Here is a 69,200-nt window from a genome sequence, read left to right on the forward strand (position 1 = left end):
GCCTGTGTTTACAAGAAAGTGAGTGGGAGCTCTGTAGCATTTCTAATATTATATGCGGATGACATATTGTTGATTGGAAATGATATAGAATTTCTGGATAGCATAAAAGGATACTTCAATAAGAGTTTTTTCAATGAAAGACCTCGGTGAAGCTGCTTATATATTGGGCATCAAGATCTATAGAGATAGATCAAGACGCTTAATTGGACTTTCACAAAGCACATACCTTGATAAATTTTTGAAGAAGTTCAAAATGGATCAAGCAAAGAAAGGGTTCTTGCCTGTGTTACAAGGTGTGAAGTTGAGTCAGACTCAATGCGTGACCACTGCAGAAGATAGAGAGAAAATGAAAGATGTTCCCTATGCTTTAGCCATAGGCTCTATCATGTATGCAATGCTGTGTACCAGACCTGATGTGTGCCTTGCTATTAGCTTAGCAGGGAGGTACCAAAGTAATCCAGGAGTGGATCACTGGACAGCGGTCAAGAACATCCTGAAATACCTGAAAAGGACTAAGGATATGTTTCTCGTTTATGGAGGTGACAAAGAGCTAGTCGTAAATGGTTACGTCGATGCAAGCTTTGACACTGATCCGGACGATTCTAAATCACAAACCGGATACGTATTTACATTGAACGGTGGAGCTGTCAGTTGGTGCAGTTCTAAACAAAGCATTGTGGCGGGATCTACATGTGAAGCAGAGTACATAGCTGCTTCGGAAGCAGCAAATGAAGGAGTCTGGATGAAGGAGTTCATATCCGATCTAGGTGCCATACCTAGTGCATCGGGTCCAATGAAAATCTTCTGTGATAATACTGGTGCAATTGCCTTGGCAAAGGAATCCAGATTTCACAAGAGAACCAAGCACATCAAGAGACGCTTCAACTCCATCCGGGATCTAGTCCAGGTGGGACACATAGAGATTTGCAAGATACATACGGATCTGAATGTTGCAGACCCGTTGACTAAGCCTCTTCCGCGAGCAAAACATGATCAGCACCAAGGCTCCATGGGTGTTAGAATCATTACTGTGTAATCTAGATTATTGACTCTAGTGCAAGTGGGAGACTGAAGGAAATATGCCCTAGAGGCAATAATAAAGTTATTATTTATTTCCTTATATCATGATAAATGTTTATTATTCATGCTAGAATTGTATTAACCGGAAACATAATACTTGTGTGAATACATAGACAAACAGAGTGTCACTAGTATGCCTCTACTTGACTATCTCGTTAATCAAAGATGGTTATGTTTCCTAACCATTGACATGAGTTGTCATTTGATTAACGGGATCACATCATTAGTAGAATGATGTGATTGACTTGACCCATTCCGTTAGCTTACCACTCGATCATTTTGTATTCTGCTATTGCTTTCTTCATGACTTATACATGTTCCAATGACTATGAGATTATGCAACTCCCGTTTACCGGAGGAACACTTTGTGTGCTACCAAATGTCACAACATAACTGGGTGATTATAAAGGTGCTCTACAGGTGTCTCCGAAGGTACTTGTTGGGTTGGCGTATTTCGAGATTAGGATTTGTCACTCCGATTGTCGGAGAGGTATCTCTGGGCCCACTCAGTAATGCACATCACTATAAGCCTTGCAAGCATTGCAACTAATAAGTTAGTTGCGGGATGACGTATTACGGAACGAGTAAATAGACTTGCCGGTAACGAGATTGAACTAGGTATTGAGATACCGACGATCGAATCTCGGGCAAGTAACATACCGATGACAAAGGCAACAACGTATGTTGTTATGTGGTTTGACCGATAAAGATCTTCGTAGAATATGTGGGAGCCAATATGAGCATCCAGGTTCCGCTATTGGTTATTGACCGGAGACGTGTCTCGGTCATGTCTACATAGTTCTTGAACCCGTAGGGTCCGCACGCTTAAAGTTAGATGACGGTTATATTATGAGTTTATGTATTTTGATGTACCGAAGATAGTTCGGAGTCCCGGATGTGATCACGGACATGACGAGGAGTCTTGAAATGGTCAAGACATAAAGATCGATATATTGGAAGCCTATATTTGGATATCGGAAGTGTTCCAGGTGAAATCGGGATTTTACCGGAGTACTGGGGGTTACCGGAACCCCCCCCCCCCGGGGGGGGGGGTTAATGGGCCTACATGGGCCTTAGTGGAGAAGAGGAGGGGCGGCCAGGGCAGGCCGCGCCCCCCCTCCCCCACTAGTCCGAATTGGACAAGGGGGGGGCGCCCCCCTTTCCTTCCTCTCTCCCTCCTCCTTCCCCCCTTCTCCTACTCCAACTAGGAAGGGAGGGAGTCCTACTCCCGGTGGGAGTAGGACTACTCCTGGCGCGCCTCCTCCTAGTCGGCCGCCTCTCCCCCCCTTGCTCCTTTATATACGGGGGCAGGGGGCACCCCATAGACACAACAATTGATCATTGATCTTTTAGCCTTGTGCGGTGCCCCCCTCCACCACAGTCCACCTTGATAATATCGTAGCGGTGTTTAGGCGAAGCCCTACGTCGGTAGAACATCATCATCGTCACCACGCTGTCGTGCTGACGGAACTCTCCCTCAAAGCTCGACTGGATTGGAGTTCGAGGGACGTCATCGAGCTGAACGTGTGCTGAACTCGGAGGTGTCGTACGTTCGGTACTTGGATCGGTCGGATCATGAAGACATACGACTACATCAACCGCGTTGTGCTAACGCTTCCGCTTTCGGTCTATGAGGGTACGTGAACACACTCTCCCCTCTTGTTGCTATGCATCACCATGATCCAGTGTGTGCGTAGGAATTTTTTTGAAATTACTACGTTCCCCAACACGACCTACTTCGTCCTCCTATATATACCTACGTACCCCCAAACCATCGAGGAGCACCACGAAAACCTAATTCCACCACCGCAACCTTCTGTACCCGTGAGATCCCATCTTGGGGCCTTTTTCGGCATCCTGCCGGAGGGGGCATTGATCACGGAGGGCTTCGACATCAACACCATAGCCTCTCCGATGTTGTGTGAGTAGTTTACCTCAGACCTTCGGGTCCATAGTTATTAGCTAGATGGCTTCTTCTCTCCCTTTGGATCTCAATACAAACTTCTCCTCGATTCTCTTGGAGATCTATTCGATGTAATCTTATTTTGCGGTGTGTTTGTCGAGATCCGATGAATTGTGGGTTTATGATCAAGATTATCTATGAACAATATTTGAATCTTCTCTGAATTCTTTTATGTATGATTGGTTATCTTTGCAAGTCTCTTCGAATTATCAGTTTGGTTTGGCCTACTAGATTGATCTTTCTTGCAATGGGAGAAGTGCTTAGCTTTAGGTGCAATCTTGCTGTGCTCGATCCCAGTGACAGTAGATGAAACAACACGTATTGTATTGTTGCCATCGAGGATAAAAAGATGGGGTTTATATCATATTGCATGAGTTTACCCCTCTACATCATGTCATCTTGCTTAAAGCGTTACTCCGTTCTTATGAACTTAATACTCTAGATGCATGCTGGATAGCGGTCGATGTGTGGAGTAATAGTAGTAGATGCAGGCAGGAGTCGGTCTACTTGTCACAGACGTGATGCCTATATACATGATCATACCTAGATATTCTCATAACTATGCTCAATTCTATCAATTGCTCGGCAGTAATTTGTTCACCCACCGTAATACTTATGCTCTTGAGAGAAGCCACTAGTGAAACCTATGGCCCCCGGGTCTATTTTCCATCCTATAAGTTTCCAATCTATTTTTATTTTGCAATCTTTACTTTTAATCTTTATCATAAAAATACCAAAAATATTATCTTATCATCTCTATCAGATCTCACTTTTGAAAGTGGCCGTGAAGGGATTGACAACCCCTTTATCGCGTTGGTTGCAAGGTTCTTATTTGTTTGTGTAGGTACGAGGGACTTGAGCGTGGTCTCCTACTGGATTGATACCTTGGTTCTCAAAAACTGAGGGAAATACTTATGCTACTTTGCTGCATCACCCTTTCCTCTTCAAGGGAAAACCAACGCAGTGCTCAAGAGGTAGCAAGAAGGATTTCTGGCGCCGTTGCCGGGGAGGCTTACGCCAAGTCAAGTCAAGATTTGCTCTCCCAACAACGAGCCATTTCTGGCGCCGTTGCTGGGGAGTCTACGCACAAGTCAAGACATACCAAGTACCCATCACAAACTCTTATCCCTCGCATTACATTATTTGCCATTTGCCTCTCGTTTTCCTCTCCCCCACTTCACCTTTGCCGTTTTATTCGCCTTCTTTTTCGTTTGCATTGTTTGCTTGTGTTACCAAGTGCCTTTTATATGCTTGCATCTTCTCTTGCTAAAAATCTATTGATATGGATCCACTTAAAGTGTTCTACTTGGATCATCTTCGATCCTTATGCGCTCGTGCTGAAACCCCAACTAGCCTAGTTAATGGGAAATTTTAGATGAGCATGCTCATTTTGTGCGTCACCGTTTGTCTGAAAAAGGGAGACTCTTATGGGATCAAATAAACAGATTGTTGTGTTATGCTTGGAATCGTTGTGAAATTTCTGATATTACTTGTTGCTCTAAGAACCCTAAAAAACACCTCCCCTACCTATGTGAGTTTAATGAAAATGAAATCTTATCTTCTTATGCAAAGGGTGTTTATAGTTACTACATATCGAACAAATTGAAGAATTTGTTGCTTTTAAGGGTGCTTATGATGTTGCTTCTCTGATTGAAAAGTATGATATTACTCTTTACGAATTTGAAATTTTTTACGTACTTGAATATTGCTATGAAAACTATGCTCATAATGTCTATGTCAAAGAATTTATTGAAAGAATGACTGTTGCTTCTAAAGAAAATAATGATATGCATGAATCTATAGATAATGATGATTCCGATGATTTGATTGAAATACCCCTTGATGAACATGATGCTTGCTATTCTTGTGGCCAGGATGCCGATATTTCTAAAGATGAATTTGCTATAGTTCCTTATGTTAAACATGAGATCGTTGCTATTGCACCCATACTTGATAATTCCTTCGATAAAAAGCATGATTGCAATGATTTTACTATAAATTCTCTTGTTGTCAATTGTGCTAATAATATGCAAAACCCTAAGCTTGGGGATGCTAGTTTTGCTATGTCTACTACTTGTTGCAATGATCATGATTGGGGTGATTCTTCTTATGATCTTGAAAATTTATTTAAGCCTCATGATGAATATGAGATTGATAATAATGTTTGCAATAATATTGAAAGTGGGTTTGGAAGAGTGTCAACTTTAGATCCCACATATTTGTAGAATGTTCAATCTTACGAAGTTTTTGATAAAAGTGGGTTTGGAGATGTCATGACTTTAGTTAATATTAATCCCACTATTTTGGAAGAGTGTCAACTTTGCATACATGTGGATCGTGTTAAGAATATGTTTTGTAATAGCTATATTGTTGAATTTGCTTATGATCCTACATGTAACTATTATGAGAGAGGAAAATATGGTTGTAGAAATTTTCATGTTATTAAATTACCTCTCATTATGTTGAGATTGCTATTGTTTGTTTCCGCTTCCTTGCATATGCTAGTTTTTGCTTGCCTTGATAATTTGTTTGCCTATAAGATGACTATGCATAGGAAGTATGTTAGGCTTAGATGTTTTTGTTACATGTTTTATGATGCTCTCATTGTGCTTCAATTCTTGTCTTTCAAGTGAGCATCATCGAAATTATCAATGCCTAGCTAGGGGCGTTAAACGATAGCGCTTGTTGGGAGGCAACCCAATTTTATTTTATTTTATTGCTTTTTATTTCTGTTTAGTAACAAATATTTGATCTATCCTCTGGTTAGATGTGTTTTTACGTTTTAATTAGTGTTTGTGCCAAGTTAAACCTATAGGATCTTCTTGGATGATAGTTATTTGATCTATCTTGCTGAAAATTCCAGAAACTTTCTGTTCACGAAAACAATTGTTAAAAATCACCAGAACGTGATAAAATACTGATTCCAATTGAAGTAGATCAATAAAAAAACTATCTTGGTCGTCCTATTTTGGTAGAGTTTTTGGAGTTCCAGAAGTTTGCGTTAGTTATAGATTACCACAGATTGTTCTGTTTTTCACAGATTCTATTTTTCGCGTGTTGTTTGCTTATTTTAATGAATCTATGGCTACTAAAAGAGTTTATAAACCACAGAGAAGTTGGAATACAGTAGGTTTAACACCAATATAAATAAAGAATGAGTTCATTACAGTACCTTGAAGTGGTGTTTTGTTTTCTTTCGCTAACCGAGCTCACGAGATTTTCTGTTAAGTTTTGTGTTGTGAAGTTTTCAAGTTTTGAGTAAAGATTTGATGGATTATGGAACAAGGATTGGCAAGAGCCTAAGCTTGGGGATGACCATGGCACCCCAAGGTAAAATTCAAGGACAACCAAAAGCCTAAGCTTGGGGATGCCCCGGAAGGCATCCCCTCTTTCGTCTTCGTCTATCGGTAACTTTACTTGGAGCTATATTTTTATTCACCACATGATATGTGTTTTGCTTGGAGCGTCTTGTATGATTTGAGTCTTTGCTTTTTACTTTGTCACAATAATCCTCGCTGTACACACCTTTGAGAGAGACACACATGATTCGGAATTTGTTAGAATACTCTATGTGCTTCGCTTATATCTTTTGAGCTATATAGTTTTTTCTCTAGTGCTTCACTTATATATTTTAGAGCACGGTGGTGGTTGTATTTTATAGAAATTATTGATATCTCATGCTTCACTTATATTATTTTGAGAGTCTTAAACAGCATGGTAATTTGATTTAATTGTGAAATTAATCTCCCATATTGAGTTCATTGAATATCATGAGAAGTTTGATACTTGATAAGTGTTTTGAGATATAAAGGTGGTAATATTAGAGTGTGCTAGTTGAGTAATTGTGAAATTCAGAAATACTTGTGTTAAGGTTGGCAAGTCCCGTAGCATGCACGTATGGTAAAAGTTGCGTGACAATTTTGACACATAAGGTGTTCTTTTATTGCTTTCCTTATGAGTGGCGGTCGGGGACGAGCGATGGTCTTTTCCTACCAATCTATCCCTCTAGGGGCATGCGTAGTAGTACTTTGCTTCGAGGGCTAATAAACTTTTGCAATAAGTATATGAGTTCTTTATGACTAATGTGAGTCCATGGATTATACGCACTCTCAATCTTCCACAATTTTCTAGCCTCTATGGTACCGCGCATTGCCTTTTCTCACCTTGAGAGTTGGTGCAAACTTCGCCGGTGCATCCAAACCCCGTGATATGATACACTCTATCACACATAAACGTCCTTATATCTTCCTCAAAACAGCCACCATACGTACCTATCATGGCATTTCCATAGCCATTCCGAGATATATTGCCATGCAACTTTCCACCGTTCTGTTTATTATGACACACTTCATCATTGTCATATTGCTTTGCATGATCATGTAGTTGACATCGTATTTGTGGCAAAGCCACCATTCATAATCTTTCATACATGTCACTCTTGATTCATTGCATATCCCGGTACACCGCCGGAGGCATTCACATAGAGTCATATTTTGTTCTAAGTATTGAGTTTTAATTCTTGAGTTGTAAGTAATAAAAGTGTGATGATCATCATTATTAGAGCATTGTCCCATGTGAGGAAAGGATGATGGAGACTATGATTCTCCCACAAGTCGGGATGAGATTCCGGACTAAAAAAAGAGGCCAAAGAAAAAAAAGGGGCCCAAAAACAATTAGAGAAAAAGAGAGAAGGGACAATGTTACTATCCTTTTTCCACACTTGTGCTTCAAAGTAGCACCATGATCTTCATGATAGAGAGTCTCCTATGTTGTCACTTTCATACACTAGTGGGAATTTTTCATTATAGAACTTGGCTTGTATATTCCAATGATGGACTTCCTCAAAATGCCCTAGGTCTTCGTGAGCAAGCAAGTTGGATGCACACCCACTTAATTTTTTTTGTTGAGCTTTCATATATTAATAGCTCTAGTGCATCCGTTGCATGGAAATCCCTACTCCTCTCATTGACATCAATTGATGGGCATCTCCATAGCATATTGATTAGCCGCGTCGATGTGAGACTTTCTACCTTTTTGTCTTCTCTCGTAACCCCCATCATTATACTTTACTCCACCCATAGTGCTATATCCACGGCTTGCGCTCATGTATTGCGTAGAGGGTTGAAAAGGCTGAAGCGCGTTAAAAAGTATGAACCAATTGCTCGGCTTGTCATCGGGGTTATGCATGATGAGACGTTTGTGTGACGATATTGAAACATGGCCTAACTATATGATTTTGTAGGGATAAGCTTTTCTTGGCTATGTTATTTTGATAAGACATAATTGCGTGGTTAGCATGCTTGAAGTATTATTGTTTTTATGTCAACATTAAACTTTTATCTTGAATCTTTGGGACCTAAATATTCATTCCACAATAAAAAGAATTACATTGAAAATTATGCTAAGAAGCATTCCACATCAAAAATTCTGTTTTTATCATTTACCTACTCGAGGACGAGCAGGAATTAAGCTTGGGGATGCTTGATACGTCTCAGCCCCAAACTTTAAGAAACGACAACTTTGGTTTCTTGCCAAACCACAGTTCATAAGGCGTCGTCTCAACAGATTTAGATGGTGTCCTATTTAACGTGAATGCAGCCGTCTCTAAAGCATAACCCCAAAACGATAGCGGTAAATCAGTAAGAGACATCATAGATCGCACCATATCTAATAAAGTATGATTACGATGTTCGGACACGCCATTACGCTGTGGTGTTCCGGGTGGCGTGAGTTGCTAAACTATTCCGCATTATCTCAAATGAAGACCAAACTCGTAACTCAATATTCTCCTCCCCGATCAGATCTTAGAAACTTTATTTTCTTGTTACGATGATTTTCGACTTCACTCTGAAATTCTTTGAACTTTTCAAATGTTTCAGACTTATGTTTCATCAAGTAGATATACCCATATCTGCTCAAATCATCTGTGAAGGTGAGAAAATAATGATACCCGCCGCGAGCCTCAACGTTCATCGGACCACATACATCAGTATGTATGATTTCCAACAAATCTGTTGCTCGCTCCATAGTTCCAGAGAACGGCGTTTTAGTCATCTTGCCCATGAGGCATCGTTCGCAAGTACCAAGTGATTCATAATCAAGTGATTCCAAAAGTCCATCAGAATGGAGTTTCTTCATGCGCTTTACACCAATATGACCTAAACGGCAGTGCCACAAATAAGCTGCACTATCATTATCAACTCTGCATCTTTTAGTTTCAATATTATGAATATGTGTATCACTACTATCGAGATTCATCAAAATAGACCACTCTTCAAGGGTGCATGACCATAAAAGATATTACTCATATAAATAGAACAACCATTATTCTCATATTTAAATGAATAACCGTCTCGCATCAAACAAGATCCAGATATAATGTTCATGCTCAACGCTGGCACCAAATAACAATTATTCAGGTCTAAAACTAATCCCGAAGGTAGATGTAGAGGTAGCGTGCCGACCGCGATCACATCGACTTTGGAACCATTTCCCACGCGCATCGTCACCTCGTCCTTAGGCAATCTTCGCATAATCCGTAGTCCCTGTTTCGAGTTGCAAATATTAGCAACAGAACCAGTATCAAATACCCAGGTGCTACTGCGAGAATTAGTAAGGTACACATCAATAACATGTATATCACATATACCTTTGTTCACCTTGCCATCCTTCTTATCCGCCAAATACTTGGGGCAGTTCCGCTTCCAGTGACCAGTCCCTTTGCAGTAGAGGCACTCAGTCTCAGGCTTAGGTCCAGACTTGGGTTTCTTCACTTGAGCAGCAACTTGCTTGCCGTTCTTCTTGAAGTTCCCCTTCTTCCCTTTTACCCTTTTTCTTGAAACTGGTGGTCTTGTTGACCATCAACACTTGATGCTCCTTCTTAATTTCTACCTCCGCAACCTTTAGCATTGCGAAGAGCTCGGGAATTGTCTTATCCATCCCTTGCATATTATAGTTCATCACGAAGCTCTTGTAGCTTGGTGGCAGTGATTGAAGAATTCTGTCAATGACACTATCATCTGGAAGATTAACTCCCAGTTGAATAAAGTGATTGTTATACCCAGACATTTTGAGTATATGCTCACTGACAGAACTATTCTCCTCCATCTTGCAGCTATAGAACTTATTCGAGACTTCATATCTCTCAAACCGGGCATTTGCTTGAAATATTAACTTCAACTCCTGGAACATCTCATATGCTCCATGACGTTCAAAACGTCGTTGAAGTCCGGTTCTAAGCCGTAAAGCATGGCACACTGAACTATCGAGTAGTCATCAGCTTTGCTCTGCCAGACGTTCATAACATCTGGCGTTGCTCCTGTAGCGGGTTTGGCACCTAGCGGTGCTTCCAGGACGTAATTCTTCTGTGCAGCAATGAGGATAATCCTCAAGTTACGGACCCAGTCCGTGTAATTGCTACCATCATCTTTCAACTTTGCTTTCTCAAGAACGCATTAAAATTCAACGGAACAACAGCACGGGCCATCCATCTAAAAACAACATAGACATGCAAAATACTATCAGGTACTAAGTTCATGATAAATTAAAGTTCAATTAATCATATTACTTAAGAATTCCCACTTAGATAGACATTACTCTAATCATCTAAGTGATCACGTGATCCAAATCAACTAAACCATGTCCGATCATCACGTGAGACGGAGTAGTTTTCAATGGTGAACATCACTATGTTGATCATATCTACTATATGATTCACGCTCGACCTATCGGTCTCAGTGTTCCGAGGCCATATCTGCATATGCTAGGCTCGTCAAGTTTAACCCGAGTATTCTGCGTGTGCAAAACTGGCTTGCACCCGTTGTATGTGAACGTAGAGCTTATCACACCCGATCATCACGTGGTGTCTCGACACGACGAACTTTCGCAACGGTGCATACTTAGGGAGAACACTTATACCTTGAAATTTAGTAAGAGATCATCTTATAATGCTACCATCGATCTAAGCAAAATAAGATGCATAAAAGATAAACATCACATGCAATCAATATAAGTGATATGATATGGCCATCATCATCTTGTGCCTTTGATCTCCATCTCCAAAGCACCATCATGATCACCATCGTCACCGGCGCGACACCTTGATCTCCATCGTAGCATCGTTGTCGTCTTGCCAACTATTGCTTCTACGACTATCGCTATCGCTTAGTGATAAAGTAAAGCAATTACATGGCGATTGCATTTCATACAATAAAGCGACAACCATATGGTTCCTGCTAGTTGCCGATAACTCGGTTACAAAACATGATCATCTCATACAATAAAATTTAGCATCATGTCTTGACCATATCACATCACAGCATGCCCTGCAAAAACGAGTTAGACGTCCTCTACTTTGTTGTTGCAATTTTTATGTGGCTGCTACGGGCTGAGCAACCTTCACAAGGATATTTCGTCAAGTATGTGATGTTTTAACCTTCACAAGGACCGGGCATAGTCACACTCGATTCAACTAAAGTTGGAGAAACTGACACCCGCCAGCCACCTGTGTGCGAAGCACGTCTGTAGAACCAGTCTCGCGTAAGCGTACGCGTAATGTCGGTATGGGCCGCTTCATCAAACAATACCGCCGAATCAAAGTATGACATGCTGGTAAGCAGTATGACTTGTATCGCCCACAACTCACTTGTGTTCTACTCGTGCATATAAAATCTACGCATAAACCTGGCTCGGATGCCACTGTTGGGGAACGTAGTAATTTCAAAAAAAATTCCTACGCACACGCAAGATCATGGTGATGCATAGCAACGAGAGGGGAGAGTGTCGTCCACGTACCGTTGTAGACCGTAAGCGGAAGCGTTATGAGAACGCGGTTGATGTAATCGTACGTCTTCACGATCCGACCGATCCAAGTACCGAATGCACGGCCCCTCCGAGTTCAGCACACGTTCAGCTCAGTGACGTCCCACGAACTCCGATCCAGCAGAGCTTCGAGGGAGAGTTCCGTCAGCACGACGGCGTGATGACGGTCATGATGATGCTACCGACGCAGGGCTTCGCCTAGGCACCGCTACGATATGACCGAGGTGGATTATGGTGGAGGGGGCACCGCACATGGCTAAAAGATCAACTGATCAACTTGTGTGTCTATGGGGTGCCCCCCTCCCCCGTATATAAAGGAGTGGAGGGGGGAGGGCCAACCCTCCTATGGCGCGCCCTGGAGGAGTCCTACTACCATCGGGAGTAGGATTCCCCCCTTCCAATAGTAGGAGTAGGAGGGAAGGAAGGAGAGAGAGAGGGGGAAGGAAAAAGGGGGGCGCCGCCCCCCCCCCCCCTTCCTTGTCCAATTCGGACTAGAGGGGGAGGGGCGCGCGACCTGCCCTGGCCGCCCCTCCTTCTCCACTAAGGCCCAATAGGCCCATTACACTCCCCGGGGGGTTTCGGTAACCCCCCAGTACTCCGGTATTTGTCCGAACTTGCCCGGAACCCTTCCAAAGTCCAAACAAAGTCATCCAATATATCGATCTTTATGTCTCGACCATTTCGAGACTCCTTGTCATGTCCGTGGTCATATCCGGGACTCCGAACTACCTTCGGTTCATCAAAACACATAAACTCATATTACCGATCGTCATCGAACGTTAAGCGTGCAGACCCTACGGGTTCGAGAACTATGTAGACATGACCGAGACTCGTTTCCGGTCAATAACCAATAGCGGAACCTGGATGCTCATATTGGCTCCTACATATTCTACGAAGATCTTTATCGGTCAAACCGCATAACAACATACGTTGTTCCCTTTGTCATCGGTATGTTACTTGCCCGAGATTTGATCGTCGGTATCCCAATACCTAGTTCAATCTCGTTACCGGCAAGTCTCTTTACTCGTTCCGTAATACATCATCCCGCAACTAACTCATTAGTTGCATTGCTTGCAAGGCTTATAGTGATGTGCATTACCGAGAGGGCCCAGAGATACCTCTCCGACAATCGGAGTGACAAATCCTAATCTCGATCTATGCCAACCCAACAAGTACCTTCGGAGACACCTATAGAGCACCTTTATAATCACCCAGTTACGTTGTGACGTTTGGTAGCACACAAAGTGTTCCTCCGGTATTCGGGAGTTGCATAATCTCATAGTCATAGGAACATGTATAAGTCATGAAGAAAGCAATAGCTATATACTAAACGATCAAATGCTAAGCCAACGGAATGGGTCAAGTCAATCACATCATTCTCTAATGATGTGATCCCGTTAATCAAATGACAACTCATGTCTATGGCTAGGAAACTTAACCATCTTTGATTCAACGAGCTAGTCAAGTAGAGGCATACTAGTGACACTTAGTTTGTCTATATATTCACACATGTACTAAGTTTCCGGTTAATACAATTCTAGCATGAATAATAAACATTTATCATGATATAAGGAAATATAAATAACAACTTTATTATTGCCTCTAGGGCATATTTCCTTCAAATTTATCCAAAAGTGAGCAGATGTGCTAAGTCAAAGAAGAAGAACAGTACAAAGGATGAACATGGTTCCACACACACCCATGTGAATAGTAAATATAAGAAAAATACTATAAAAATATAAATTTCAGGGTATGATACTTAGTCGACCATTCTACTCACGTGTGAAGTTCCATGATGTATTGACACCCATAGTATCCTTAGTGAAGAAAATACAATTAGGACAATACTATTCGTCGAACAATGTTTCTTAATATAGCTTCGGATTTTTTTTCATTTTTGCCTAGATTACTATGGATGCGATTTCTTTGTGAAACTTCATACGTGAGTATACCGATTGACTATGTATATTACATAAAAATTTCAGATTTTTTTGATTTTTTTTCCAGTATTTGTTTTGAATTTACTATTCATAAGGGGTGCACGTGGAACCATGTTCACCAAATTCGCGTCCTACGAAGGCAGTCTATGTAGACATAACTCGACATCATCGATATAATAGTTCATAAAGTCAGATATAGGCCATATATGTTCTCCTTGTAGACACCACCAGTAAATACATTGTACATGACTTAGTTGCCTCATCCTGATCTATTCTCATACGGTATGGTAGACAAAAGATAGTACTCAGCGTACATAAGGACCTTGATCATCGTCGTGCCTTCCTGTTGCCTTTGACTTAACCAAATGCCTACAAAGAACCACATTAGTGGCTACATAAGCGAGTAGAATAATAGTACCAACAAATATAGCCAATGACCAATGTCTAAAGGTACTAATCGCAATCGCAATTCATTCTGGAGGTTACTTGATAATTAGCACGAACATGTGAGAAGAGGTGGCAGCTCACCTACGGCATGGAGCATAAAAAATATTAGGAGCTCTTCCTTTCCCGTAGTATGAACATGACATCGCTGCATTGCACCTTGATGCGTCACCACTTCCACCAGCCAATTAGCAGGAGCTATCGATTTGTATTTGCAACCACACATGCTGTTTAGGCAGCTTCAATAATATCTAAAAGAAAGACCATTATGTTGATTACAGCAGCAGCAAAGAGTACTATTTTGAATCAGATAACGAATCACTTGTATTCTATACCTAAGCCATAAATATGAACAACTTACCTATAAACTACACATCTTTCAGACACTCGGACCCATAGTGCTCCTTGGGGCAGTCCTATATCTCAAAAGATAATCATTCACCTGCATGGGCAAGTAAATAGGCTTCATTAACAAAATGTAGCATCCATCTTAAGTCCTAGACATAACAAAGATACCATTACTCCTACTTGCCTCATCAAGATCTGGGACTTTAGGAGCTATACCATAAGGTGCTTTTATTGCAATTAGAATCTGATTCATAAAGTTACAAATTGGAAAATAGTTGAGCTCAAGAAGCTGGAGAAAGATGGCACATTGTTGAGCACAAGAGGTTGTTCTCACTTGCATATTTGCACAGTTTAATTTATTGGAGTGCTCCTGTGTAATTTTTTAAAAGGAAAAAATGGGAAATAGTTTGCAATCAACGGTTTAAGGATAGATTATTTAGAAATGAGAATGTTTTCATCAAACAAACAAAGCATCATAAGGAAAATATGAGCCCATTCATAGTATACAACTACTGTGAGCTATCAAAATGCATGATTCTTCTGTGAGACATGCTTTATCCAACTAACTGTTAACAGCAGAAGAGGGGAACTCAGAGCATCTCCAGCCGTTGGCCCCCCAGGAGGGGCTAACAATCGCCCCCTGGGGGCGCACCGGCGCTAAACCGCGCGTTGGGGGCGTGATGCCCCCCAGTCGCAGCGCCCACATTTTTTTTAAAACTTAAATACGGCGCAAACACGGCTCAAATTTAACGCAAACATCGGCGAGTTCGTTCAAATTTAAACATATTTTACAAAAAAGAAAAAAAACTACTAGGGGCTGCTCCTCGCCGTCTCCATCGCCGCTCCTCGCTGTCTCCCTCGCCGCTCCTCGCCGCCCGCCGCCCGCCCTTGCAGTTCTACATGCCGAGGAGGCTGTAGAACCGCGTGTAGTCGTCGCCGCCGCCGCCGCCGCCGTCCCTGCTGCATCCCTCCCCTGGTTGGCGCGGTGGGTTGGACGGTCCGGGGGCGTCCTCGTCGTCATCGCTGTCGAGGATCACGACGGCGGTGGAGGATCTGTGCGTGTCTCCGGCACGCTGGTGGTCGGCTTATATAGGCGGAGGCGCCGCGTAGTACGCGTGGCAGGCGAGGGGACGCGCGTCGCCCGGCCTTCACTGCGCCGCCCGTGAGGCATCAATGGAGGCTGACCGGCGCGGCAGCGCGCGCAGCTTTGGCATTGATTCGCCGTGGGGAACGAGGCAATGAGGACGACGAAGCGGCGAGAAGAGAGTCGAGTCGCTGGCAAGGGGGGCCCGCGGCTCTTCGTGCCAAAAACGATTCGCCCGGCGCCCCCGAGCGCCGGGTTCGGGTTGGGTCCGCCGGCGCCAATTTCGGCCCGAGCCGGCGAAAACTGGGCCCTTGGGGGCGCGACTGGGCCGTTTTTTTGGCGCCGGCGGCCGAAAAATCGCCTGGGGGGCCTTGTTGGGGGCGCGGCTGGAGATGCTCTCATAGGAAGATTTAAGGCTAGGAACATGGTATTTTAGGTAACTTGTTTATACATGAGCTCATAGATCATCGTCCAAATGAACAGTATATTATTAGTATTCTTATTAGAAGTGAACCTACAGGATGCATCATCAATTACAGAGTCCCATTTTAATGTTTCAGCCTACTACTACTGGTATAATATGTCACAACACAGCCAATGCAATACTATTGAATAGGAAATATAACATTTCGTAGGCACTTCTGGCACGACTGTTGGAATGAATAATTTCAGTGCTCTCTCACCCAGTGAATGGTGGTAATACCTCAAATATATTGTTTGATCATAATATATATTCTTTATCAGGTTTTGAGTATCACAATGGGGTAATATCCTACCATGTAAAGTCAGAACGGCTGTAGTTATGTTGGCAAAATCATGAAATCAATTAATTCCGTTATTACTTAATTATACTTTGGAATGTTGCTGGTGTCATTACAAAGAAAATATGTTCATTAAGCATATGATAATAATAGACTTATTGATATTATTCGCATGGGATTAACCACAGCTTATAAGGTCTCAGTTAATTTAACCTGATGCCATTTGAATATTGTCCTCTGCAGCAGGCTCACTACTTATAGCACCCATATCAATGAGCTCAACCTGCTTGTTATTACCAAGGCTACTTTGGTATCTGCAAGAGATCTTTAGTTAGAGTTACCAGAACTAACAGGTAGAAGAAATGCCTAGAGATTATGTGGAGTATATCGGCAACTTATTTCACAAAACAAACTGTATACTTACGTCTTCCTCTCATATGTGAAGAAAAGATGTTATCGCAGTCCTTGGAAGAAGAACAATGGTACCAAATAAGCCAAGTGTTCCTAAAGAATAAACATAATTTGGATCATTTGATTAGTCCATGAAGTAGATTAGAAACATGAACGTCTCGCATGGTATAGAAAATATTGAAAATTCCAACCAGTTGATTCAACGTGTATGCATGATGGCGGCATTATTAGTGTCAATACCTGTCGTGTTCAAAACATTGCCCTAACAATATGATGCATACTAAACCTTCTGATGTGCCCTGCAACCATGAAGACAACACCACACCAAAAATTTATTAGAGGGGGTAATTCTCTTCTGCGGTTGCATGTCATTCCATATAAGTGTGCTTATTCAAGTTTACTTATCTTATCCGCCTTTGGAAAGGACAAATGAAAAGTTGCAATCAAAGTAGAAATATACAATGTTTGATAAAGGCTAAAAGATACAAAGGACAACCAAGTTAAACAGTGTGATTTGTGAACCAGAGTCAGCTAGAATTGTGAAACACGTACATGTTTGTGCTTTAAGGTCTTTTTTGTGGAACACTACACGACAATAATGTAGTAAGTAATGATTAGTAATACTTAGAAAGCTAGAGAAGGCAAGGTCAATAAATTTGCATGGAGACAGAACATCTATACCCTCAATAACAATCTCACCTTGGTCTCCTTTACGCCAAATAACTACGCAAGCGTCACCCCGTTTCTAGAACTTGGCAGTATGCAACACTGAAAAGTACACATAGAAGTTCAGTTAGCCACAACATCCGGCATAGAATGGATAACACTATCAAGAACCATAAACACAACACATACATACAACACAGCAAAACATACAACATTCAAAATTAGCTTGAGGTAGCCGCCTAACTATTGTGGTTTAGACCTCAAGATCGAAGTATAAGGCAGAACGAAAGGGCTATGAGTATTGAGGAAAGAACCAAGTACATTTTCTTTTAGAATACCCGCACAAATCTTGTTAAGAATGCTAAGGCATATCCAAGTCCAAATTTGCTTTTTGGTACCATCACTAAACAAATCTTGTTAAGAATGCTTATGGTGATGATCCAGATCGAACAGGGCCGAGAGGAGAATGAGGCATACCGGTTTCTTCTTGACGCCATGTAGCTTGCTTATGCGAACGGCAACACCACTGCCCGACGCCGACGACTTAGCCACCCCCTAGAAGCCACGGTGAAGCGCCCAAACATTGTGCCTCGCTAGGCGCCCATGGCAGACCACCTCAGGTTGTCCTCTTCCAGGAGGTGCATGAGTGCAAGGACGTCTCAATGCTCAGATCTAAATTGGAGAATCCATGAAATACATTAGTATTAGGACGCAGATTGTTGTTCTGTACTTTGTATCCCTATACAAACTTGCTCCTTAAAAGGGAAATTGATGATTGCCCAACATATCATAAAACAAATACCAGACCAAATCACATATGACCATACCAACTCATCTATCATTAAGGCCAGACAGGTAAACTTTTCAATGATTCTAAATTCTAGCCATGCATGAGCTATAAAAAAGAAGCAAGAAAGCAAAATAATTGTAGCTAATATATGTGTTATGTAAGCACCAGAACCTACAAACCCAGTGGTCGACATTAAACCTGGAGTCGTATACCAAAGCACCCTACAGCATCACGTGTGGCAAATTAATAATGTGATCAAACTGTATAATGTATCATCTTTTTTGTTTCAAAAAAATATGGGTGCATCAAGCATTGAGAGCTAATAAGCTTGGAGATGGAAACATGCAAGTTTTACCTTTGAAGGGGAGCAATCACTCGAGGCAGTCTAATCATACACAAATTCCTTTTCCTGTTTTTATCTTCCTCAACGTGCTTGGTCAAATTGTGTAGTTTATCTTTTATTAAGTCGCTTACACAAACTCTCAAATGTCATTCCCCATGAAGAAACCGCTAAGAACTTTCTTTGAGAGGTCTTCAACTCAGATAAATTTTCATCGTCTATTTAAATCATTGTATCATCTTGTAAGTAAACCAGAACAAAATGGTCGACTCAATGGCAGCATCACTCGATTTAGCATAGCCTTGAATGCAAATATTAGAGAAATAAGCCACAGATGGGGTATCAAATTCAGCAGAAATAGCACACATAGATTCTGCCATATAATATCAAACGCAAAAAGATTCCTGCAACAATGGAAGTGGATGGAACAGAAATAACATGGAAGGATATAATTCAGTGTGTATATGTTGTAGTATTTGTCAGATCCTAAGTAGCCTAGAACAAAAAAATTTGCGGAGGAGCCTAGAACAATTTTATAGCTGAGAGATCTTTAAAGAACTAACACGTCCATATAGTTGAGAAAATAAAAATCAAATATCAAGAATGCAAGTATATGGACTGAATACTTGCTCAAATTAATATATTCATTCAGACTTGTCACCGAAGTCCAGACACATGGCATGTCTCACCTAACCAATGACCAGTTCAGTTTTGTATCAGAAATGAGGTACAACTTATGACTCCTATTAGTCCATACATTTGAAAAGAAGAGCATTACTTTGCCACAAACCCCAAAAAACACAATCGATGATATGGTTGATTACCTGACCATCTCCTGCTGCCTGGAAAATAGGTTCCTGACCATGACACCGCTTGGAGCCTTTTGTTAATGTGACAAATTTTGTCAAGGACGAACAATCAACTCGGAGAGAAAACTAACATAACGACATGAAGATCAGAGACAGAAGACACATACATAAACATGTATATCTGTGAGCAAATTGATGACTGAGAGGAAGAGTACATAAATAGAAGACATACTTTTCCACTAAGTTGTGTTAAACTGTAAGACAATATATTAAGTGCCATGCATGAGAAAAAAAAAAGAAGCATAGGCAATGATAAACATAAATAACTCTTTGCTAAAATCATGGTATAGATGATGTTGAGTGGTTGAGGTGCTCATGGTCCAACTAAAAATGATGGTAGCCAAAATAGATTATAGAAAGAATATATGCGGCTACACATCAATTACATTTGATGTTGAGTTATTGAGGTGCTCACAACCCAACTATAAATGATTTTGTGAGCTGGGGCTTGGACCATCAATGTAGTTATTGTGACGTTGTCCACGGCACTGCCATGAAGTACCCGATCAATAAAATAAAAAGAACCAGTTACTTGGATTAGGAATTTAGGATAGAAACATGAGCACAAGAAGCAAAAATAGAACTTAATAAATATATGATTATAGTTTCAGAACCATCATCATCCCTATAAGTAGAAAAGGTCGGAGATGTCGCCTATGTATAGAAAGTTGGCAAGATAAAGGTTTCATGCCTAAATAAGCATCACCTAATCCTTGATATTTCTAAAAATTTGCATCTACATTAATTAAACATCACAGTAAAGCGGAGTTTGATGTATGGAAAATTGGAAATCATGTAAGAATCACTACTTCATAGCAGAAAGTGGTGGCATCACAGATTCAAAAAGAGCACATTTTCTTAGCCCAAATGAATCCATTGGTGAGATAGGAAGAAACCAGAGGTGCATTGCATCTAGAAGACAGTGCTAACAACCCAGTCACGCAGACGCAGCCGCTCTTCTTGACACATACTTCATCGATGCTAGTAGGCCCAACCGCTATAAAGACACTCATTAGCCCACCCTGACAATTTATCGAGCACTTACCATGCATTACTTCATGTTGAACTAGGAGGTGGCGCGTTAGTGGCAAGAACCGGGGTCGCAAGCTATGTGGTGGGCTGGCCAGAGATCTCGTCCAGCTCCACAATGATGGACACCTGCAAGGCAAGACCATGAGAGAGAGAGAGAGAGAGACTTACCCCCGGTTCCATGGACGAAGCGCGCGAGCCGGGATGAAAGGGGCACAAGAGAACACCACCAGTCTCACCCTTTCTCGATCACCGATGAAATCATGTCCTCGGAGCCGACCTTCTCGATGTCCGGCAAAGGCTGTGCCTCACAACCGTCGCGGCTGACCAAAACCGACATTTAGGTCGTGGTCTACCATCCAGTTGAGAAGCCGCTGAATGACCAGTCCAGGGGAGGAGACGGGGGTGGCAGCGAGAAGGTGACGGGGTGGGCAGGGGTGGCGGTGAGATGGAGGGAGACGGGGCGAGCGAGGGTGGCGGCGTGAGAGTGAAGGGGAGGGGCACGACGGGTATAGTGGCTAGGGTTTCACCCAATCGGGCGCTCTCTCCACCGTACGCGCAGTCCAGCCATCCACGGGACGCCACACAAGCGCCCTAGTGTGAAATCTCGGAACAACCCTCGGCGGCCACTAAAAATTACGGCGCGGTGGCATGACCCCCGCGCTAATGTATAGCAGCACCGGCCACACCCACACTTAGTGTCAATGACAGTAGCGGCCCACAGACTAAAGACCCCACCTGTCAGATATAAATTCAAAAGTAAGAAATAAGAAGTACTATCCATTGGTTGTCACATCGAAGTTGATCCGACGGCCAGGATTGCTCCATCCAAAAACCGGAGGGCCAGAACTCGTTTGGACAGACAATCCGACGACTCAGGGCGAATGCAGTCTCGGCCGTCCGGTCTCCTTCCTGAGCCGATCTCGGCCGTCCGTTTATCTCACAGCATCTGGTAAAAACCAGGAAGAAAACCTAACTCGCCAGTCCTCTCTCTCCCTTCGACTGCTCCCGCCGCCACCCTTTTCCCTCCCGATCCCCTCCGCTGCCGCTGCCACGAGCTCCCGCCGTCAAGATCCACCTCCTCCATTCCCCGCCCCGGGCTCTGCCTCCCACCCCCCCTAGCGCCACCACCTCCAATCCCTAGCGCCGGCGGCGGCCGTTCTTCCGGCGACATCACTGGACAGCGGCGAGAATGAATAGACAGATAGAGGTAACAAATTGATCATTCCTCTGGCCAAACTTCCATCTTACTCCAAGCCCACCTCCAGAATGGCAGAGCAATGCAAGATTTCTGCTGCCATGGTATCTGAGGAAAGGTCATTTGCGCGGTCATATGTGCTCAAGGTAGATGGATACTCCAGAGCCAAGGCGTTTCTCGAGACCGGCAAGTGCCTTACCTCTGACCCTTTCAGTGTTGGAGGGCACGACTGGACCGTGTTATGTTACCCAAACGGTGACAATAGGAATCATGCCTATTACATATCCATTTTTCTACGTCTTGAATCTGCTGATGCTGGAGATGTGAAGGCGAAATTCACGCTCAGTCTACTTGACAAGAATGGACAACCGGTGCCTTCATACAGCCGTGCCTCCCCTGTGCTAACCTTCTCAAAGAAAGATTCATGCTTGGGCTACCCTGACTTCTTCAACAAGGCTGATCTGGAGCGATCGGCACATCTAAGAGACGACTGTATCACCATCAGGTGCGATGTCACCGTCATCCATGGGGAAGAAACAAGGATTCCTCCAAGCGACCTGCACCAGCACTTCGGTGACCTCCTCGAGAATAAGGACGCAGCAGACCTAATCTTTCAAGTCGGTGCACAGAGTTTCTCAGCCCACAGGTGTGTCCTCGCTGCTCGGTCATCCGTCTTCAAGGCGGAGCTCCTTGGCACTATGAAGGAGAGTTCTGCAGCTAATCCTATTGAAATCTATGACGTGGAAGCTGATGTTTTCAAGTCCTTGCTTCACTTCATATACACTGACTCCGTTCCTCCAGTGCTTGATGTGGGGATGGCCAGCCATCTACTCGTGGCTGCTGACAGGTACAACATCGGCAGGCTGAAGCTGATATGCGAGGAGAAATTGTGCACTCACATCGATTCCAACATGGTGGCCACCAGTTTAGCTTTAGCAGAGCAGCATGGTTTCCATCGTCTCAAAGAGGCTTGTTTGCAATTCCTTGCTTCTCCTTCCAATTTCAAAGCTATGATGGCAAGCGACGGTTTTGAGCATCTGACATCCAGCTGCCCACATGTTCTCAAGGAGCTTGTAGCTAGAATCCTTCCGGCTGAATGGGGGGTGGCAAAGGACGTTGTCATGACAATGTGGAAGTAGTGCCTAGAGACCAATTTATTATCATATATATGTCATCCGTGTTTAGTACTTATGGTTATGCTACTAATCTGTTTATGCATGAATGTTGTGGAACAAAAATGCTGCTATCGATCACTTTTTTCTTGCTAGAAAGAGAGTCTTGTTTTAATGGTTATGCAACTTCTCCATGTATGGTTGGATGGATCGGGGAGAGTAGTATCATTCATTCAATATATATTATGTTCAGGCGAGTAGAATGGTACTTATCAATCATTGAATGGAAAGGAATTTGTGTCCTTTCTGCAGCAGGTAAGATACTTGATGTAGCTGCTATCTACATAAATCGGATAAATTAGTTTCTTAGAATAATTGTTCCTCTTGTGCTTCAGATTCTTGAAGCTTTGAATAATGGAGAGATTCCATCAACGGGGTCTCTTGTTGAAATTTTCAAAAAGTCTATTCTTGAACGCTGTTTAAAGGTGTATAAGGATAAACTGGAGGGCTTAGGTCCACCTGTATTGGTAGAGAAACTGCAGCAAATTCATGAGGTGGCAAATGTTCAGTACTTAATAAGCCTCCAGCAAATAGAATCAGTCACCTCTGGTATTGTCCTTAACACTCCATTAGCAGCACTCATGTCTACTTTTGCACTGAAAAACTGAATGTGAAGTATAGATGCTGTCTATGTGGACCTTGGTATCTTTTTTTCTTTCAAAAAGGGGATTACCCCGGCCTTTGCATCACAGGATGCGCAGAGCAAATGTGGACCTTGGTATCTTGTGTTGTAATTCAGTTTAAAGCACTAAGCAAAAAAACAAAAACATCTGCATGCAATCCTCAAGCATTGTGACAGGGCTTTGGTTATTATTCCCTCTGAATATTGCTCGTCATGCAGCTGTGAACTTGTCATGCTGTTGAGGGTTTTTTGGATTCAGTTTTCGGAAAGTCGGTTTTAAAGAGGTTGTAGGGGAAAACAGGACTCTAGTTTTCTGATGAGCAAAACTGCTGTAGTTTGTTGTCTGCTAATCTTTATCTTTACCTAATAATAAAGGTTTTATTGCTCCTGCCCGTTCACCCGTCGCAGTCATTTTGTAAATAGGCCCTCCTATTTTTCATAAATTGCACCCGCAGTCCCTCTTTAAGTGAAATCTGAAAAAACTTTTGATTTTACAAAAGACCCCTGGATTTATTAGAATTCAACCTGATCCTAGACGGCGGGCCTCCCCGACCTTTGATCCCCTCGCTTCAACGGCGCCGGCCCCCGTCCTTAACATTGACAGCCCGATTCCGGCCAACTCCGGCACCTTCCCCGGTCTGCCACTCATGGGAACGGATCACTTCGCCGCCCCTACTGATTCGCCCTGCAGCGGGCCTTCCCCGCCGCCCCGGCGAGCCCCTTGGCCACCGAGGAGACGAGTTGCGCCGCCCGTGGAGCACCTCTCCTAATTCCTCTCTTCCCTCTCCGGCATCGGCCGTGGGAGTAGGAGCACGCCGCCCTGCCGCGCGCCGTCGGCCATGGATGCGGCCTAGAGCTACTGCCGCCCCTGCCCTGCCGTGCGCCGACGGCCATGGACCAGCCGCGCGAGTAGGAGCACGCCACGGCGGCCGCGCATGAATGCGGTCGAGAACTGCTGCCGCCCCTGAACTGCAGCCGCGACGCGCCGCACCTGCCGTGCGCCCCTGTCCTGGGCATGAGTAGAGTTGAAGAATAAATATAAAGCAAAAGAAAGCCGAACCGATTACTCGAGTAGTGTTTCGCGCGCGTGCATACGTTGTGTTCCGGATGTTGTGCACGTGCTTGTGAATTGTGATCTCTATCGGCATGCCTAAGCTGGTCTTCCATCTTGCTCCGAGAATGGCAGAGCATTACAAGATCTCTGTTGCCATGGTAGCTGAACCAGAGGAAAGGCCATATGCGCGATCATACGTGCTCAAGGTAGATGGATACTCAAGAACCAAGGCGCTACTCAAGAACGGCGAGTACCTAACCTCTGAACCTTTCAGTGTTGGAGGCCACGACTGGGTCGTGACCTATTACCCAAACGGCAGCAAGATTCGTCCTGATGACATATCTATTTTTCTACGTCTTCACCCCGCCGGTGCCAAAGATGTGAAGGCGAAATTCACGTTCAGTCTACTTGATGAGAACGGAGAACCGGTGCCTTCATACACCCGTGCCCACGACGATATACATACATTCTCAAGGAAAGCTCCAAATTGGGGCTACCATAACCTAATGAAGAAGGCTAAGTTGGAAAGATCGGAGCATCTGAGAAATGATTGTCTCACCATCGGATGCCATGTCACCGTCGTGAAGGAGATCCTCGACGAAGAAGAAACAAGAGCATCTCCAAACGACTTGCACCGGCAACTCGGTGATCTCCTCGAGAGCAAAGATGCAGCAGACCTGACATTTCAAGTAGGCGGAGAGATATTCCTCGCTCATAGGTGTGTCCTAGCCACTCGGTCATCTGTCTTCAAGGCGGAGCTCCTCGACCGCATGGTGGAGAGTTCTGGTAGTCTCATTGAAATTCAAGACATGGAACCTGATGTGTTCGAGGCCTTGCTCCATTTCATATACACTGGCAAAGTTTCTCCTATGATTGATGTGGTGATGGCCAGCCATCTACTCGTAGCGGCTGATAGGTACAACATTAGCAGGCTGAAGCAGATACGCGAGGAGAAATTGTGTTCTCATATTGATTCAGACGTGGTGGCAACCAGTTTGGCTATAGCTGAGCAGCATGGTTTCCATCGTCTCAAAGAAGCCTGTCTACGGTTCCTTGCTTCTCCATCCAATTTGGAGGCCATGATGGCAAGCAATGGTTATCGACATCTCAAGTCTAGCTGTCCATCTGTTCTCAAGGAGCTCATAGCTAGAATACTCCCGACTAAATGGAACTTGGAAAAGGATATTATCATGACAATTTACTAGTAATCCGTCTGCTTCCATTATCGTGTATTGTCATAAAAAAAATAGTACTAATGGTTATGATACTTTTCCATGTATGGTTGCATCATTACATGTATTGTTTCAAAGCAAAAGTGTTAGCATCATTCACTCAATCTAATATATGTTTATGCGGGTATAATAGTAATCGTGTTTCTCTTACGAGAGAAAAGAGAGTATTATTTTATTATTCGTTGTTTGCCCATCCACCTTGATTTGTGTATTACTTTGATTATTGATAAGTTACTTCATGGGTACATACTACATTGTTACGTTCAGCTGGATGTAGAATTAGGGTCATTCATGTCCCAACGCTCGCATAAATGGAAGCTTCATTACCCACTGCTTTTGGACCAACTAAGAATATATGCAACTATGTTATTACGAATCAGATAAAATTGGTAAAATAAAAGGAAGAACAGAAAAATATATGTCATGACTGATTGCCAAACACAATATAAGCCAAATCGACTCCCTTGTAACATCAAGGCCGAGCCTACCAAGAGATTGTCCACACACAATCGTAACTGCGCAACAATGGGGTATAGACAAGGCTGGTCCTCGAGTGACACTTGAAATGAGGAACATGAGTTGCATCATCTTCGTCGCATTCTAGTAATGATGCCAAGTGACTGCAGATGCCGACCGCAAGAAGACATCTAAGCGACCACCAAAAGGGACTTATGGAAGGGCATGGATCGCTGGCCAAACGCGACGTGCTCGATGCGACACGTACATGTGGAGACAACTTGCTGCTATTGCTATGTACCAAAGTAACTGGACCGCCACAATGCTCAGCCACAGAAGAATCCTTGTGGGATAGCCGCCCACACCCCGGACGCACCGCACCACACAGATTGGTTGCTCAACGCCTAGCATCCCCACCGCCTCCACCTCACATTAGTCAGGAATTACAAATAGCAACCCTAATAACCGGGACGCTAAGGAATTGGGCGTCATACCGGTTTTTCTCTTCGGATTCGCCGCGATTACTTTCTTACCAAAAGGGGCTTGTTGAAGCAGTGGGTAATGAAGCTTCCATTTATTACAAATTGCCCGCCACACGCGACATGCCCGATGCGGCACGTACATGCAGAGAAAACCTGCTAGCATTGCCACATACGAGTGAACTGCAAAAAAAACACCTTATTGACGCATAGGTTTGCAGAAAACACTGGTTTACGAATTTGTGCCAGAAACCACTGATTCTTGGCCTAATTTTTTTTACATAAAACACTGGTCGGTCTTTTTAGGCATTTTAACCATGATTATGACATATGGGTCCCGCAAAAGCTGATGTGGCATAACTGTTGGTCCTTGGTATTTTTGCATAGGCACCCTTGGAGAAAAAAAATGGAAAACGCAATCAGCTCCTGCTTATGCGCAGTCGCGTTCGCATCGGGCGGGCGTTGGCTGGGTCAGCGCAAGGCTGCTGCTGGTTGCGCGCCGCCGCACGGCTCCGCTGCTGCTTGTTTCTACTCCGCTGCTGCTACTTGCGCGTGCATGGCTGCTGCTGCTTCCGCGTCGCCGCCACTGCTCCCGTGTCGACGCGCAGCTGCTGCTGCTTGCGCACCGCCGCACGGCTCCGCTGCTGCTGCTACTTGTTGCTGCTTCCGCGTCGCCGCGCTGCCGCCGCTGCTCCCGTGTCGACGCCCCGCCGCCGCTGCTTCCGTGACACCGCGCCGTTGATGCTTGCTTCGCTGCTCCTGCTGCTTGTGCACCGCCGCGTCAGTGCTGCTGCTTCCGGGCTGCCACGTTGTTGCTGCTTGCTCCGTTGCTGCCGCTCGCGCGCCGTCGTGCCGCTGCTTGCTCCGGTGCTCCGCGTCGTTGCTCACGCCCGTGCTGCGCCGCCGCTTCTACTTGCTCCGGTGCAGGCCCTGGATCCCGACGACCACAAGGGAGAGGACTTGCGGCAGCGGTTGGACCTCACCGACGTCGAGGGTGCACCTCCTCTTCTCTCTGGACGGAGGTGGGGAGGGAGAGTTGTTTTTGGGAGGGAGGTCTTTTTTGGAAAAAGAACAGTCATCAAATGACAGGCCCACATGTCATAACTGTCATTAAAACGGTCTAATTCATCAATCAGTGTTTTCTGCAAAAGATTAGGTAAAAAATCAGTGGTTTCTGGCACAAATTCGTAAACCAATGCTTTCTGCAAACCTATGCGTCAATGTTGTGGTTTTTTGCAATTCACTCGCCACATACCGAAGTATAACCGAACCGCCACGATCTTCAACCACTCATAATCCTTACGGTATAGCCGCCCCACACTCTGGATGCGCCGCACCACACAGATTGGTTGCCCAGCGCCTGGCATGCCCATACCTCCACCACATATTAGCCAAGAAAGTCAAATAACAACCCTAATCACCGAAACGCTAAGGAATTTGGTATCATACCGATTTTTCTCTCTTTCGGAACTTGATTATATTTGTTCAGAAATAAAGCAGGTTGCACATAGTTTCCAGTGGCGCACAAACCAACCTAGCTAGCAAATTGCTGGTTCTTTGTTGTAAAATTTGCCTATAACAAAACCACTTGATATTCGGTTTCAGAACACAACACAACAATTCAAATATTCAAAACTATAGTAGAAACAACTGCAGAATACATCTATCTAGAATAAGATATGATAATAGGTTCCATATCAGATTTTTGCCTATCAGCGCTAAGATAATAGTTCAAGGTGAAGCACAGGGTATACATGCACACGCGGATGCATCATCTACTTAACGAGGCCTAGGAACTTTCTGATGGGGAAGTCGAGCGGGCCCATGACGGCCTGCCACCCGACCATGGTCGGGTTCATCTCGTCCCAAAAGAAGAACACGTGGGGTTCGTCGCACACGTCGTAGAGCGGATCCAACGTCTCCGGGTCTACCTGCCCGCAGTACCCCTTGGGGTCCGTGCTCTCGCAACACGGCACCAGCTTCTCCCTGAATAGATTGGCGGTGTCACCGCTCCCGTCGTCCCGGAGGACCGTGCTGAAGGCAGCGTTCAGGTCGACCACCAGCACGTCCTCCATGTCGGCCAGCTTGTTGGCAAGGTGGTGGTTGTGGAGCATGGCGGCCAGGTTGCGCCGCTCGTTGCAGCGGGTGTGGTTGTACGCCCTGGTCTCCGACGGGGCGCACCCGAAAGGGAAGAGGTTGTTGACGAGCACCTTCTGCACGCCGATGTCCTTTAGGCGCCGCACGTTCGCCGCGATCTCCGACGCCACATTCTTGGCGAAATCCTCCACCTCCGCGAAGCTTTTGGTGTCGGAGGGGAGGCGGGCGTAGTCGTTGCCGGAGACGGCGACCAGCGCGACGGATTTCGACGCGAGGAGCTCTTGGTCGATGTCTCCGTCCTTGACGAGCTTGTGGAAGGTGTGGATCTGCCTGGCGAGCGTGTGGGTGTGCGGCACGTCATACACGCCGGAGCCGCCGGCGGCGAAGTTCAAGCCGGCCGGACCGACCTTGCGCGCGAGGCTGTGCGCCGGAGGGGATTTCATCTGCCCTAACATGGAGGCTGCAACATACGTAGTAAAACAGAGTCACACGTGGAGATGATAACACGGCAAAGGAGAGATGGAGAATTGGAGATTGAGGAAGGACGCACCGATGAAGTCGGACTCAACCAAGCTGTTGGAGAAGCGGCCGTTGGCCCTGTATGGAGGGCGCCACTGGCGATTGAGCTCGGATAATGGGGTCATCTTGACGAGGTTGCCGTTGTCGGCGAAGGAGTCGCCGAAGACGTAGAAGCTGTACCCGTTGTAGCCGTCAGAGTGATGGTGTTGGTGCCCGTCGTCGCCGCTGTGCCCGTTATGGCCGTGGTGGCGCCCCTTCCCGAGCCCCTCTGGCTGCGGCCGGGACGACTCCACGGGAGAAACTGCACGCGGGCAGATCGATCAATTTAGGCGGCAAAACGAAACATGAACAGCGACCAATTACGACGTGTAGAAATTAAGAAAAAAGTGTGTGCTGACGAACAATCTAATCTGGCGAGCTGATAAGCATCTAGTCAGGGCAGGACGCGCGCACGAACCATTGAGATGGAGAAGTAGGATGAGGGCGCAGGCGATCGTCGGGAGATTCATCCCGCTCGATCGGCTGAACTGGCCGGCGTGATGCGTACGTACGTGGTGCTGTGGGGGACGAGCGAGCGGAGATCTATGGGTGGAGAGGATCAGAGGATCAGGCGAGTTTTAGATAGGGACAGGGAAAAATCCTAGACCCATGCGGTGGTACGTCGTCGTGATGCGGTGCGATCACAACAAACTGATCGATCATTTGCAACTTGTTAGGTCAACTCCAACATGCAGCTCGTCCGTTCGCGTTTGTTTGGGTCCATGTGAATAAAAAACACGGGCCAACATGACGACGCAAATAGACGGATGTCTATTTTTTTTCCCGCCTCAATCCATTTTGGCCAAAGTTTGGGCCGAGTTTACGTTCACGCTGATACGTCGGACGCCCACAGACGCCCTCCCCCCTGGCCTGTGCATCTATGGCACACCAACGTCATTCCCTAGGTGACTATGTACTGGCCTTCCTCCGGGCCAGCATGTGCTCTAGTGCCTTGGAGGTGCTCGCGTACTACAGGCTAAATATTTTCATACCTGTGGCTGTCCATTCCACCGGGATGCAAAGAAAGCATCAGCGGGTGGTCTCTCCAGCCAACTTACCTGATGGCCGCAACTTATTCGATGAAACACCCACCCCGACGCCGGCCAGTCCGAAGTACTACAATGAGGGGTAGCCAAGGGTATGATGACGATGAGACTCAAGACGCCCACAGCCAAGACAACGACCAATACAATGATGACCAAGATGATGGCGAAGAGGGCGTCGACTTCGACGGGGAGCCATTGTTGTTTGAGGAAGAGCTTGTGGAACAGGGCCGGTCACAAAAGAGAATGAAAAGCATGAGGACGAGAGCATACACGAAGACGGAAGACAAGTTGATTTGCGAAGCTTGGGTGTTAGTTGGACAATATCCCAAAACCGGTGCCGAACAAAAAGGAACAACATTTTTGAAGAGGATCGGCGATTACTTCCATCAACACAAGAAGTTTGAGCCCTACAAATTTGAGAGACCGGCGTGTCAATACAAAAGAGGTGGGGCTTCATCCAATTGGAGTGCAAGAAGTTTTGTGGCTCCCATGAGAATGTTGTCGGCCAGCCCATGAGTGGCATTGGATCAAACATTACCTTTGTTCTGAGCATATATCGTCCTCCTATGCATATGAATGTATCTTGTTGGTTATATCTCTATATGTAGGCGTTTCAAGCCTTGGATACCTTCAAGGTCCAAAATGGGGCAAGCCTCACCTTGAGCCATTGCTGGAGGAAAATCAAGGATTGTCCCAAGTTCAAGGAGCAATATATGGCCCAAAAAAGAGGTGGGGGCCTTCATCGTTTGACGGCCTAAGTGAAAGTGAGAAGAGGCAGAGGGGGAAGACCAATTCCAAGGTGGATGCAAAGTGTGATGTTTCGACAATCACCTTGCAAGAAACTTTAAAGGGGTTCATGACCCAAAAGGAAGAGAGTAAGCGCTAAGAGAAAGGGGAGCAAATGAAGACCTACTTTGACATACAAAAGAAGAAGCTCGAGATCGATGAGGCCAATTTCCGGACAAGAGCCAAGGAGGTGGAGCTCGCGCTAATCTCCAAGGAAGTGGAGATCAAGGCGGCCGACACAAGCAAGATGACCCCAAAAAAGGAAGGATTGGTTTGAGGGGAAGCAAATTTCATCCAAGACAGAGATTAAGCGTGATCTTTTATTTGTTTGAACTAGGGTCGAGATGCACGAACTATGGCTGTGACGATCTTCTAGTGCAATGTTGTGTGCCGGGCATATGATACTATGCAGAAATGCTAGATTTATTTGATATCTACTTGCCATGTTTGATTACGAAAACATGTTTGTTGGAAATAAACGGCTGAGACAGACCAAATGGCTCGATCGGTTGGGTGCACTGCCCAACGTGTACTATACCCCGAAACTGGCACCGGTCTATCTCCCTCCTCTCTCCAGCCCATAGCGCGACCCCAAAAACTGAACTGCGTCACGGCTAACACGCGACGTATCTAACGATGTTGTCCACATATACGCACAGTGGACCCGGATGCAGGTGGTTCCTATTTGTCAGGCGCTACGTAAAAAAAGTGTCAACCTCCCGTACACGCTAGCTCGGGCGAGCCGGCCCTCGCTCAGCTTCTAGGGAGCGTTGTGTCTGTTTTACTGGTTTTCAGAAGGTTTTTATTATTTATTATTTTAAAACATGAATTTTTAATTCTTTAAAAGGCGAACATTTAAAAAAATATTTAATTAAAACTGGCTGAATATTTTTTAAATTCTGAATACTTTCGGAAATGTTAAATGCAAGCATTTTTAAGGAACATTTTGTAAATGTTGAGTAGACATGTACGGAGAGTATATTAATTTTTCGATGGTAAACGCTGGGTAGCCAAGTGTCGATGATAAAGCTAGGTATTGAAGAGCTAAAGGAGTGTACAAGTTATGGTGCCTATGGTAAACACTGGGTAGCCAAGTGTCGATGATAAAGCTGGGTATTGAAGAGCCAAAGGATTGTACAAATTATGGTGCCTATGGTAAACACTGGATAGCCAAGTGTCGATGATAAAGCTGGGTATTGAAGAGCTAAATGAGTGTACAAGTTATGGTGCCTACGTAAACACTGGGTAGCCAAGTGCCGAGAGTATACTAATCTCTCTTTTTTGAGCTTTTGCCTGTACTTCTTGCATTGAAAAAAATGAACGTGTATGTGCATCTCGGGACCTTGTGTTGCAATTCAGTTTTTTTTTGTGCAGGGGTGTTGCATTTCAGTTTAAAACACTAAGCTAAATATAAATAAAATCTGAGCGTAATCCTCAAGCATTGACAATCAATATCTTTGTAACAGCCAGTTGCCGCAGTGGCAACCGCCGGACGTGAGCAGAGGATACAAAGTTTCTTGTAACCAATGACCCGTCACAAGTTTAGCTAACAGAAGGTTCAGTCCCTCTGAATATTGCTGGTAGTGGAGCTCAGCAGCTATGTGCTTGTTATGCTGTCGAGGGTTTCTCCGGTTTCAGTTTCAGAAAAATCGATGTCGAAGGGGGTTGTAGAGGAAACCAGGTTTTTGTAGTTTCCAGTTAAGCATGATTGTTGTACTTATTTTATTTCTGCTAAATATTTGATGTGTTTGCGGTATGAAAAAGTTGTTGCCGTCGAGCATAGTGAAAACATTCTACAAAATCGCTATACAATTTGTAATTATATGCTTGTGGTGCGGATGATGATTTGTTCAGGTCGTTACGTTCAGCTGGACTGTAGTACTGCCAGTGCCATTGGTGTTCCAACGCTCCCCTTGCCTGTTCTGCCCGCCCAAAATTTCAAGATGCTTCTGAATTATATGACCTTTTCCCCTAACACTGAAGGTCGTAACAATCCATTAAATTGTCTGTGTTATCCGTTCGAGTAATTTGCAAAGGAGGCAGTTTCTGGGCGTCCGAGCACCAAGCTGACGAGTAGGTTCTTTGTTGCAGATTTTGCTCACAACAGAGTTGCTGGATATATTATCCGTTGTCTCCACGTTTTCAGAAAAGAACCGGAGATAGTAGTAGTTGCATGTGCATTCAAGCATTTTCATCTGCCGTTGCAATGCATGCACTCTCTGTACACACTGTTGATTTTCATCAACAATTCAACCCCTCGGCACAAACAAAACTTTTCGTCTGCCAGTGCTCTATCGTGGCCCCCTTTCGCCTCCCACCAATGGCACAGCGCTGCAATTCAATTAATGGCGTCTCCTCGTGAAGGTAAACGATCTAGATCGAGGAGCGAACAGGCCACTGTTTTGTTTGACTGAATGTGAAACGAATTGATTTAACTTCCCAAGTGCTCCTCCATATATAGATAGATGATGCAGCAGGATCTCACTTTACCTCACCAGTCTTCTTCCATACTACTAGTACTACTCCAAGTCCAAGCAAATCTCCAGGATGGCAGAGCATTGCAAGATCTCTGCTGCCATTGTAGCTGGATCTGACGAAAGGTCGTGTGTGCTCAAGGTAGATGGATACTCCAGAGCCAAGGCGCTACTCAAGAACGGCAAGTTCGTCAGTTCTCCCCCTTTCAGTGTTGGAGGCCACGGGTGGGTCGTGAGATATTTCCCAAACGGTACCGATAAGATTTACGCCTATCACATATCTGTTTATCTACGTCTTGAATCTGCCGATGCTAAAGATGTCAAGGCGAAATTCACGTTCAGTGTACTTGACAAGAACGGTGAACCGGTGCCTTCATACAGCCGTACCCACCCTGTACATACCTTCTCAACGAAAGGTTCAGACTGGGGTTACCATGACTTTGTGAAGAGGGCTGATTTGGAGGCATCGGCGCATCTGAGAGACGATTGTTTGACCATTAGGTGCTATGTCACCGTGACCAAGGAGATCAACGGGGAAGAAGAAACAAGGGTTCCTCCAGGAGATCTGCACAAGCATCTCGGCGACCTCCTGAAGAACAAGGATGCAGCAGACCTAACCTTTCAAGTCGGCGGACAGACATTCTCTGCTCACAGGTGTGTCCTCGCTGCTCGCTCATCCGTCTTCAAGGCGGAGCTCCTTGGCGCCATGGAGGAGAGTTCCGGTAGCCTGATTGAAATTTGGGACATGGAACCTGATGTGTTCGAGTCCTTGCTCCACTTCATATACACCGACTCTGTCCCTGTCCTTGAGATGGCTAGCAACAAAGGCGGAACTGATATGGTTATGGCTACCCATCTTCTTGTAGCGGCTGACAGGTACAACATCGGCAGGCTGAAGCTTATATGCGAGGAGAAATTGTGTACTCACATTGATTCCAACATGGTGGCCACAAGTTTGGCTTTAGCAGAGCAGCACGGTTTCCATGATCTCAAAGGTGCTTGTTTGCAATTCCTTTCTTGTCCTTCCAATGTCAAGGCTATGATGGCAAGTGACGGTTATGAGCATTTGAAATCTAGCTGCCCATCTGTTCTCAAGGAGTTGATAGCTAGAATCCTGCCGCCTGAATGGGACGTGGCAAAGGATATTGTCATGACAATGTGGAAGTAATGCCTATAGATCAATTATTATCATATATGTCATCCAAGTTTAGTACTCATGGTTATGCTACTTCTATATGTGTATGGTTGCTTGAATGTTTGGAACAAAAATGCAAGCAACCACTTTTTCTTTCCTTGCTTAGGAAAGAATCTTGTTTCAATCGTTGTGCTACTTCTCCATGTATGGCTGTATGGATGTTTCAGAACAAAGAATCTTAGTATCATTCATTCAATCTATATGTTGAGGCAAGTAGAATGGTACATTTCCCCGCAAAAAAAGAAGAAGCAGAAGAATGGTACATTGGTACTTATCAATTATTGAATGGATTGGAATGTGTTCCTTTATGCAACAGGTAGTAGTTTCTATTGACATAAATCTGATAAATTAGTTTCTTAGAAAAAATTGGTCCTCTTATGCATTAGATACTTGAAGTTTTGAATAAAGTCAACAGGATCTATTGTTGAAATTTTCAACAAGGCTATTCTTGAACATTCTCTGAAGGTGTACGTATAAGGAAAAACTCCAGGGTTTAGGTCCATCTATATCGGTAGACAAACTGCACCAAATTCACGAGGTGGCAAATGTTCAGTAGCCCCTCCGTAAAAAAATATAAGAATATTTAGATCACTATTTTAGTGATCTAAACGCTTTTATATTTCTTTACAGAGGGAGTACTTGATGAGCCTCCAGCAAATAGAATCAGTCACCTCTGATAGGGGCACTTAAATCCTGACCCTTTTTTTTTCACAAGAGCTGGGCGCTTGAAGTAGGTGCTAGGGAGTAAATTTTGTACGTAATTTCTAAGAGTCCAACTCCTAGGTGGGCAATGATGCCAAAAAGAAAAGCATCAGGAATAACATGAAAACTGTCAGAAGAGGCAGAATTTAAGTCCTAGCGTCGCTGGCTTAGTGCCTGCGTTGTATATGCCCTAATACCAGGGAGGCAGGGACGGATTCAAGGGGGGACGAGGTGGGGCGAGACCCCCCCTAACGATCGCGTGTTACCTTAATAGCAATTAGTTTGTTGCTAATTTTTCTCGCTAGGCAACTGCCCGTGACGTGCTTCGCCCCCCCCCCCCCCCCCCTATGCCAAAGCCCATGTACTGTTGTCACATATGTTGCAGGCCAAAGGCCCGAATCCCTGGAAGAGAAAAAGGGAAAGTAGCCCACCATGGAAGAGACACGCTAGGAAGCAATACGCATGGATCAGCCGTTCATGTTGGAACTGCCGTGGTGCGGGCAAAGCCGCGACAGTTCGGGAGCTTCGCGAGTTAGCGAGGAAATTTGCCCCTACCCTACTATGTATCGTAGAAACACAGCTGGATAGAGCAAGGGTAGAGAGTTTGGCTAGTAGTCTTGGTTTTGATCAAGCTTATGCTGTTAGTAGTCAGGGTCGGAGTGGTGGACTCGGAATTTTCTGGAATAATCCAATAAATATAGAGATTTTGGGTTACTCGGTTTATCACATTGATTGTTCTCTCACAGATCCAGGTCAGGACCCATGGAGGGCCACTGTTTTTTATGGAGAGGCCCAAACCAGTTTGAGACATCATACTTGGGACATAATGAAGGGGATAGCTACTTTAAACGATCTACCTTGGGTCTGCATAGGCGATTTTAATGAAGTGTTGCGTCCAGAAGAACAAGAAGGCATTGGAGAGAGGAGTAATGCACAAATCCAAGGTTTTAGGGAGGCGGTGGACGTTTGCATGTTGGCGGATTTGGGCTATCAAGGTAACTTTTGGACGTTTGAAAAGAAGGTCTCGGGAGGGAGCTACACCAAAGTGCGCCTAGATAGGGCGCTTGCAACGGGTGCATGGGCGCTGAAGTTTCCCACAACCACAGTTATCCATCTTACGGCTACGACTTCGGACCACGCCCCGATCCTCTTGAAGACTGAGGATGGTGAAAGTCGCCCACCGGCGAAACCCCCCTTCAGGTATGAGGTTATACGTGGCAAGATACACTCTCGCAGTGCTGGAGCGAGGGACAACCAACATCGAGCCTGGAAGAGTTGCAAGCAAAGTTGCGGACTATATCTGACAGTCTTGGAAATTGGAATAAGAACACTTTTGGAAGCGTCCGCAAAGAAATAAAGAACCTGCTGGCCGAGCTAGAACGACTGAGAGGGGACCCAAGGAGGATCGGACCATCACATGCAGAACTTAAAATCAATGAAAAGCTCGTTGAGCTTTACCATCGGGAAGAACTGATGTGGCGTCAAAGATCTAGGCTCGAATGGCTTGCATCAGGAGACAAAAACACAAAATTTTTTCATATGAGGGCTTCTATGAGGAGAAAGAAGAACATGATTAAAGCCCTAGAGAATGCTCTTGGGGTGAATGTTAGCGATCCGGCTGAACTAAGAACACTCGTGACTGATTTTTACAAGTCTCTATACACATCTGCGGGGGTAACTAATTTGGACCAAGTTCTCCAACATGTTCCTGTAAGGGTCACCCAAAGCATGAACGAGGCGCTGGTCCCCGTATACCCGGGAGGAAGTTAAAACGGCACTCTTTCAGATGGCCCCAACTAAGGCGCCGGGGCCCGATGGCTTCCCGGCCCAGTTCTATCAGCGGCATTGGGATATCTGTGGAGAAGAGGTCACGAGAGCAGTCCTGAGAATTGTAAGAGGGGAGGAAAGTGCAGAATGTGTTAATGACACAGTACTAGTGTTAATTCCAAAGGTGATGAACCCAACCCTCTTATCTCAGTTTCGCCCCATTAGCTTATGCAATGTCATTTACAAGATTGCGTCCAAGGTTATAGCAAACAGGTTGAAAGTAATCTTGCCAGATATCATCTCAGCGGAGCAATCAGCTTTTGTCCCGGGCCGTCTCATCACAGATAATATTATTTGCGCATACGAGTGCTTGCATTTCATGAAGAGGAGTAAGGCCAAATCAAATAGTCATTGTGCACTCAAGCTTGACATGATGAAAGCATATGACAAGCTAGAATGGGCTTATCTGCGAGCGATTATGGTCAAGCTTGGTTTTATGCAGCAGTGGGTGGACATTATAATGGGTATGATCAGTTCAGTTTCTTTCTCAGTTTCTTTTAATGGAGAAAAGCTAGAACCTTTTACACCATCATGTGGTATTCGACAGGGAGATCCGATTTCCCCTTATCTATTTTTGATTGCAGCAGAGGGCCTTTCGTGCCTCCTAAAACACAGTTCTCAGTCGTCTTTGCTCAGTGGGATTAAGGTGGCTCCGACAGCTCCGGTTGTGAACCATCTCCTATTTGCGGATGATAGCCTGCTGCTTTTCAAGGCTAGTAATGAGGGTGCGACGGCGGTGTCAAACCTATTGAATACCTATTGTGATGCATCTGGTCAGAGAGTCAATCATAGCAAGTCCTCGATTTTTTTCAGCAAGGGGTGCCCACAACAGAGGAGAGAAAGCATTAAGCATATCCTTAATGTTTAGAATGAGACCCTGAGTGAACGCTATTTGGGAATGCCAACAGATGTTGGTCAATCAAAAATGGGAACCTTTCGGTATCTCCGAGACCGTGTTTGGGAGAAGGTGAAGGGGTGGATGCAAAAACTCTTGTCTTATGCGGGGAAGGAGATCTTGATTAAAGCAGTGGCACAGGCGCTCCCGGTCTTCTCCATGGCATGTTTCAGGTTACCGAGAGGACTTTGTGAGAATATCACGAAGATTATCCGACAGTTTTGGTGGGGCAGTAAGGCGGGGAAGCGCAAGCCCAGCTGGGTGGCTTGGGACGACATGGTCAGACCAAAACACCTTGGGGGTTTGGGATTCAGAGATATGGAAATTTTCAATCTAGCACTACTCGCCAGGCAAGCTTGGAGAATCTTGAGCGAGCCATCCTCTCTTAGTGCGAGGATTTTGAAGGCAGTATACTTTCCAGAGACTTCTTTGCTTGATGCAGAATTAGGAAGCAAGCCATCGCAAATATGGCGGGCAATACTTGATGGACGAGATATGTTGAGACATGGAATCATAAGAAGAATTGGCAATGGTCAGTCTACAGAAATTTGGAGACACAACTGGCTTCCGCGCCCAGGCATGATGAGACCAATTGTGTCTTTGATTAATAACCCTCCTGAGCTTGTTTCTGACCTGTTAATCCCAGCAACAGCATCCTGGAATGAAACGCTGGTGCGTCAAGTTTTCTTACCTATAGATTCTGAGGCCATTTTGTCGATCCCCCTGTGTACCAGGAACATTGATGACTTCTGGTCATGGAGTGCTGACCAACGAGGTATGTTTACTGTCAAATCAGCCTACAAAATGATACTTCAAATGAAAATCACAAGGGAAAATTGGATTGAAGAGGCAGCGGGCGCGTCAGGTGATAACAGGGAGACAAGCGACTAGTCGAAGCTTTGGAAGATTGATGTTCCATCTAAACTGAAAATGTTCCTGTGGCGGCTGGCTAGATCTTCTATGCCTACTGCGGATCTTCTTCAGCATCGGAACATGGCTACCTCGGCGGCATGCAGATTATGCGGAGCTAGAGATTCTTGGAGACATGCGCTTATAAACTGCTCAATGGCGAGAAGCGTGTGGGCTTTAGCTGACGAAGAAATGGTGGAGTTAATGATCAACTAGTGCGTATGGTGATCACGCTGTGGGCTATATGGGGAGTGAGAAGGAAAGCAGTTTATGAGGATATCTTTCAAAGCCCAATGTCAACACACTTATATATTCAGTCCTACTGGAATGATCTCCAAGTCTTGAAAAAACCGCACATTCAGCACTCACATCCCAGGCCAGTGAGGCCATCCCATTGGATCCAACCGCCGGAGCACTTGATGAAGGTGAATGTAGATGCTGCGGTTTCGGAACGACGAGGTGTAGGCTCAGTGGCAGCAATTTGCAGAAACAGAGATGGACTCTATCTAGGTGCTTCATCGGTGGTATTCAGAGGGATAACTGATCCGACAACTTTGGAAGCTCTAGCGGTAAGGGAGGCCCTGGCATTGGCAGAGGATCTAAACATACAAGCTATACATGTGGCTTCCGATTGCTCAGTGGTGATAGATGATCTCAAGAGAAGAAGCGGGGCTGGTTATGGGGCTATTATACATGAAATACTAAAGTACTCTACTAGTTTTACTTCGTGTAATTTTGTTCATGAATTTAGGAGCTCGAATGTCGAAGCTCACAATCTAGCAAAGCATGCACTAAAACTGGGGCTTGGTCGCCATGTTTGGTTGGGCCACCCTGGGGATCTTCATTTCGTCCATGTAAACTATGTGACGGATCAATAAAGCTTTGCTGATTGTCTCAAAAAAAAAAGTCGTTCGTGTCTCCTCTAATCTAAACCTAATTGCTTGGTTCCGACCTGCTAAAAAACCGAAACTGCTCCTGCGATGAGCCTGCCGCCGGCGATCTGCTAGATCTTCTATCAAATCTCTTCGTCCAGAAGGGAAGAGGACAGTAAAGCGCCGTTGTCGATCCAACAACTGCGTAATCTTGCCGGCCGGGCGCACGGATGAGCGATCAAACGGGGGAAAAAGGTTAGCCTTTATTTTTTAGAATTATATTAGGTTGTCTTTCAAACCGTAGAAGGTGTCAATTAGCTCACACGATCTGGTATCAAATTCCTAATATCGCCACCACCGCCCCCTTGTTGCCATCAGCCACCACCAGGAAACACTATTATTTGTGGTCGTTCTATCTCCTCTGCATCCAAACTCGAGCAAACGGTGACGCTGTGATGGCCGTTGTTGATCTCTGTTGCCGGCTTGCCATAAGCGCGCGCCATCTTCCATGGCAGCAATGGATCGTTTCTTGAGGTATAAATGCAGTATTCTTTTTACATTAACATATTATTAATATCTTCTGATACGGCAATCCCTAATGCTTTAGTTAGTAGCATGTGTTTACTTGGTTATAGATAGAAAGAATAGAACACATTGCACAAACCATTTCCTTGAAGTTTGAACACTTTGCACTGAAAATCAGAATCCAACTTGCTAATCGTATGATTATATAGGTAATTCTAGAGCTGAATTTACACCGACAGTTGCAAGACATGTGTTATTTTCTCATACGTCAATTGTTATATTCAAATCCTGGCTCCGTCCCTGCCTAATACTCCATTAGCAGCACCCATTAGCACTCGTATCTACTTTCTCACTGAAAAACTGAATGTGAAGTATGGATGCCATGTATTTGGACCTTGTGATCTTGTGTTGTAATTCAATTTATAAAGCACTAAGAAACAAAAAGCATACAATCATCAACCATTTTTAAGCAAATCCTCAATTATTTGACTAGTTATTACTAATACATATTTTTTGCATGGATTACTAATATATTTTGTTAGCTTGCGCCGGTCACGCCGTGCGTAGCCCCACCATCTCCCATTATGGCACGTGGCCAATGAGCCCACTTTATCTCTTCCCAACCTTTCTCGTCCTCATTTTTTCTTCTTCGCTGCCTCTTCTCATCCCTTTCTCCTCCGCATAACCATCGGCCGCCCCACCTCCCGATGCTCGTCAACAACATCGATCTCCTCATCTTCTTCTCCGTCGAGTCGTAATCCCACCATTTCCTTTCCCCTATCAGGGCCGTCGGCATGTAAGGCCAGAGAGACGCTGTAAGCCTGATCCAGGGGTGAGATCTATGTAGCCGGTTCCTCCCTCCCATGCCCTCTCTACGAGGGGGAGGTGGTGTCTTTGCAAGGAGGACAACGGCGACACGGAACTGGGAGCAGCTGGCTGAGATGCTAGGGCTGGCAACCGGCGCCTAGGGGTGGCTGGGACCGACGCCGGAGGTTGCTGGAACAGGAAAAAAGCTGGAACCAGCACGACCATTTCTTGCGACGGGCGCGAGGATGGTGCGTGTCACGTCGATTTTGTTCAAGCCGGCAGCAACAAAAGTTGCAACTGGCGACTGAGAAAGCTCCTAACGGTGACGACAAAAGTTGGGGATCGCCCGTCTGTGCGACCGGGGGGGAGTTTCAACCGACGGAAAAAAAAAGCTTGAAGCACGGCCTGAAGAAGCCGAAACTGGCTTGCGGGGATGCTACGGCCATGGCCGGTTTTTACCGGAGCCGACTGTGGAGATGCTGCAAACCATGATCAACAATGTTGCGACCACACGCTGCATGGCAGCGAAGGGAGGTAATTACGTTTTTTTCTGTGGGACAGGTCATTACATTTTTTTCGGGACAAGTAATTACGTTCAGCTGGATTATAGTAGCACAGTCATTGGTCTTCCCAATGCTCCCCTTTTTTTTTGAACATCAATACAGACACAAGCGCTCATATACACGCGCATACACTCACCCCTATGAACGCACACACGCACACCCAATCCCTATGAGCACCTCCGAAAGACTGAGCCGGCATATCATCTTGAAATTTATGAAGTCACCGTAGGCACCTCGTCGTCGACGGGAACGTCTCCTCCCATTGAATACGCATCGTTGGAAATCCTGAAATAAATCCAGAAATAAGTGCGAGCACCAGGATTTGAACCCTGATGGACTGGGGATACCACAGTCCCTCTAACCATCTAAACCACAGGTTGGTTCGCTTCCAATGCTCCCCTTGCCGGTCGTTCTGCCCACCCCAAACTGTCAGGATGCACTATCGTTGGTTTTCCGGTGCTCCTGAATTTCATTACTTGGCTCCCCGCAAACCATATCTACCCTTTCTGTTCGAGTACGTACATGCACATTTTTTTTTCTCTGGTCGTGGTCGAGCTACCACGAATTTGGCTAAAGTTACAGTAGTTGGTTATCTTTTTTGAAGGGTACAGTAGTTGGTTATTTGTTGCAGACATAGGCACACGCCCTGGCTTCCATCGTAAAAAAAGAGAGGCACAAACTTGCACGGAACCGGAACGTGCATGTGTACACCAGTATTCCATACCGAGTATGATTAGTACAGTAGTACGTAGTAGAGTTAGTCGCCGATTACTATTTGCTCTCGGTAGCTACCCTAGGCCTTTATATACATGTATACACCAGCACTTGTAAGACATATCCCGCTAGTTGATTTTGAGTTATTACATAATCAAATCAATAAAGCAAAAGAAACACCAATCGATCATTCGAGTGTTTCGCGTGCATATGTTGTGTTCTGCCGGGCGGCAAGAATCAATCAATTCCTGGATGTTGTCCACGTGCTTGTGATCTATATCCACATGCATAAGCTTGTCTTCCATCTTGCTCCAAGAATGGCGAAGCATTGCAAGATTTCTGTTGCCATGGTAGCTGATGAAGAATCTGTGCAGAGGTCATATACACGGTCGTGCATTCTCAAGGTAGATGGATACTCAAGAGCCAAGGCGCTACTCAAGAACGACGAGTACCTGACTTCTCCACCTTTCAGTGTTGGAGGCCACGACTGGGCCGTGACCTACTACCCAAATGGTAGCGAGCTTTGTCCTGATTACATATCTATTTTTCTACATCTTCGATCCGCCCGTGCCGAAGATGTGAAGGCGAATTTCACGTTCAGTCTACTAGACGAGAACGGAGAACCGGTGCCTTCATACACCCGTAACCATGGTACACATACATTCTCAAGGAAAGCTCCAAACTGGGGCAACCATAACCTGATGAAGAAAGCCAAGCTGGAAAGATCGGAGCATCTCAGAGATGATTGTCTGACCATCAGATGTGATGTCACCGTCATGAAGGAGATCCTCGGCGAAGAAGAAACAAGGGCTTCTCCACACGACTTGCACCAGCATCTCGGTGATCTCCTCAAGAGCAAAGATGCAGCAGACCTAACATTTCAAGTAGGCGGGGAGATATTCCCCGCTCATAGGTGTGTCCTCGCCGCTCGGTCATCTGTCTTCAAGGCGGAGCTCCTCGGCGCCATGGAGGAGAGTTCCAGTAGTGCTATCAAAATATATGACATGGAACCTGACGTGTTCAAGGCCTTGCTCCATTTCATATACACCGACAAAGTTTCTCCTGTGATTGATGTGGCGATGGCCAGTCATCTACTCGTAGCGGCTGATAGGTACAACATCGGCAGCCTGAAGCAGATCTGTGAGGAGAAACTGTGTTGTCATATTGATTCAAACATGGTGGCAACCAGTTTGGCTATAGCTGAGCAGCATGGTTTCCCTCGTCTCAAAGAAGCTTGTTTACTGTTCCTTGCTTCGCCACCCAATTTGGAGGCGATGATGACAAGCAACGGTTATGAGCATCTTAAGTCCAGCTGCCCGTCTGTTCTCAAGGAGATCATAGCTCAAATACTCCCGGCTGAATGGAACGCAGCAAAGGATATTATCATGTCAATTTAGTGCTCGTGCGTTTGGTACTGTTATCATGCATGTGGTCATCCAAAATTTTAGTACTAATGTTTATGCTACTTCTCCATGTATGGTTGCATCATTATTGCATGTATGTTTCAGAGTAAAAATGTTAGTATCAATAATCCAATATGTTCATGCAAGGAGAATGGGATATTTTTTTTCCTCGCGGGAAAAAAGAGATTATTATTTGATTATCCGCTGTTTGCCCATCAACCTGGCATGGCTGCCCATCCACCTTGCTTTGTGTATTAGTATGATTATTGAGAAGTTACTAATTCATGCGATACATACATGGTTACGTTCAGCTGGATGTTGAATTGGTATCATTCGTGTTCCATGGTTTGCATATATGATCCAGACGCTTCTGGATTATTTTAAGGAAAATGGAAGCTTCATTACCTGCGGCTTCTGTTGCAACCAATAATATAGTTCTCTCTCCTTCTCATTAAACAGGTTCCATATCAGATTTTTGCCTAGCAGCGCTAAGATAATAGTTCAAGGAGGAGCACAGGGTATACATGGACACGTACTTGGATGCATCATCATTTACCTAATGAGCCCTAAGAACTTCCTGATGGGGTAGTCGAGCGGGCCCATGACGGCCTGCCACCCGACCATGGTCGGGTTCATCTCGTCCCAGAAGAAGAAATAGTTGGGGTTGTCGCACACCTTGTAGAGGGGCTCCAACTTGTCCGTGTCGACCTGCCCGCAGTACCCCTTGGGGTCGGTGCTCTCGCAGCACGGCGCCAGCTTCTCCCTGAAGAGATTGGGAATGATGTCGCCGTCCCCGTCGTCGTTGTAGTGCCGGACGACGTTGCTGAAGGCGGCGTTGAGGTCGACCAGCAGCACGTCCTCCATGCCGGCCAGCTCGTCGGCGAGGTGGTGGTTGTGGAGCGTGGCGGCCAGGTTGCGCCGCTCGTTGCAGCGGGTGTGGTTGTACGGCCTGGTCTGGGCCGGCGAGCAGCGGAAAGGGTGGAGGTTGTTGACGAGCACCTTCTCCACGCCGATGTCCTGCAGGCGGCGCACGTTGAACGCGATCTCGGCCGTCACCTTCTTGGCGAAATCCTCCACCTCGGCGAAGCTCTTGGTGTCGGCGGGGAGGCGGGCGTAGTCGTTGCCGGAGACGGCGACGAGCGCGACGGATTTTGACGCGAGGCGGTCTTGGTCGATGTCTCCGTCCTTGACGAGCTTGTGGAAGGTGTGGATCTGCCTGGCGAGCGTCTGGGTGCCCGGCACGTCGAACACGCCGGAGCCGCCGACGGCGAAGTTCAAGCCGGCGCGGCCGACCTTGCGAGTGAGCCTGTGCGCCGGAGGGGACTTTTTCTGCCGTAGCATGTAGGCTGCAAGCAACGTGGTACAACAGTATGACACGTCCGTCCATCAATCAAGTATATACACGGGGCAAAACAGAGATGGATCGATGGAAGATTTAGTAAGGAGGCGCACGTACCGATCAAGTCGGACTGAACCAAGCTGTTGGAGAAGCGGCCGGATAAGCCATAGGGATAGCGCCACTGGCGATTCAGCTCGGATCTTGGGTTCATCTTGACGAGGTTGCCGTTGTCGGCGAAGGAGTCGCCGAAGACGTAGAAGCTGTACCCGTTGTAGTCGTCGGAGTGGTCGTGCTGGTGCCCGTCGTCGCCGCTGTGCCCGTTATGGCCGTGGTGGTCCCCCTTTCCGGGCGGGTGGCGTCCCTTCCCAAGCCCTTGCGGCGGGGACGACTTGACGGGAGAAACTGCATGCACGCAGATCGATCAGTTTTAGCAGCAAAACGTAACATGAGCAGCTACCAATACAATTAGAACGTGTAGAAACTAAGAATCAAGTGTGCTAATGAACAATCTAGCAAGTGCGCACGTACAATTGAGATGGAGAAGTAGGAGGAGGGCGCAGGCGATTGCCGGGAGATTCATCCTGCTCGGCCGAAATGGCCGAACGGCGTGATGTGTACGTGCGTGGTGCTGTGGAGGAGGAGCGAGGGAGATGCGTGCGTGGAGAAGATCAGGTGAGTTTTATAGCCAAAATCCTTGATCCACATGCGGTTAGTACGCGTGATGCGGTGCGATCGCAACAAACTGATCGATCATTTGCAGGTTGTTTCGCCGGACGCCGCCATTCCTTACGCGAAACTACCGGCGCCGATCTATCTCTGTCGCGCGCGCCCTCCTCTCTCCGGCGGAACCCGCGGCGCGACACCAAAAATTGCCCTACGTCAAAAAAAGTGTCGACCTCCCGCACACACGTGCTCCCTCGGGCGTTGGCCCAGTATAGTTCAGCTGCTGTTTTTCTCTTCTGTTTTAGTGGGTTTTCAATCTTTTTCTTTTATTTTAAAACATGAATATTTAGTTATTTTTTAAAAGTGGACATTTGTCTTGCATAAAATGGTTTTTAACTCCCTGAATATTTTTTGAAAATACTAAATGTGAGCACGTTTAACAAATAAACATTTTTAAATTTTGAACATTTTGAAGGATATGAAGATTTTTTAGTTTTGCGAACATTTTTTTATTTTTTAAAAATTCTTTGAAAATGAAAATAAAAGAAGGAAATTGAGAGACAAAACCGAAAAGAAAACCAATAAACAAAACAGCATGAAAAAGAAAAACTACAAACCCAGATCGGAATCCTAGAGTGCTCATTGGGTCGGGCCATCTATGTGCTTCCCTATGGGCTTGGTCGGTGTTTTGGCATAGAGAGCTTCAAATAGGATATTCTGAACCCGATAGCGGAAGAGAGTCTATGGCTCACTCAGGTGTATGCAATGCAATCCTAGGAGCTCGCATGACCCATGAGGTTGTGGTGTACCATAGCCTCGTACATCGTAGCCGAGCTTAAACCATGTAAAGTGGTTGAAAGTATGATCTTCTCTTATGTATTCCATGTCATATTTCCATCGAAAAAATTATTCTACACAATATGGAAGGGGCCTTAAAACACAGGGAAAATTATGATTGTGCCACTAGCCAGCTCCAGAATGTGAAGGTTGCCACTAGTTTTGTCGAAATTGTGCACAAGCCACCAACGCAAGTTGAAATGTTGGATCGAAGCCACTGCACACGTTAGCGCTCGATGCTGCTACCAAGTCACCCCTCGCTATTGTTCCATTTGACGCACTTCCTTCCCTATTGGCACTTTGCCATGTCATCGGCAATGAAGAGAAGACTCCTTTGACCCAGTTCTTTTCTTTTGGGTCCCACTAATTTACCATGTCACCGGAGACCCACTCGTAATAGTTAACACATCTAGTCAATCCCTCGAACCCGAGCCATCCCCTTGTGCTCTTCCCGCCATCGCGTCCAATCTCCTCCGGTCCTCCGCCCCGCAACGGGTAGATGCGAGCTACCCATCCAGACCTATGCTAAATGACTTCCCCTGGCCCCCTCAACTCTGCCAATGTAACTAGGTGGGCGTGAGAGGGTGGAACAGGGTCGCGACAAGAGAGGCTCTTATCGGCACTATGACGGTGTTGTCTCCCGGCCTGCTTGCGATGTTGGGGCCACGTACGCAGGCTTGGTAGCTCGCGCAAGCCGGTGATCCCTTTTTTCAAGTGACGGGAGCGCGGGGGCGCGGGGGAGATGGACAACTAGCACGTGCGGAGAAGGATGCATGGATCATGCGGAAAGCGATGACTCGGGCGTGGGGATTCAGACTCATCCAACGACCACTATTGCCTGAATCCAAGGGCGTGGAAGGCAACCAACCAGGGAATCATATCATCCAGTGTCAGCGATTAAATTTTACGAGATCTTAAAATTATGGGGGTTAAAATTAAACAAGAAAACATGAATATGAGAAATACAATGGAGACACATTTTATATGTTCTAAACTAAGATTTCATCTCTTATATAAAAGAAGGCAAGTTTCTTCTTGTTATTATCTCCCAGCTGATCAATTATCCAACGCGTCATCACTGGTATAGCATCATTACACACTTCGTCACACGGACAGATTAGTGTGTCATCCTAGAGGATCTGCCTGCCGCCGACTCTATCGTCGTGGCGATGCGGTTGGGCTCCACAATGGTTGTTGAGGTCCTTGACTCCAACGTCAACATGCTTCTCGGCAGCCCGGATGAAGCAAAATAATGCGGTGGCGGTGTCACTGCTGCGAACGACAACCCAGATGGTGAACTGCGCGCTATAATTTTAGTCGGCGCGCAATGATACATCGGTGGTGGTGACGCGATGTTACGAGCAGCAGCCGAACGGCGCGAGATAATGCGGCTGTGGCGCATCGGTCGTCTGCGGTAGGCCGAACGACATGGACAACGAACATCCCCCTTATTCTTGAAGCTCGATACTAATATACTCCGTCACCATTCTTCTGACATCTTGTTTGTCCGAAAAATTAGGTTGAAAAGCTTGGTTAGCCATACTATCGCTATGTCCCCGAGGCCTCTCCACACCTCAATGGGGATACAACTAGGGCCCATCGCCTTGCCTCATTTCTTCCTTTTTAAAGTCTCCTTGTCCCCAGACTGCTGGATTTGCCCTACAAAGCGCTTGTTGGTATCATCAAAGGAGTCGTCCAGTTCAATGGTAGAACTATCGTTCTCCCCATTGAACAGCTTGTTGAAGTACTCCTGCCATCTATGTTTAATCTCCTCATCCTTCACCGGGAGTTGGTCTGCTTTGTCCTTAAAGCATTTGACTTGGTCAACATCCCTCGTCTTCCTCTCTTGGATCTTGGCAAGTATCCGGCTTAATTTATAGCTCATATTGGTTCTACCGTCAGGTTCCCTATGCGTTGTACTCCAGTTGATAACTTTGGCCTACATCATAATGATGTAGAGGTTCGGGGTTCATCACAATTATGCAGAGGTCGGAGGTTTCAACCTCCTTTTTCAAATAAATAAATGGAGCAATCCTGGGGAGCAATTGTCCAAGTAGGGATCCAAGGACAAACTACATGTTCATTCCTAATAACCTCTCTAATTCTCAATTTAATTATACCTACTTGATTGCCATATACCCTAGAAGCTTCTATCAAGCTTATAGCAATTTATTTGTTATACAATATACGATCTATACCATGTTGTGTAGATATTTAATGATTCCATGGAAGTGTGGATGCATGCACATATAGACTCTCCATATAAAACTAAAGGCCACAAATTACTTGGGGGTAACTGGGAGTAACCTAATACTTTTGATTTGCTTAGATTTAGGTTGTAAGGAAATATTTTCTAAACATTCCAAACTAGATTTCAAATATGAAGTTACATTATAGAGACTTAGTTCAACAAAACAAAAATGTATATACATCATAGCTATTTTAAGAGGTCATGTATTCAAACTGCAATGAAAATTTTGTACTTAATAGATATGAGTGTGGTTGTATTGTCATTATGGTAGTTATAACTGACAAGCAAAAATTTATCAGGATATTATCGAGTTATGCATCAATACAAATGACCTAATCATCATGATAATTATGAAAAAGTAAAAGTATAAATGAGTCCATTTGGCGGTGCGGCGTAGGTGTTCATCATTAAGCTATCGTTCCATACGAGTGTAGAGAGCTAGGTGGTGCAGGACGTTTGAAAAGGATGTTGAAAGCGCATGGATGTTGTCCCAAAAGAAGAACATGTCATGTTTGTAGCAAACCTTGTATATCTCAATGGTATGGGGAGGGTTGGGGTCCATACTCCAAAGAAGGACCCCGGGGTAGATGCTTGCATCCGCAGGCTTGCAACACGACACCGACTTGTGCCACAATTGCTTTGCTACGTCATCTCCAACGTCGGTGTGCACCGCGATCCAATGGATGCTCGGAGAATTATGCAAATCCCGCTTCACAATCAAGCCTTTGATGATTTTGTAGTATGGCATCCAGACAGATGAGGTATTTTCTCAGTTCGGTATGTGTACAAAATTGAACATATATACAAATATTGATTCCATGCAAATGTTTTTGCAAGCCTGTGAGGCTCGGCAACTCCGGTTGTCTAGTCTATGTAATGGAAACTTACAATCCCACACTTCACGAAATTCTACCGCTAAAAGGTATACTTGCTAGTAGACATGTCGGATCAATTGGGTCTTGTCTGATTTGTCACCAACATGCAGAGAACATATGACACCTATTTTTCCAATGTAATCATTCCAAGACATGTGGAGGAGACTTGGTCTGAGTGAAATCATACGGACTGCAACTCAAGTTGACCAATCGGGTTCAGTGGTAATGGAACACATCCTCGTGCTCCTTGATAATCCGTTACAACTGATACCCTTGATTAGATGTGAAGCAGGTTATAGTAACCGGATGCTAGTACTTATGATGGACTAGATGTCGCATCACACATAATGAATCATGCCCTCCTGCAGTAAGACGGCGCTTATCAGTCCTTGCAATTGCAAGCAATTACCATCGAGCGTTTGCAAGGAAAAAGGATGAATATGTTCCAAGGCGGACTAGGCCTGAATGAAATTTTTGTAAAGCTCAATGTGGACGCAGCTTACTTTGAGGAAGAGGGAATGGGGGCTACCCCCGCGGTTATTAGAGATGAAAAGGGCACTTTCTTAGCAGCGCAATGCAAGTTCATTATCCATGTTGTAGATGTGATGACTACGGAGGCCATGGCGCCGATGAGAGATGGTCTAAATCCCGGGGTTCCAATGTGTGGAGGCGGAATCAGACTCACTGAATGTGATCAACTTCTGTGACGGGCAAAATGGATGATGGAATGTAGCTGCAGCAGTCTTCGCGAGATGTGTTAATATTGGAGTTTTATTTGAGAAGGTCAATTTTAAGCATTATTATCGTTCGGCCAATCAAGCGGCGCGTGCGCTAACTAATTTTTCGTATTGTAATACACCCCCACTCGTGTATTATAATGCACCGTAAAAATTCCCTTATTTTTTGGTTAGTCTAAAATGATCTAATGCATATTGGATTAGATTAACTGTCCCAAACACCGCAGATTGGATAGTCGGACAGATGGCACACCCCGCAATTCATAAAATTTCCAAGCCATGCATATGCTTTCTCGGTTGCGCGCGCACAAACTACATGAAAGAGGGGAAAAGAATTAAAGGCCGGCCTTCAGGCAGCTGCACCCTAGGGCATTTTTTTATATGTTCAACCTCGAGCGATGAGTACGAGATGCCAAGAACCTTATGCGTCCCAATTTCAATCATGTTCGGTGATACGTAATAAGGTTGCCCACCTGCTCGTGCCATGGTGGCGACTGGTGGTTTGGGCAGTGAGGTTAGGGTTTTTCATCGTGCGTACGCAACGGCGATATTTGATGTCAGGTTCTTCAGATCGATTCAAGGATTCAACGGCGACGACTGCGGCTCCAGGGTGCTGGTCCTTAGGGGAACGTGCACGAAGACTTCTCGGCCGTCATCGACAAGGTCAGGCTAACTTCGGTATGGGTGCGGCGGCAGCAGTGCGTCGGCGGCTCATTCTACTGGCATCAATGGTCGTTCGATGGTCCATGGACCTCAATGTAATTTTTCTTATGTTTGAGGTGATCTGTACTTTTTCCGGTGACTTTATAATAGATCTGATCCTTTTCACATAAAAATGTTAAAGCCCTCCGTTGGAAGGCATTTTGAGCCTGCCACTGCTAGGCTATTTTGCAGTAGTGATATGAAGGTGTGTTGGATGAAGTACAAGTACAATATGATGTGGATCACAGGTATGTTGTGGCAGGGAGTGCATGTTTTTTATCTTTCGAAGTGCAAGTTATTTCTGGAAAAAATATTTGTCGAAACCTCAATAGTGAATCTAATTTTTTAAGATCCCGGCGTTCACGATGTAAATGGTTCGTAATTTGGTCTTTTGGTTCAAGAGATATGTCAATTTGAAAACATGAAATTAAAAATGGCACCACGTTCTCCCACCCCTCTAAATCCATAGAAACATCTGAAAAATCTCTGGTGGCGGCAAGTGCTACGCATTCATTGCATCACTTGTCACCACCAGAAGATTTTAAGGTAACCTTTGCAAAAGATAGACCTCAGCTAGTGGACTAGATAACGCCCCGAACGTTGCTACGAAATGTTTTAGCATGAACTTATCAAAAATAAAATTAAAATATATAAGAACAGTACCACGCCACATTCAACCTAGAGGTAAATGGAGGGTGGATGCATGTTATATTGTCTTGTGACATTTAAGTTCAATTATTTATTCTTAAAAAATAAAGTTAAAAGTTAATGATGTTGAGGGCTTTCTTGTTCTTTAATGTTGTGGAGGGCTTTCATCTGGTAGAAGGGTAGTGTAAAATTGGAAAGATGAATGAGCGCTTCATGATTTGGGGGGTGTGCATGTAGTGGAAAGCGAAAAGTTGATTGATTGCATGCGCTTGATGATGTCGATGTCTTGCATATGCATTTAAATGTAAGGTGACGCGTATGGGAGCTAATTTTTTTAAATAATACAATTTTTTTAAAAAAATTACAGAAATAATACGCAGAAAAAAGAATTTACAAGAATAATACACCGTCGGCCCACTGCAGGCCGACTGAGCCCAGTCGGCCCACAGCAGGCCGATCGGCTATCAGGAGGCCGACTGCAGGCCGGGCAGCCACGCGGCGGCCTGTGGTTGGTCGTGCCACGTCGCGAGGGGGAGGCAGCGGCCTGTCGGCGTGGTGCGCCCCTGTCGGCCTGCCGCCCGCCGATCGGCCACCTGGTGGCCGACAGGGTGCGGCCGACCTGACGCGCGCTGGCCAGCCCGCCCTTATCCTCTCCTTCTCTCTTTCCTGCATTATTTCTTCTCCCCTGCCCCCATATCCTCTCCTTCCTCCATTATTCTTCTCCCGTGGCTCATTCTGCTGTGTTCTTCCTCCTCCTCTCTCTACAGAAAAATGGCACACATTTGTACACCTAAATGAGCTACATTTTCGCGATTTTGGCACCGTGAATGGGTTCAACTCATTTAGGGCAGCCAAAAGAGGTGTCGATCTACTGACGGGGTAGCTCGTGGTGGTCGTGGTGAGCATTTTGGTGGAGGTGGTGGTGGTGAAGTTGGGGCAGTGTTCGTCGTTGGGGCAGTTGGGGTGGTGAGGTGGTGGTGGTGGTGGTGGAGGTGGTGGTGGTGGAGGTCGTTCATCGTTCGTCGTTCGTCGTTCATCGTTCGTGGTTCTTCGTTCTTCGTTCTTCGTTCGCACGCACGCTTTAAGGGTATATTTCAGCCCTCATTTTATTTTTCGTAGGTGCTCCGGGAGTATACATAAATATTGTTATTTGCCGCGGTAGTATACGTAAATATTTGTGTGCGATTATTGTTTTTTGGCCCGGTAGTATACGGAAATATTGTTATTTGCCCCGGTAGTATACGTAAATATTATTCGTTCGCACGCACGCTTCGTTCGATGTGAAAATAAATTTGTGTGCGATTATTGTTATTTGCCCCGGTAGTATACGTAAATATTTGTAGTTGCTACGGCAAATATTCGTAATATAGTTGTAGGTGTGTGAATTGTATTAGTTGTTAGTGGGATAATAAGTTGTTGCTTAATACTTGACACGTACACAGGTGCGGGATAAGAAGTCGGAAACATGAATAAAAAGTTGGAAAGAAGAGACAAGTTTTTTTTTGAAGAGTTGGGGTCGGCATGTGCATAGCATGTCAGTTTGATGAAAATTTAATAAGCAAGCAAAAAATAGGAAAAGTAGAACTACATGTTAAAAAACGTTTCAGTCCGTACCCGATGCCAATATGAAGCAGATTGCCCGCTAACCTTTATTATGCGTATTTTCTAAAGTTTAACCCATAACAAGCAATGCCACACTGTTTTTTTTAAACGGCCACGCTGTAGTTTAACAAAAAAACTTCTTTGCAAGGAAGAATTTTACATGATCGTAGAAATAAGACGCATGCCTTTTTCTAAATTATTTTAACATAGATTAAAATAAAAAAATACATCAACATGGCCATATAATTCAAATAAACTGAATTATCATATTTGTCGGTTATATTATTATTATTATTTGAGGCATATTTATTATTAGTAAACATGGGCCTATTTATTATATTATTTACTATGGTCCTGGTAATATATATATAGACATGTCTAATACTTGTATTTCTATGTTGAAAAAAAATAGGTGAGTCGAGATGTCCGATGTAGTGAAGTTGAGATTTTACTATGGTCCTGGTACTGTCCAAACAAATGAGTTGGGAGCAGATCTGAGTGAATTTACTCACATAGAGGTTGCAATCAGCGCACCACAAACATGGTCTGTTAGTCAGTTGAAAGAATGGATTGCGGCAAGTTTAGGTCTTGATACTGAAACACACACCGTCGGTGTTCATGCATTGTGGACACGGTCAAGTTCAAAATTTTACTTTTATTTGAGGCCAATAGAGGGAGACTCCGATTGGGTGCGGTGGTTACAAGGTTGTGAACGAAGGGGATGCAATCCTGTTGCTTTAGTGCTTCCCGTTGTGAAGGAGGTCACTGCACATGAAGGGGAGGGTGGCTACGAAGGACAGAGCAGTCATGTAGAAGGAGGAAATGCTTATGGTTACGACCAAGGACAGAGCAGTGAGGTAGAAGGGGGAAATGCTTATGGTTATGAACCAGGGCAGAGTAGTCAGGTAGAAGGAGGAAATGCCGATGGTGATTACAATGGCGAGGTGGACGCTGACGAGGTAGATGGGCACATGCAGAACCAGATGGAAGAAGAAGACACCGATGTTGAAAGGGATCATGCCGATGATTCTGACGAGTCAGATGAAGAAGAAAATGCAGAGGAGGTCCCGAATCCTGCATGGTGGAATCATGACTTATCATCTGCAATGACCGTGAATGATGGACATGATTCAGCCTGGCAATATCACCAGAACAATATTGCGACGGGTGCTATGTATCCGAACAAGCAAGCCCTGAAGGATGCAATAATTAATTGGGCAATGTCCACGCAAAGGGTTTTCAAAGCTGAGGTGTCCAGTCAGAAATTCCTCACAATGGTATGCAAGAATGCAGATTGTCCCGCAAGGGTGCACGGCTTTCTCCCTAAGTATGATACAAGTTGGGTGATAAGTGACTTAGTTAATCACACTTGTCTTATTCCCTGCATCCCTCAAGATCATGACAACCTTTCATCCACGCTTATTGCTCGACTGTTTTACGATGAGATAGTGCAAGGCAAAGCTATGGAAGTGAAGGCAGTGCAGACAAAAGTGTTCGCCAGGTTGAAGTACAGAATTTCTTATGGCAAGGCTTGGAGGGCTAAGCATGCAGCGCTTGAGAGGAGATTTGGTTCTTATTTTGATGCATATGACTCTGTTGTCCACCTCCTCCACACCCTGCAGCAGCGGAATCCAGGCACCTATATCGATATCCAAGACATGTTAATGCCAGAGTTCCCAACTGTGAGGGTTTTGCATCGTCTCTTCTTCTCTTTCGGTGTATGCATCGAAGCTTTCAGGCATTGCCGACCGGTGATATGTGTTGACGGTACTTTTCTCACAGGCAAGTACAAGGGTCAGATACTGACAGCCATAGGTCAAGACGGGCAAAATCAAGTCGTCCCACTGGCATTTGCTTTTGTGGAGAGTGAGAACATTGAAAGTTGGACATGGTTCTTCAGGCAGTTGAAAATATCAGTTGTCAAGGAGAAGCCGAATGTGTGCATCCTTCATGACAGGCATGCAGGTATACTCAGTGCGATAAGGACACTGACAAACCCAGGCCCTGAGGAACAAGTTCCATGGCAGGACTTGCAGAGCCGTTGGTGCATGCGCCATCTGGGGGCTAATTTCTTCTCGCAGTTTAGAAATAAGAACCTGATGAATCTGTTCAAAAAACTCTGCAAGCAGAACCAGTTATGGAAGTACAATTTGATACGCGACAGACTTAATGTGTGCACGCAGAGACACGTGAGGGACAGGAAAGCTGCAAGAGATGCAGCGGTGAGGGCACATGTTGAAGCAGTAGCTGCACAGTTGGCAACAGGAACAGCGGCCGTGGAGGAGGAGGCTGTTGGGCTATGTGACCTGCCAGGCTTTGACCCACCTGGTACTAGGAGAAGGCTCGGGAGGTCGATTAAAACCTTCGAGCAGTGGATAGAGCATGAGCCTCTGGAGAGGTGGTCTTTGCTACATGACACACATGGAGCAAGGTATGGTGTCATGACAACGAACCTCGTGGAAACATACAACTTTGTCCTCAGAGGAAACCGGGCATTGCCACTTACAACCATCGTTGAGGGTATTTTCTATGGCACCGTCAAGTATTTCAGAGACAGACGTCAAATAGCAGAGCTTACATCGAGGTATGTGCAACGGTTGCCAGCTTACATCGAGAAAGCCAGCCCTTCTTGGATGCCCTCTATTCCTACAGCTGTGGTCGTGGGAGAGGTTCTTTATAGGGCGACCAGATGTACGTGTTCATGAGCCTATAGACGCCATGTTTGATGTTGACGGCATCGACATGCCTACTTTCGGTCTGTGTTGGACTCGTCGCAAGGTATGCACCGTGTTGTAGTTTAATGCAACTTTTTCTGCACAAGAGATCGATCGATGCTAGCGGCTACTAACTTTTATTCTCTGCAGAGACGCTTTGCTAGTGATCAGACCAGGAAGGCGTACACAGCATTGAACGAGCAGTTCGATGCGTACACCGGGGTCATCTGGCAGCCCTACACGGAAGCAGCCATACGAGCGAGATACCCTGCTGGTATGTCTGTGCTATGCACAAGGGACCGAGATTACTGGATGACAAAATCGAAGATCATCTTCGATGTCTTCGTCGAGGAGATGGCACAACAGAGGGTTATGAGGCAATTTGGTCTTCTGCAGTTGGAGCTACCTCCCCCTATAGAGAACCCGGTGCCAGCACACATCCACAGGTATTAACCAGTTTTTCAATGTTGCATTTTCTTTCATAGTACTCCATTCGAAGTTTTAGGTAATTGTTGAACACACACCATAATTTTAGGACGACAAGGAAGGGCATGAACAGGACAACTGCTGACTGGCTAGTTAGACTAGAGCCGTATGTTATAGAATGGGAGACAGCAAACACAAATCTATGGCACGAGAATCACAATTTCGATCTCGATGAATTCAATCTCTATTTGCGGCGCTACATGACCGGAACACGGTTACGCATTGTTGAGTACTCCCACCCAGAGGAGTTACCGGATCCTACTCCGTCGGATATGTACCCGAGCTATGATACTTCGGGCTCTAGGCAGTACGCGGTAAGATATTTTTTCTTTACGTAATGTTGTCACATACTTTGACGTGCAAGAGACAGACATTATTAATCGTCATGGAAATTTGCAGGCTACCTTGACACGCGAACTGTACGACGACGTGACCACCTTTGGACGATCACTATCGTCTGGACCTCTTCTTCAACATCGTCCAGTGGTACAGCCCTTCTTGGAAAGAATTCAGAATAAGATACGGACTGTGTACGAGGCTATCACGTGCACCCGGAGAACCGATGTTGTTCAGCACGAGCAGGAGCAGCCGCGTCACTCCATGCAATGACATCAACCACGTCCACGCCTAGCACAGCAGCCGACAACCAGGCCACCCCGTCCTGACCAACCTGGCAGTTCTACGTGGCACCCGCAGCACTATGGTCCCACGTCGAGCTTCGTGTTTTCTCCACAGCCACAGCAGCACGGTCCCTCGTCCAGTTTCGTGTTTCAGCCAGAGCAGACGTCACACCCAGCAGGTATGTGTCTTCATATTTATTGTTTTCAATATTAATTGACGCGACCTCATTCTTCATGATGAACCGTTCCATCGCGTAGGGGCCTATGGATATCAGGCGTCTATGTCGGCATCACATGATACGTGGGGGAGTGATCAACATCCCGAGGACAACATACAGGCTCAGATGTCGCAGCACACCCAGTGGATGAACATGTTTTCGACTCCTCCACCAGGCCCCACACAGGATACACAGCATGACCAGGGAGAGTCTGAGATTCCTCCTCGTCACGTTAGGGCACCAGACAGGTTGGGATGGTCCCCGATTCCAGATCCGCCTCCCCGCCAGGCCAGACGTCGTCACTGACGCTTCTATGTATCTGTATCAGTAGAGACATTACCATCTATTTCTGTGTAAGACTTATGTCTATTCTATGTATGAGACAAATGACTATGTACTTATGTACGAGACATATGCCTACTCTATTTTAGTACTCTGTTATCGGAACTACAAGATCATATGTAGATAGAACATAATATTCATACAACGAGACATTGCAAGCAAATAGATAGAACTACATCTAAATTAAATGGTACGTAACTGAACTCACAACATACAGCATAAAAACTACATGAAGTCATCATCGTCATATGTTCGCGCCAACTTTTTCCCGCCATATGTTCCCGCCAACTTTTTTCCGCCACCCGTTTCCCGCCACCCGTTTCCCGCCACCCATTTCCCGCCAACCCTTTCCCGCCATATCGCAGTCGTTCTTTCCCGCCATTTTCTCCTCTCTACCTATAAAACCCCCTTCAGACGGAGCTGCATAAGCATTGCAGTGTGCTGGTGGTGAAATTGGAGCACTGTGGTGGAGGTGAAGCTGTTGTTCGTCGTTCTTCGTTGGAGCCGGAGCACCGGCAGTTTGGTGGCCGCCGTTCGTCCTTCATCCTTCGCACGCACGCTTCAAGGGTATATTTAAGCCCACATTTTATTTTTCGTAGGTGCTCCGGTAGTTTTTGTTAATATATTTAGATGTCAACTAATTAATCTGTCAATATTTGTAGTTGCTACGGCAAATATTCGTAATATAATTGTAGGAGGGTGAATTGTATTAGTTGCTTCGTTAATATTATGTAATATATAGCTTCGTAATATATAGACATGTCTAATATTTGTTAGTGGGGATATTAAGGGGTAGGGTAGGTACTCAATGCGGTTTGTGTGTTGTAGATGGCTGAGAGTACTCAGTGGGTGCTTAGCCCTATTGTTCATGTCCAAGGCTTGTCTCCAAGTGTTGTGCAAGTTAGTGAAGTGGACCTCACTTTTGATTGGTTGAAGACTAAATTCATGTTGAAGCAAGGGTTGAAGGAAGACGATTTTGTGTACTACGTCAGCAGGAAGCATTCAGATGGCCCTGGGGAAAGAAAATTGATTGACATAACTGATGATGGCAAGATTCAAAAAATGCTGAGCGAATGGGAATGGAAAAGGGTTGTTCAGTTGCATTGCTACAGGAAACCGAGTTATATGTGATGCATTTGTCATTCGAGATCCGCCTCCCCGGCAGGCCAGACGTCGTCATTGCCGCTCCTATGTATCAGTAGAGACATTACCATCTATTTCTGTGTGAGACTTATGTCTATTCTATGTATGAGAAAAATGACTATGTACTTATGTACGAGACATATGCCTACTCTACAAGATCATATTTAGATAGAACATAATATTCATACAACGAGACATTACAAACAACTAGATAGAACTACATCCAAATTAAATGGCACGTAACTGAACTCACAACATACAGCATAAAAACTACATGAAGTCATCATCGTCATCCTCGATCGATGCAGAACTCTTGCCCTTCGACGATGAAGAACTCTTGCCCTTCGACGATGCAGAAACCTTGCCCTTCGATGATGAAGAACTCTTGCCCTTCGACGATGCAGAAACCTTGCCCTTCAATGATGAAGAACTCTTGCCCTTCGACGATGCAGAACCCGAAAGCGGCGGCATGAAGATATCATCTTCGTCCTCGCTCTCCTCAGTCCATAAACATGGATTATTTGCTGCAATCCTTCTGAAAGTTTCACTCTTCGGCACCACTACCTTCTTCCACCTGTCATGCAACCTAAGAAGTTCTTTACGTACCTCCTCATAGGTCCTTTCAGGCCACCCAGAACTACGTAATTGGTGAGCCAACTCATTCATTATGGTGTCACTACCGGTGAGTTCGTCCCATGGAACTATCCTATTATCCATCCTGAAATCGGTAGCTAGCCTCAGAAGAGTCCTGCTCATCCCAGGGTGAAAACTACGATCGAAAGGATAATGGGACATCTCAACTACACTACACTGCAATGCTTATCCAGCTCCGTCTGAAGGGGGTTTTATAGATAGAGACGAGAAAATGGCGGGAAAGAACGACTGCGGTATGGCGGGAAAGGTTGGCGGGAAATGGGAGGAGGGAAACGGTTGGCGGGAAACGGGTGGCGGGAAATGGGTGGCGGGAAATGGATGGCGGGAAATGGGTGGCGGGAAATGGATGGCGGGAAAAGCACAGTTTGGAAATGTCGATAACTTTCAAAACAAATGTTCATCACAATGGAAAAAGGTTCCCGCCTTTCAAAAAATGCATGCAATTTTTTTGGAAAATATGATAAGAAATGGTTCGTGCCACTAAATGAATGTACGTCACCTTTGCTGGAAATATTCTCGTGTTTCCAAAAAATATCCATGACATTCTACAAAATGGTACTCCCTTCATCCCATAATATAAGATGATATTACAATCAATATACTCACATATCACGTGGGTTAACAAATGTTTAGATGGATCATGACATTTTAAGAAAATATTCGCGTGTTTCTAAAAAAAGTTTGTGAAAATTTCAGAAAAGCATTTTAAAAAATGTTGTGTGGTTTAAAAAAAATGGTATTTCCATTAAAAATGTATTTGAAGAAATGTTACCATGTATTCATAACGTGTTAAAATATATACTTTAAAAAAATATTCGCGTGTATTATTAAAAATAGGCATGCACCAGTCGGCCCACAGCAGGCCAACTGAGCATAGTCGGCCCACTACAGGCCTATCGATGTACTGCAGGCCGACTGGGCTTGAATCTGGTGGCCGACAGCCCAATCGGCCAGCAGCAAACTGATGGGCCACCAGTCGGCCTGCTGTGGGCCGACTGGGCTCTGTCGGCCTGCAGTAGGCCGATGGTGTATTATTTTTAAAAAATCTTTTTTTGCGTATTATTTCTGTATTTTTTTTAAAAAAATGTATTATTTAAAAGAAATTAGCCGTATGGGACATATATGATGAGGTGGATAGGCTGCATGTTAATTAAGATAAATAAGATATTGAGGATAAACTTCTTGGATATATATATAGGATTCGTTTTTTATTCGCTGGCGCTTTTTGGATCCGAGCAATCCTGAAATTCCATCTTCTCCTTTGACTCAGCCCACACTTTGTTGGAGTTGGGAGTGGTCATCTACTGAGCCCACTGAACGAGCCCGACTCATACCACACATGGAGCGCATCAAACAACGGGTTCTAACAACAAGCTTGGCCCATGCTGCCATCGAGAAAGAAAGTGTTTTTATTTATTTGTGTTCTAGTAATAGTGTTTATCCACCTACCTGCCTATTGTTTGTTTCATACTTTTATCATTTGGCTAATCGTCTGTTTTAAAATAGTTCTTTCATTGAGTAAAAACAAATTTAATATGACATATTCCAGCTACCATAGACCTGCAAACAGATGCACGATAGTTTTGCAACCATTGTCCGTCAAAAAACTACTACCCCCGTCAAAAGATAGTTTTGCAGCCATGTCACATAAATTTAAGATGACACATTTTAGCAGTGCACATGGGTGGCGAGCGCGCTGCATATAATAGCGCACACCTCATACATATATTTGGCATCGTTGCGAGTAAAATTTTGAGGGAGTTTTAGATGCTTTATGTGGAATGGGGGAGCTCCCCCACCTAAGTATATTGCTCATGCTCACACCAAATATAACATTTCTAGAGATAACACGTAAATTAAGCATGGTCTATTACACAGATTAATGCCTCTCATGCTTCAAGCATGAGTTTGTAGCTGATTCACCAATGCATGTGTTTACCATGAACAAGATTGAACACCGGTTAATCATGGCATTCGGATGAACAGTTGAGTAGTTGTGTGAAGGAACTTGCGCTCATGAATTTTATGCTTGCGTGCTCCATCTATATAATCTCACCTGGTATCTTACTCTGGTTCTTGCCATGAATCTCCTGGAGGGAAACTTTGAATTTGTATCCGAGATAGTGGAGCAAACCACAGTCAACTTTACATCGTTACATTCTTATGCCTTGAACCTTATTTAAGTCTAGCAGCAGAGCGATACACATACGCATGTCTATGGTTTGTATATTTATGCAAAGCCTTATTCAAATCTAGCGGGTAGCGCCATGTCTACAAACCTTATCTCCATCAGAGGGAGGTGCACTCCTCCAGCTGGAAGATATGATGCCGCTGGCCAGGTCATAGAGAATGTGACAATTTTGCTGCATGATGTTGCCAATGAATGTCGTTTCGTCATTGGCGGCACATTGTTCCTTTCATCCCCCGAAGCTCACCACCGCATGCACATCCTGATGTCGTCCACAGGAACCCAGTATTTTTTGAAAGATAGCAGAGAGCAGCGATAAAAGCGTTACAAAGGTGGAGATCCGGAGATCAAGGAAGAAAGAAAGAAGAATTAAGGTCAAGGTGCATGCCCGTAGGCCAACCCTCATGTCGTACACGGGAGCCGGTAGATTGCCGAGACTCCGGGATTGATTTTGGACGATTTCATCCATTTGTGCATTGATCAGATTGTAATAGCTAAACTTCCTATCATTACTAAAAGAGATGCCTTCATCAATATTTCAATCTTCAGACAAAAGCAGTCAGCTGTCCACATAAACCGCCCACGATGGTGCCACACTCACAATCGGCTCATAATTTTTACGGTCCGTCCCAACAAAACCTACCTGGGATGGGATAACCCCTTACACAGTCGGTTTTGGCATCGACTGCAATGGCATATTATGTAGCAGTACGAAACTCGCTCCACATTCCACATTTGTTTCCTTTCTTTAAGAAAGGATATCTGTATATACATGCATAGCAAAGTGAGATAATGTAGTATATACATGCAGTCATTGGTGCAGCTAGTCTTCGCGTTCATCTACCCCGTTTAATTTACCTAAGAAAGAGGTCAGGGCATCAAAGGTGATGCAAGACAACACATCTTCTTCCCAGCCGAGCTAACATCATCAAATGCATGTAGATTGCCATGAATCTTGACTGCGATGGTGCAGAGTTTTATTACAGGTAAGAGCAGCGTGGTGTGCGGTCATCTGGAACTTAACCTTCTGCTGGGGGTGCGCTCTTCTCAACGCTCAACTGTGCACCACGCCAGCAAATGCCCAAAGTTAGCTGCAGTTCTCATCTCGTCTGCCCTGGTAATCAAGTTCACACCAGGATCTGACTATCTCTGCAGTTCTCATCTCGTCTCACCCTGGTAGTCGATTTCACGCCAGGATCTGACCATCTCTGAGTCTATAATCTCTAAGAGAAGCTCAAGTATTTCAATCAACTTTAGTTTGCCCATTATCAGCATCCGGTGATCCATCTGGAAGGAGGCCCAGGAGAGGCAGAGGCAGCAGGGAGCTGAGGTTGCAGATCACGATCAGCAGAGCCAGATTGTCGAAGTTGTCCTTTGTGACACCCAGAAACTGGGTTAGGCCCGCGCCCACCAGACCACCAGCGACACTTCCCGCGTTCGAAATGGACATCAGAGTGGCGAACAACGTCGCTTCCACTCCCAGGGGACACAACCTCGCGGCCAACACCAACACAGGCATGAAGGAAGCCTACAGACCAATTTTGAACATCATAAGTGTTTACGTCAGAAGACTGTAAAGTAGCGAAACGGCACGCTACAAGACCAGGCGCATAATATTAATATCAAGTACCGAGATTATGCAAACAGTTAGCCCTCGAGTTAACTAGTCATTGCAGTAGTGTGTCATACCTGACCAAGGACTGTGAGGATCAAGGAATCCCCAATGGAGAACCATTCATCACTTATCCCCAGCTTCCTATTGAGCCCAGTGACAAGCAGAACCTGGAAGTGGAAAGACACTACTTACTGCTAAGCATGATTGGCCAACAAAACAATAGTAGGACTGCTAGAATAAGTAAGCAGAGAAGAGGACCTGTGTCATTCCAAGGACAGAACCTAAAATTGTTGTCACAAAAAAGATTTTTCTTAGTGGAACTGCCTTCAGGAACGAATTATATATTCCGACGCCCAGCAAGGATGCAACAGATGTAACGAGTGTGACACGCCCTAGAAACTCTGGAGTGAATCCAATCTTGTTTGTGCTGAAATTCAATAGAAAGTAACATAATCAGCCATTTTAAAAAGATGACGATCACACAAAATACTAAGGTACATATGTACAGCCAAGTAGTAATTTACAGTCCTGTTCCCTTCTGTATTTAGAGTTTTATAACACTAGCATCTTAGAAACTCCATGTTTTTCTTCAGAATCCAAAAGTGTGTTTACAGAATATAGAGCCAGGTCTAACAGAACAATCCACAGCAATCAAGTAGATCAAATCATCGAGTCTGTGGAACATACACGAAATAAAACATGGCAGAATCCGACTGTGGTGTTGCTTGCCAAAGGAATATGAACAAAGTAGGCAAGAAAATGTTCGGTTGCTTTACAGCAGTCCAAATCTGCCTGATCTGCTGCTTAGAGCTTTCAATCAATCCTGAACTTGGAAGTGAGATGGAACGTTCCTCAGAACACAAACGCTGTTCATTTACAAGAACTGCAACAGCAGATGTCATCAGGGGTAAAAATGCCGTAACACCAAAAACAAATCTGCATTTAGTGAAACACCTGATCAGTGAACTGTAATATGCAGGGGTGTCATTAGCTTTTACAAAGTTCCTTTGCGCCAAGGAGCAAACCTTACACCATAAGTATCCACTAGAGAACCGCTGAAGTATGCGCTCACAATTGCCCCAAAGGCTGAGGATCCCCAACATAGTGACTGGAGAGATCCAGATGTACTCTGTGACTCACCCCGAGCTCTCTCAACGACCATAGAATCAACCACCTGCAGTATTTTCAGTTAATCACAAAACGAACTATGAGTACTAACACTAGTATCCTCTATCCTGACATGGGTCAAACACAAAGATGAGCTCATTAGGTCCAGAAGGAGATATTTCTGTTTTTAGAATATATTTCAGATATTCTTTCTGAACTTTTGACAAGTGCGGCCCATACTGAGTTGAGTTCTTTGAACAACGTATAAGTATCAAAATAATATATTTTTTTGCATATATGATCTATTTTGAGTTCCTTATAATTTAAAAATCAGTTCAAAATATATTCAGAGCATCATGAATTACACAATCCTTCTATTACCAGGCTGTGTCATGATAGCACGCGCATATGATGATATGTGTCCAAACCTTGCCCAGTTACTGCTGCTCCAGGGGATGACCAAACCTAACGGAAATGCTAGAAAATTATGTTTCATTTGAAACAGTAAAAGCGTTGGATCAGACCATCCCATTATGGACAACCTCGAGCTGTACCCCTAAAGGGGACTATCATTTTCTGAATGTGAACTTGTCAAGGATTAAACTAAACTAAGTAACTAACTACTACACCAGCATCATTGATGATCAATTCAAAGGAAACAAAATAAAATATTGTGACAATACTTTTTCTGCTCACTTACAACATCAGAGAAGGCAACTGCAAGAGATCCAAGAATAATAGAGAGCGCTGCACTGTACTTATCATCCACAACTGTTGCCATCAAGCTCCATGAAATTGCTCCTAGGAGTCCTGATAGAATGAGGTATGACCTTCTTCGATATCCAAAGAGGGGGACGGAATCACTGCATTGTAAATCACAACAACATAGTGTCATGATTTAAGTACCATAAAAGAGCTGCAGGAACGAGATTTGATATGTCGGTGATACCTGATAAAACCATAAAGAGGCTTGACCAACCACGGCAAAGCTGAGAAACCAGTTATAACTGCAGTCTAGATAACAGGAACCAAATTAATCTCTGTGTCAACAAGTATTGCCCAAGGCTCAAAAAGTTAGCAGAAAAAGAGCTTCTGCTCAAGATGGTGATGGCCATACCTCTGCCGGATCAAGCTGAAGATCATCTTTTAAGTAAAAGCTGACAGCTAGTCTGGAAAGACCTAAAACTCCTTGCACAAAATAAACAGTGGCAACAGCCACGTTATCAGGGGACAAATCCACCCCAAATGCTTTGGAGTAAGCTGACTTGGACTTGCTACTGGATAAACCATCTGTCCCGCGTTGATTGTTTTCCCATTTTTCAAAATCTCCATTCCTAGTGTCCCCTTTAGTCGAAGTTGCCTGATATCTTGGCGTCGCACTTCCTACAGTAGGTAATATAATAAGAATGATGGTGCCTCTGACAACAGTGTTGAAAACAAAATATTGAAGTAGCTTTGTCTAAGAAGTACCAAACAAAACAAAAACACCAGCTTCGATGATAAATTTACACAAATCACTAACTCAGCAGGCAGACATGATTCGGAAATTAAGAGCATGGGCACCATGTTACAATGAACATTATGCTAGGCGGCACGCCACCCACGAGGAAACACGGCAACACTCCTTATGATAAGTTTATGCTACAGCTGCAAGGACCATTAAGCAGGCAAGGCAAAGAGCAACAATCCCCAATTACTCCTATTTGATTTTTTCTTTAGAAAAGGATTACTCCTATTTGATGGCTCAATATAACACAATTCAAGGCACCTACGTAGATAACAATTGTACTATGTATTCAAGTAGTAGCAAAAAAGAAAAAGTTTGTTCCACTGCATAAAAAACAGCATGTAAGAAAACCAGAGGGGATCTATCGATCTATGCACAAATCGCAAACATTCAGCAAGCTAATTAGTCAAAATTCATAGCCGTGGCACTCCAGAACTAGCTTCCGCGTGGTTTTTCTCTCCCCTCTGACCGCAATCCAAACCCCCTCCCCCGAAATTTCCTCAACCACAGAGCCACGCGCGAAATGTGCTGGAGATAACGCATGCCGTCAGTTAAGCTCGCGTGGCTCACCGGTTAGGCTGTCCGCGGATGTGGCGGCGGCGCTGTCGAGTTCGACGGGGAGGGGAGGCGGGGCGGAGGCGTCCTCCTCTTCGCACGGGCCGCGGTCGCCGGAGCCGCTGCTGGTGGTGGTGGCGGGGGTTATCTCCGGCGAGCGGCCGCAGCGGCAGCGAGGTTCCCGCGGGCGGCGGCCGCGGTGCGTGGCCACTGGGTACGAGGACGAGGAGGTGGAGGCGGAGGCGGCGGCTGCGGCGGGGCTGGGCAGCGGAGGCGACGGCGGGGGGAGCAGGAAGCTGCTGAAGGCCACCATCTGCATGCTTGCGGAGTCCTCTGTTTCTCTCCCTCCTCCCGTTCCTTCCACCGCGCCAAGCTCACAAGTCTCACCTACAAGTTGTCTAAAAAAACAATTCTCCTACAAGTCCCGAATTTTCCACTGGGCCAAAAAAGATGGCTTTTTACGTGCAACTGCAAGGAAAGAACCATTTGCAAATTGCCAAAAGGAAATTTAGATTATTTTTTTGTGGGGAAAAGGAAATTTAGATCACATCGGGAGGCGCAGAGACGAATGGAGAAAGCCGCCGGCAGCCATTTGGTAGCTCCCTCTGGTCTCCCTTGTATATGAAGGTCTATTTGACTTTTCGAGGCGGAAGAAACCACGGGTCAAAATTTGGAGTAACGTTTTGATTGTCATATATTCATTTTTTTTTTGTCCTTCTACGGTAACTTATCAACAATGATACGACATCGTACGGAATGAAAGTCATATGGTTCAAACCTTTTGCTCAGCGTGGAGGTCATAAATAATTCGATTGACAACACATAGGCATCTGACGCTTTAGGCATATGAAGCAACGGTTCCTACTATCTTGCAAGGGGTATGATACACACTTGACAAGGTACCGTTGCAAAAATGAAAAATGAACAAAAAAGGTATGCTTTTTTAATGTTCACAATATATGTACAAGCCCTAGAAATTTCAAATCGATTTTGGAATACAAATGGAGAAAAAAACTCATATGTGAATTGTGTCATTTTTTGCTTTATCTTTTCTAATATTATTCGTGTCCAATTTGTCTTTTTTCCCCTCTATATATATATATATATATATATATATATATATATATATATATATATATATATATATGTTTATTATTTCGATTTGATATTTGAATTTAGTAAAGCTCTAGCTGCCACCCAATGTTAATGCTTTCTCAAACCCATTACCAACAAGGATCGAAACCTACCAAATCCCCTCCCCCCTCCCTTAACGGCTAGGGCAAACTCTTCTCTCTAGGCTTTGGCGACGAGCCCGTGGATTCACCTCCCATCTGCCAGCCACTCCCCTAGCCAGTTGCGGGGAGGAGAATCTCGGTGCCTCTGCTCCGTTTAGTAGTTCAGGTTAGGGTTTTTTTTAGTCTTCGCAAGTGTGGCGCCTATTCTTGGAGTTTGTCTTCCGGGCTTCGGTCCTCCTCGAGTTCGTTCATCGGCACGTAGTCGATGAAGCTTCGGTCTAGATTCATGCCGTGTTCTTAGGGTGGTGAGGTTAGGGTTTTATCGTCGTGTGATGAGATTTGATGTCAGGTACTTCAGATCTATTGAAGGGTTTGACTGTGACTCCAAGACGTTGGTCCTTAGGGGCACGTGCAGGATCACTTCCTTGCTGTTATCGACAAGGCCAAGCCGGCTCCGGTAGGGGAGCGACGAGAGCCGGCACATCAGCGGCTCCTTCTGACGGTGGTAGTGATTGTTCAGTGGTCTCAGAATCTTGATACTCCCTACGTAAAGAAATATAAGAGCATTTAGATAACTAAAATAGTAATCTAAACAGCATGTTTGAGGTGTTTTGTGCTTATGATGAATTTTGATAATAAATCTGGATCATTTTTGAAAGAAAAAAACCCTACCAAATCCAATCCACGTCCTAAAACAAAACTATGGAAAATCAACTCGGTCTACCCAATTTGCCGTTGTTGGGTGCCAATTTTTGGCAAAGCAACCCCCCCCCCCCCCCCCCCCCCCCCAATCCATCCAAATCCTTCTCTTTCTTCCTTTTCCCTCTTTGGGCTCTTCCCCTCGCTCGCGGCGGCGCACTCCGGACGGCGCGCCACCTCGAAGCGATTCTTCTCCCGGAGTCCTCCTCCTCTTCCCCGTCTCGACCAGACCGGCGAGGAGCGGAGATTCGTCCGGACCTGCATTCGTTCACTTTGCTGGTGACGAACCCTAGCGCCCTTGGATTCTTCCGAGACTTCTTTTTCCTGTTATC

General features: G+C 45.1%; 9 protein-coding genes and 2 long non-coding RNA genes across 13 annotated transcripts in view; 6 read left to right on the forward strand and 5 right to left on the reverse strand.

The window, feature by feature from the left end:
• Positions 1-13,653: 13,653 nt before the first annotated feature.
• On the reverse strand, positions 13,654-15,387 carry LOC123493903 (uncharacterized). The gene is made up of 3 exons (XR_006663321.2): positions 14,609-15,387; positions 14,332-14,498; positions 13,654-14,172 (listed from the first exon to the last, which is right to left on the reverse strand). It is a non-coding gene; the product is annotated as an uncharacterized lncRNA (long non-coding RNA).
• A 1,261-nt stretch (positions 15,388-16,648) lies between these two features.
• Positions 16,649-20,648, reverse strand: LOC120965353 (uncharacterized). The gene is made up of 6 exons (XR_006663322.1): positions 18,663-20,648; positions 17,995-18,189; positions 17,551-17,619; positions 17,092-17,150; positions 16,865-16,944; positions 16,649-16,754 (listed from the first exon to the last, which is right to left on the reverse strand). It is a non-coding gene; the product is annotated as an uncharacterized lncRNA (long non-coding RNA).
• Positions 20,649-21,534: 886 nt separating this feature from the next.
• LOC109762498 (BTB/POZ and MATH domain-containing protein 3-like) lies at positions 21,535-23,092 on the forward strand. Its single transcript, XM_020321358.4, has one exon. It carries the CDS (start codon positions 21,815-21,817, stop codon positions 22,880-22,882), a length of 1,068 nt encoding a protein of 355 aa, XP_020176947.1. The 5' UTR covers positions 21,535-21,814; the 3' UTR covers positions 22,883-23,092.
• Positions 23,093-24,716: 1,624 nt separating this feature from the next.
• Positions 24,717-25,938, forward strand: LOC109762484 (BTB/POZ and MATH domain-containing protein 1-like). Its single transcript, XM_020321342.2, has one exon. The coding sequence runs from the start codon at positions 24,717-24,719 to the stop codon at positions 25,794-25,796; it is 1,080 nt and encodes a 359-aa protein (XP_020176931.1). The 3' UTR covers positions 25,797-25,938.
• Positions 25,939-28,533: 2,595 nt separating this feature from the next.
• Positions 28,534-29,883, reverse strand: LOC109762489 (GDSL esterase/lipase At5g03610-like). Its single transcript, XM_073498710.1, has 3 exons — positions 29,832-29,883; positions 29,406-29,675; positions 28,534-29,315 (listed from the first exon to the last, which is right to left on the reverse strand). Exons 1-3 carry the CDS (start codon positions 29,881-29,883, stop codon positions 28,534-28,536), a joined length of 1,104 nt encoding a protein of 367 aa, XP_073354811.1.
• A 3,909-nt stretch (positions 29,884-33,792) lies between these two features.
• LOC109762485 (BTB/POZ and MATH domain-containing protein 2-like) lies at positions 33,793-34,887 on the forward strand. Its single transcript, XM_020321343.1, has one exon. It carries the CDS (start codon positions 33,793-33,795, stop codon positions 34,885-34,887), a length of 1,095 nt encoding a protein of 364 aa, XP_020176932.1.
• An 8,158-nt stretch (positions 34,888-43,045) lies between these two features.
• On the forward strand, positions 43,046-44,125 carry LOC109762490 (BTB/POZ and MATH domain-containing protein 2-like). The gene is made up of 2 exons (XM_073498711.1): positions 43,046-43,241; positions 43,350-44,125. The coding sequence occupies exons 1-2, from the start codon at positions 43,046-43,048 to the stop codon at positions 44,123-44,125; spliced, it is 972 nt and encodes a 323-aa protein (XP_073354812.1).
• A 477-nt stretch (positions 44,126-44,602) lies between these two features.
• On the reverse strand, positions 44,603-46,228 carry LOC109762491 (GDSL esterase/lipase At5g03610-like). The gene is made up of 3 exons (XM_020321350.4): positions 45,999-46,228; positions 45,588-45,872; positions 44,603-45,477 (listed from the first exon to the last, which is right to left on the reverse strand). Exons 1-3 carry the CDS (start codon positions 46,048-46,050, stop codon positions 44,684-44,686), a joined length of 1,131 nt encoding a protein of 376 aa, XP_020176939.3. The 5' UTR covers positions 46,051-46,228; the 3' UTR covers positions 44,603-44,683.
• Positions 46,229-56,379: 10,151 nt separating this feature from the next.
• Positions 56,380-58,270, forward strand: LOC109762492 (serine/threonine-protein phosphatase 7 long form homolog). Of its 2 annotated transcripts, XM_073498712.1 has the most exons (5): positions 56,438-56,563; positions 56,650-56,945; positions 57,035-57,299; positions 57,385-57,784; positions 57,864-58,270. In XM_073498712.1, exons 1-4 carry the CDS (start codon positions 56,504-56,506, stop codon positions 57,592-57,594), a joined length of 831 nt encoding a protein of 276 aa, XP_073354813.1. In that variant the 5' UTR covers positions 56,438-56,503; the 3' UTR covers positions 57,595-57,784; positions 57,864-58,270. The 2 variants fall into 2 exon arrangements, with proteins under 2 accessions (XP_073354814.1, XP_073354813.1); XM_073498713.1 differs by lacking the exon at positions 57,035-57,299 and having other exon boundaries at positions 56,380-56,563.
• A 4,578-nt stretch (positions 58,271-62,848) lies between these two features.
• LOC109762495 (folate-biopterin transporter 1, chloroplastic) lies at positions 62,849-67,347 on the reverse strand. The gene is made up of 9 exons (XM_020321353.4): positions 66,950-67,347; positions 65,990-66,255; positions 65,822-65,886; positions 65,573-65,735; positions 64,791-64,939; positions 64,453-64,701; positions 64,024-64,192; positions 63,840-63,932; positions 62,849-63,678 (listed from the first exon to the last, which is right to left on the reverse strand). The coding sequence occupies exons 1-9, from the start codon at positions 67,251-67,253 to the stop codon at positions 63,394-63,396; spliced, it is 1,743 nt and encodes a 580-aa protein (XP_020176942.1). The 5' UTR covers positions 67,254-67,347; the 3' UTR covers positions 62,849-63,393.
• Positions 67,348-68,954: 1,607 nt separating this feature from the next.
• The window catches only part of LOC109762496 (uncharacterized), a 5,145-nt gene continuing 4,899 nt past the window's right edge, over positions 68,955-69,200 (forward strand). The window contains exon 1 of one of the 2 annotated variants that reach the window (XM_020321356.3): positions 68,955-69,147. The gene's annotated coding sequence lies outside the window, so the exon portion shown is untranslated. The remainder of the gene's footprint in view (positions 69,148-69,200) is intronic. The other variant, XM_020321354.4, reaches the window with a different exon arrangement.

Source organism: Aegilops tauschii, chromosome 5 (assembly GCF_002575655.3).
Source record: "Aegilops tauschii subsp. strangulata cultivar AL8/78 chromosome 5, Aet v6.0, whole genome shotgun sequence".
Lineage (NCBI taxonomy): Eukaryota > Viridiplantae > Streptophyta > Magnoliopsida > Poales > Poaceae > Aegilops > Aegilops tauschii.

Bases quoted from the DNA above. Each gene is read 5' to 3' on its own strand.
- LOC109762498 (XM_020321358.4), top strand. From the start codon at position 21,815: ATGGCAGAGCAATGCAAGATTTCTGCTGCCATGGTATCTGAGGAAAGG.
- LOC109762484 (XM_020321342.2), top strand. From the start codon at position 24,717: ATGGCAGAGCATTACAAGATCTCTGTTGCCATGGTAGCTGAACCAGAG.
- LOC109762489 (XM_073498710.1), bottom strand. From the start codon at position 29,883: ATGAATCTCCCGACGATCGCCTGCGCCCTCATCCTACTTCTCCATCTC. The intron at 29,676-29,831 runs GTTCGTGCGCGC...GCCCGCGTGCAG, and splicing joins CCTACTTCTCCATCTCAATG to TTTCTCCCGTGGAGTCGTCC. The intron at 29,316-29,405 runs GTGCGTCCTTCC...CGTATGTTGCAG, and splicing joins GGTTGAGTCCGACTTCATCG to CCTCCATGTTAGGGCAGATG.
- LOC109762485 (XM_020321343.1), top strand. From the start codon at position 33,793: ATGGCAGAGCATTGCAAGATCTCTGCTGCCATTGTAGCTGGATCTGAC.
- LOC109762490 (XM_073498711.1), top strand. From the start codon at position 43,046: ATGGCGAAGCATTGCAAGATTTCTGTTGCCATGGTAGCTGATGAAGAA. The intron at 43,242-43,349 runs GTAGCGAGCTTT...ACGAGAACGGAG, and splicing joins CGTGACCTACTACCCAAATG to AACCGGTGCCTTCATACACC.
- LOC109762491 (XM_020321350.4), bottom strand. From the start codon at position 46,050: ATGAATCTCCCGGCAATCGCCTGCGCCCTCCTCCTACTTCTCCATCTC. The intron at 45,873-45,998 runs GTACGTGCGCAC...GCGTGCATGCAG, and splicing joins CCTACTTCTCCATCTCAATT to TTTCTCCCGTCAAGTCGTCC. The intron at 45,478-45,587 runs GTACGTGCGCCT...CGTTGCTTGCAG, and splicing joins GGTTCAGTCCGACTTGATCG to CCTACATGCTACGGCAGAAA.
- LOC109762492 (XM_073498712.1), top strand. From the start codon at position 56,504: ATGTTTGATGTTGACGGCATCGACATGCCTACTTTCGGTCTGTGTTGG. The intron at 56,946-57,034 runs GTATTAACCAGT...CCATAATTTTAG, and splicing joins GTGCCAGCACACATCCACAG to GACGACAAGGAAGGGCATGA. The intron at 57,300-57,384 runs GTAAGATATTTT...GGAAATTTGCAG, and splicing joins CGGGCTCTAGGCAGTACGCG to GCTACCTTGACACGCGAACT.
- LOC109762495 (XM_020321353.4), bottom strand. From the start codon at position 67,253: ATGCAGATGGTGGCCTTCAGCAGCTTCCTGCTCCCCCCGCCGTCGCCT. The intron at 64,940-65,572 runs GTAAGTGAGCAG...AAAATACTGCAG, and splicing joins CAGTTGCCTTCTCTGATGTT to GTGGTTGATTCTATGGTCGT. The intron at 64,702-64,790 runs GTTTGCTCCTTG...CACTAAATGCAG, and splicing joins GTGGATACTTATGGTGTAAG to ATTTGTTTTTGGTGTTACGG.